At 35.7% G+C, this 72,089-nt stretch overlaps 3 protein-coding genes across 8 annotated transcripts; 2 read left to right on the top strand and 1 right to left on the bottom strand.

The window, feature by feature from the left end:
- The first annotated feature begins 34,874 nt into the window (after positions 1-34,874).
- LOC113319231 (uncharacterized protein At5g19025-like) lies at positions 34,875-36,143 on the top strand. Its single transcript, XM_026567503.1, has one exon. The coding sequence runs from the start codon at positions 35,253-35,255 to the stop codon at positions 35,901-35,903; it is 651 nt and encodes a 216-aa protein (XP_026423288.1). The 5' UTR covers positions 34,875-35,252; the 3' UTR covers positions 35,904-36,143.
- A 127-nt stretch (positions 36,144-36,270) lies between these two features.
- On the top strand, positions 36,271-42,962 carry LOC113319228 (myb family transcription factor PHL8-like). 6 transcript variants are annotated; one of them, XM_026567497.1, is made up of 10 exons: positions 36,271-38,469; positions 38,561-38,608; positions 38,693-38,890; positions 38,999-39,058; positions 40,789-41,215; positions 41,319-41,395; positions 41,486-41,546; positions 41,640-41,721; positions 41,812-41,881; positions 41,984-42,962. In XM_026567497.1, the coding sequence occupies exons 5-10, from the start codon at positions 41,083-41,085 to the stop codon at positions 42,572-42,574; spliced, it is 1,014 nt and encodes a 337-aa protein (XP_026423282.1). In that variant the 5' UTR covers positions 36,271-38,469; positions 38,561-38,608; positions 38,693-38,890; positions 38,999-39,058; positions 40,789-41,082; the 3' UTR covers positions 42,575-42,962. The 6 variants fall into 6 exon arrangements, with proteins under 6 accessions (XP_026423282.1, XP_026423283.1, XP_026423281.1 ...); XM_026567498.1 differs by lacking the exons at positions 38,693-38,890; positions 38,999-39,058; XM_026567496.1 differs by lacking the exons at positions 36,271-38,469; positions 38,561-38,608; positions 38,693-38,890; positions 38,999-39,058 and having other exon boundaries at positions 40,420-41,215.
- Positions 42,963-43,078: 116 nt separating this feature from the next.
- Positions 43,079-44,081, bottom strand: LOC113319230 (E3 ubiquitin-protein ligase MPSR1-like). Its single transcript, XM_026567502.1, has one exon. It carries the CDS (start codon positions 43,934-43,936, stop codon positions 43,271-43,273), a length of 666 nt encoding a protein of 221 aa, XP_026423287.1. The 5' UTR covers positions 43,937-44,081; the 3' UTR covers positions 43,079-43,270.
- Positions 44,082-72,089: the final 28,008 nt, after the last annotated feature.

Here is a 72,089-nt window from a genome sequence, read left to right as displayed (position 1 = left end):
AGAGATATCAAGTCCTAAGTGAAGGGACTTTCTGAGAGTTAAAGGTAAGGCACTATGAAGGTGATAATCACCCCCAAACTTAGAGTTTTTAGTGTCTCTAGATAGACTAGTTACAATCTCCCTAATTTCTGGATCATTAGATTCTTGAAAATGGTCAATTGATTCTTCTAATTTATTATCAGGTAGTGCATCTTTACTCATCTCTATGGGTCTATCTCATTCTTCCAAGACTATTCTTTCTAAGTCGCTAGACTCTAAAACAGTATTTTCGAAATGAACCCGTTCCTCTAAACCACTATCGGCTCCGTAATCAAAAGGAAAAACTACATCGACTAAAACTGTGGTATCCCTAATCAAATCCTCGTCCTTTTGAATAGGTGAATAATCATAAAAATTATTTGGATTTGAACTAGAAATAATATTATCATTGTAAAGCTCAATTGGAGTATCCATTTCCTGATCACTATTCCTACATAAGTATGATTCTCCATCAACACTATCCTCATCATAATAACATGAAAAAGATCGAACCTCATCAAAACAAGTAGTGCTACCAATTATAACCTTGTTATCTTGATTATGTAAATAATTATCTTCATTCTCAAGGGTATTATTGGATACACTATATTGGCAATTCAAGTAATTTCGAGCAATTCTTTCGTTCGTCTCAGCTATCCGCTTGAGGTGGTCTTCTAAAGAAGGTTCACTCATTATTGTAGTTCTTTCGTCTATAATTATACTATTCATCTCAGCTAACTTACGCGTCGACTCAGCTAACTTACGTGTTGACTCTAGTAAAGAGGAATTATTAGAAGGATCATAAAAAGGACTACTTTTCAATAGTTTGATTGTATCCTCTAGAGACGAAGAACTAGTACTATAATCTTCTTGCTCGTAAGACTGATGCATGTGTGGATAGTAATTGGGATCACAATGGTATGAACCATAACCTTGAAAAGGTTGGCGTTCCCAACTACTATTCCCACCATGGTCATAAAAATGATGATGTCCATATTCAAATTCAGGTCGATACTCGTTATATTGGCTCCTATCATACCATTTCGACATTCTTAATTGCAAGGGAATTCTATACAACCAAAAACAAGGCCGACTCGACTCCACCAAAACAAACCTAAAAATTTCTAGCAAACAAAAAGCATGATGGCTCCACTTAGATTTTTTCTAGACCAGCTTCTATCTTTCGAAAGGGAATTCGTTGCAATTTGAGCAAACCCCTCTGGAATCAATCCGAGTCAAAGTAAGTTGAATTGAGGCGAGGGAATCTCAGTGGAGCTTTGATACCCAAGGCCTCACCACTATCACAAGGCGGCACAGTCACGCATTCAACTCACAGAAACCATCATGAACTTTGGAGTGTGCTTAAAGAGCAACCAATATTTTTCGAACGAGTTTCCTATTAAGCTCGTTACCCTATCGGTCTCGTTCTATTCCAAATTTTAAGCTTGGGTTCGCGTTAGGTTTCGTTTTCCTAAGGCGGGCAAGAAGGGAGCGGTGATGAAATCCGAACCCTTATCTTGTTTAGGCCAGGCCTTTCCCTTTACTAGGAAAATAAAGACAGTCCGGTTCGTCCTCAAACAATTATCACCTTAAGGAAGACAGTAACCCGCTTGCAGGAGATTCGCGGGTGTTTCAATTGGACTTACCTCCCGTACCAGACGGGCGATGAACCGTTGTCGTCGACTCGGGCCACGACTTCTATGTCGTGTGCGAACCCGAGGGTCCGAGACGATATAGTAATCGTCGTCCTTCCCTGCAAACAGTTTGTATTTAAGGGTACCCTTCCGTAGGGTTTAAAAAAAAAAATAATGTCCCGATTGTCCAGTCCAAAGAAAAGAAGAAAAAATAATAATAATAATTAAAAAAAAAAATTGAAAGTCTCTTAAAAAAATAATAATTCTCTCTTTTTTTTCTTTTCTCTCTTTTTTTTTTTTTTTTTTGCTTTGTCTTTTTTCCTTCTCTTTTAGCTTTAAGCTTTGATTCCAAGGTCTTTAGTATCCAACTTCAAACCTGTAATACAAAGACATAACAAAGAGACGTAAAAAGAACAAATGGAATAATAAAAAAATAAATAATAATAAACCTAAAAATTCTACCTAAGCACAAATCCCCGTCGGCGGCGCCAAAATGATTATAGATTTTTCGTGGTTGTAGTAATGAGGTTCAAACTCTCGGACTTGTGAAGGATAATTTTTTTAGAAAATAAATATATATACAAATATTGACAAATTGGTAGAGAGTTACTGGGACTAAGGACTTGGCCAATTCTCATGCATATGGTACATTTTATTTATCCTTAACAATTATCGCTCAAAACATAAAATGTAAGGACTCTTATTTTGCTAATATAGATTCTCAGAATATTAGTTATAAATCGTAAGCATGGGACATCAAACATTTAAGCAAGCATGCCGCATCAAATAAAATGATAACTAATTAATCAAAATCATTTTTCAATTTTAAATCAATGCAAAAGTCATAAAAAGAATAAATTAAATTTACCAGAATGACGAAAATCGCCTCCTCCATTGTCCCAATGCTGGGTTTATCTCATCATGGTGAAATACCTCTCAAAATATTTTATTAATGCTCAAATGGTGTTTAAAAGAGGGAAAATGTATAAACAGTAAACGTACGACCCACAAAATTGATCCAGAAAAGAACGATACAAACCGACTGCTGCTAAACAACGACAGTTCTTTCCTGCTGTTGACGCTCTTGAATACGACCCTCAGCTCGCTGTTGAAGAACGACTGCTTACGCGAGTCTGTTCTTCGCGTTCTTGGTGTTCTTCATCAGCAGCAGCAGCAGAAACAGAGTTTGATCAACTCTTGATTTCTTCTTCTCTGGCTCTCCTCAGCCCCCCAGACTCTCGACAACCATTCTAGTAGACCCAAATATCATATTTATACTCAAAGACACGCTGAAATCCCTCGCCATAACTCCAAATAATTCGTCTTTACTCGGCAGTGAATAACATTATTTTTGAATATTTTCTTACCAGATTTGGAATTTCACACGTAAACTTCCTCCCAGCACGCTCCAAATCGATTTATCACGACCCAAAGTGTTGCTCGAGCCATCAAACATGAGCAGAACACTTCCAGAACTCTCCATAATGCGTGATTATCTTATCCCTGTGTGTGTGTGTCTGTTTTGAGCTCGTGAATTGTCTAGAAAATTGTAGCCAATTCTGGGATAAACGAACACTCACACTAGATTAAATATGTCATATCACAACTTCCCACCAAATTTCAGCGATTGAATCGCACTAGAACACCTTCATTTTCTCGATCACAAATCTGCCAGTTTTGAATATATTTTTCCCGCCAAAAAGCTGCTTTTGAATTTTGAGAAGATGACGTCCCCCTATCCTGTATAGGTGTCCGAATAGCAGATGCCTTGGGTGACCTGGGAGTGCCCCTTAGTAATTAGGTTACCCCTTATCCAAAAACGAGAGTCTGAATAACACTTGTCCTCCGGGTGACAAAATCAACTTTTCGAGCCGAATTTTCCAAAAATGTTTATTTCCTAAAATACATAAAAACACAATATTAGTACAAAAACGAGTGCCAACAATATATAGTATTGAGATCAAATTAGACACAAAAATGTATCTATCAGAGTGATACATATCACCATAGTATTATTGTCAAAGTTGTGATACAATTGAAATTTGATGATGTGTAATAATACTATGACACTGTATAACAATATGAAAACAATATTGTTGATTACTGTTATGGGTGCGGATCTTCAACAACTATGATGCTGAAGAACCAAGGAAATCAAGTATTTGGATAGATACAAAGTTTATTTATTTTGTAATCCATATGTATTGATAGTTTTGTCACTAAAATTGACAAAAGGGGAGATTGTTGGAGCATTTCTCGGTCGAACTCGCAAGCGTTGCTATCTCAATCTTGTTTGTCAAGTTTAGTTGTCAAAACTATAAGTCTTAATTTCTAGTATACTTATAGCTATGTCTCGGATTAGGTCAGAATTGTTAGACCACTGCTCAGTTGAACTCGCATGCGTTGCTATCTCAAGCATGTTTTTCAATGTTAGTGATCAAAACTATAAGTTTTGATTTCTAGTCTAATATAGCTAAGACTCGGACTAGGATAGAAAGTGTAGTTGAGCTCAAGAACTCCATGGCGATCATCATACAAGACGAAGAACTACTCAAGGAACTGGTGGAACTTCATAAACTAAAAGGTATGTGGAGACTTGAACTTATCTATCACTCAAAATTCTATCTACTCTATCTCTTATCTTGAGACAAATATCGTCTTACTATATAGACTTTGATTATACACATTTGCTATTTCGAGCTGAGTTTATCTCGCTTATCTATTTCTCGAAATATGTGTCGGTAAGCTTTCGCTTTGGCCAAGTTCATCTTTACCTAGTGACGAAAGTTATATTATGTTTCAATTACTTGAAAATGGCTTTGGCGAAAAATAGTTGGTGAACAACAACTATATAACGTCCTCTAAGAATGTTTCAATGATTGAAATGAGAGTTTAGATTATATAACCATTGTTGGATATAAGCATTATATGGTAACACATATATGTATAAGTCCTTATTCCTTGAACCGAAGTATGCGTACTTTGTTGATCATGAAAACCGGAACCCAGTCCGCGAACTTTCTGAGGTTCTCGTCCCGAGAAAATCAACTGGAGTTTGTAAACCATTTACAAACCTATTCCGGGTACTTAAGTACACGTACCTAGTCCCCGTACATAGGTTGGTTATTTTCCAAAAACGGTTATTCGTGAACTTATACTTATACAAACTAAGGAATGCAAGTTTGCAAACCGTGGCTATAAAGTTCATGAATCGATTCGAGTGAATCAAATCGTTTTTTCTTCGATTGTGTCTTGTATACTTCTATAAGATCTAATCAATTGAAAAACTCTCTAACTAGTTCATTTGAGTCATTTGAACTAGTTATGGTAAAGAAGAATATGGTTGATATGAAAGTGCTCATATGGCTAACCATTTGGTTAACTACTGTTGAAACAACGAATGTACATGTTTGGGTACGGTTACACAAACCTAAAATCGTGCATTTCATTTGTGTGTAACAAGCTAAGTTTTCGATCTAACGGTTGAAAGATATTATCTTGAATCTAATCAGGTTTTCATCTAACAATGAATATTGAATGCTTTGTTACTAAGATAACATTGATTGCAAACACTGATTTAAAATACTATATAAGGGAGAACTCTAACAACTGGGAAATCTAATCCCCACACCTCCTGTGTGATACTAGTTGTATAATCTATAGTCGATCCTCCTTTAACCTTAGGTTTCTTCTCGAGACCCTGTAGGTTAACGACTTGAAGAATTCATCGGGATTGTGAAGCCAGACCGATACTACTTTCTCGTAGTTGTGTGATCTGATCTTTCCGTTTCTATCGTATTGAGTACAATCGTAATGATTGGCTTGATATTGATATCTCCGATATGCAAGATATAAAAGTAATCACAAACATCTTCGTCTCATCGTTTGTGATTCCACAATATCTTCTTTCACCGCGTCGATTAAGATTATTGTGAGGTGATTGATAATACTGCTATTCTTCGGGAATATAAGTATGGTTTATCAATTTGTTCATGTTCACCTTGATTTATCAAAAGAAGGAACAAAACTCGTAGGTATTTCTGTGGGAGAGATTATCTAAGGGAATCAGGTGCGTAGTATCCTGCTGGGATCAGAGACGTAGGAGCGCAACTGTACCTTGGATTAATGTGAGATTGATTGGGGTTCAACTACAGTCCAGGCCGAAGTTAGTTTGTAGTAGGCTAGTGTTTGTAGTGGCTTAATACAGTGTGTGTTCAATCTGGACTAGGTCCCGGGGTTTTTCTGCATTTGCAGTTTCCTCGTTAACAAAACTTCTGGTGTCTGTGTTATTTCTTTTCCGCATTATATTTTGTTATATAATTGAAATATCACAGGTTGTGCGTTTGAATTAATCAATTAGAATATCCAACCATTGGTTGTTGATTTACATTAATTGATACTTGAACATTGGTCTTTGGTACCGTTCAAGTGATTTCTCTTGTATTCAATTAGACTCGCATATTTCTATTTGCTTGAGTAAGAATTGAATCGAAAAATAGAGATATAACTCCCTGATATACTTTATTGAGTTTGAGTCTAGCCACATCTCTGCGCCAAAGACATACCGACCATGTGATAGACACATTTTTGTGTCTAATTTGTCCTCAATGTCCGTATTGTTGGAACTCTCTTTTTGTACTAATATTGTGTTTTTATGTATTTTTAGGAAATAAACATTTTTGGAAAATTCGGCTCGAAAAGTTGATTTTGGCACCCGGAGGAAAAGTGTTATTCGGACTCTCGCTTTTGGATAAGGGGTAACCTAATTACTAAGGGGACACCTTCTTCACGATTTAAAAAAATAAAATTGGCGGGAAACTTAATTATCGTCTGCATGATTTGGAGTTGAATTTTTGGACGTGTTTTTGCGAGATTCAACACCTGAAATCAATTGGGCTGGGCTTGAATTCGCAGGGCAGAGTTAGTACAAGCATTTTGATCGAGCAAAATGGGCCAAGGAAGCCGTGGGAAGAAGTTACAGCGCAAAACAGAGAAGGCAATATTCTCGGGATTTTCTCGAGTTGTTTTGTGAAAGTTAGTTGGATATTTATTCCCTAAAAGAGTTTTACTCATTCTAGGAAGTGTATGGCACGTGTTTGAAGAAATTTTGATGCATGGGAATCACCAGAAGATGCGTACAGAGAAAAAAAGAAGGAAATAAAATCCTGTTTTACATCAATTTCTTGTCTTTCTCTTCATTGTAAAACACTTTTGAGCATCAATGAAATATTTTGAGAGGTTTTCCAACATGATGAGCGGCTAAATTCTTGGTGATTGAGGCAATGGAGGATCTATTCACTCATGTTTGATTGGTAACATTTTTATTTATAATTTCTTTAATTATTTACTTTATTTAATTCACTTGGATAAATATAAAAAAAGGATAAAATGGTTTTCTTAATTAGTTGTGAATCAGTTTGATGTTTTATGCTTAGAATAATTCTTTGATAAATCATGCTTAAGGATTACAACTTAATATTTGGACACCTTTTAAATTAAAAAGTGATTTAATAAGAAAAAGAGCTTAATAATAATTTCTGAAATATTATTTATAACCAATCAACTTGAAGTGGTAGTGAATCCTAAGCCTTAATCCTTCTAAAATCTTGACATTACTATTAATTTCCTTCATTTATTTATTTGTTTAAATCTTAAAAAAAAAAAAGAGTTACCTTCACAAGTTCGAAAAGAACCCAGTTTTCACCACTATCTACAACAACATTTGAAAATACATCACCATGCCATCCACGCCACCGTGCCAATGGCATGCCATGCCAGCCACATCTCCGCGCCAAAGGCATTCCCACCATGCCACCATGCCAGCCGCACCACCGTGCCAATGGCATGTCGACCATGCCAGCCGCACCATAGTGCCAATGGCATGCCATGCCAGCCACATCTCCGTTCCAAAGGCATGCCGACCATGCCAGCCGCACCACAGTGCCAATGGCATACCATGCCAGCCACATCTTCGCGCCAAAGGCATGCTGATCATGCCATCCGCACCACAGTGCCAATGGCATACCATGCCAGCCACATCTTCGCGCCAAGGAATGCCAACCATGCCAGCCACATCTCCGCGCCAAAGCCATGCCGGCCTTACCACATGTCGCTGGCTGCCAAACAAAGGGTTGCAACAATCAACGGATACCCTTCCATCTTAGATGCAGATCTCAGCCGTCCAAGTTCACCACCTAACGCATGGCAACTTCCGGCCCAAGTCCAAACATCACGGGTTCTGCCAAAACCCTAATTTTGGTCGTGCCTAAAATATGCCAAAGCCATGCCGGCCATACCACATGTCGCTAGCTGCCAAACGAAGGGTTGCAACAATCAACGGCTACCCTTCCATCTGAGATGCAGATCTCCGCCGTCCAAGTTCGCAACCTAACGCATGGAAACTTCCGGCCCAAGGCCAAACATCACGGTTTTGCCAAAACCCTAATTTTGGCCGCGCCTAAAATATGCCAAAGCCATGCCGGCCCTACCACATGCCGCTGGCTGCCAAATAAAGGGTTGCAACAACCAACGGCTACCCTTCCATCTGAGATGCAAATCTCAGCCGTCCAAGTTCGCCACCTAACGCATGGAAACTTCCGGCCCAAGGCCAAACATCACGGTTTTGCCAAAACCCTAATTTCGGCCGCGACTAAAATATGCCAAAGACATGTCGGCCCTACCACATGTCGCTGGCTGCCAAACGAAGGGTTACAACAATCAACGGCTACCCTTCCATATGAGATGCATATCTCAGCCGTCCAAGTTCGCCACCTAACGCATGACACCTTCCGCCCAAGGACAAACATCACGGTTTTTCCAAAACCCTAATTTTGGCCGCGCTTAAAATATGCCAAAGCCATGTCGGCCCTACCACATGCCACTGGCTTCCAAATGAGGGGTTGCAACAATCAACGGCTACCCTTCCATCTGAAATGCAGATCTCAGCCGTCCAAGTTCGCCACCTAACGCATGGTAACTTCCGGCCCAAGGCCAAACATCACAGTTTTGGAAAAACCCTAATTTTGGCCGCGCCTAAAATATGCCAAAGCCATGCCGGCTCTACCACATGCCGATGTCTGCCAAACGAAGGGTTGCAACAATCAACGACTACCCTTCCATCTAAGATGCAGATCTCGGCTGTCCAAGTTCGCCACCTAACGCATGGAAACTTCCGGCCCAATGCCAAACATCACGGTTTTTCCAAAACCCTAATTTTGGCCGCGCCTAAAAGATGCCAAAGCCATGCCGGTCCTACCACATGACGCTGGCTGCCAAAAGAAGGGTTGCAACAATCAACCGACCACCCTTCCTCCTGAGATGCAAATCTCAGCCATACAAGCTTGCCACCGAACGCATGACAACTTTTGGCCCAATGCCAAGCCCAAATTTTGGCCGCACCTAAACTATGCCAAACCCTAGTTTTGGCCGCGCCTAAACTACGCAAAAATCCTAGCTCGGTCGCGCCTAAACCATGCCACTAGATGCAAATGAAGGGTTGCAAAAATCAACGCCCACCCTTCCTCCTGAGATACGAATCTCAGCCATACAAACTTGCCACCAAACGATTTGTGCCAATCTCTTGGCCACGACGCCAATCTCTTTGCCACGAGGCCAAAACCCTAATTTGGCCATGCCAAGAGCATGCAAGCGCTGAAACCATGCCGTTGGTTGCCAAACGAAGGGTTGCAACAATCTACGTCTACCCTTCCTCCTTAGATGCAGATCTCATCCGTACAAACCTTCCACCAAACGACTCGTGGCAATGTATTGGTTGCGATGCTAACTCTTGGTCACGCCACCAACCTGGATACGATGCCTATTCTTTGGTCACGACACCAACTTGGATATAAACGCCAAATCCTTTGACCACGCCACACTTAGCAACATGCTACACGTTTTCCACAAAAACACTCGAGACATCAAAACATGTCACAAACTGGGGGATGCTCATCAGGGTATTGGTATGGCGGTTTACAGCGTGCGGCGTACACTACGCCCGTTACAATAAAGTGTCATAAGGGTGAGGAGGTTAGTAAATACAAGAAGTAATAGTGAAACGTTTCTTTCATTATGGAAGCATCAATTCCAGGCGTTACCCGTTACCATTTTCTTCCATTTACTCAACCGTTTCCACTTCTTACCAGACCAGGGTACGTTTCGTTGCGACTTGTATAAATAGGTCTCACCTATTTCCACCAAAGACAAGTTTTAGTCAGGAGAATACAACACTCAGAAATCACTTGTTAGATTTCCACTTTATGATACAAGTCATCAAACAACTACTCTTCGCGAATGAACTATTCTGGTCTCAACACTCTCTTTGCTTCCCTCCCTAGACCAACCCTTCTCCTTCACTTTGTGACCGAAGCAAGTCTGGAACGACCGTTTCTTGGTTTAGGCCGGGTTTGTACAGATTGATCTCTCGAATCAATGTACTCCCTTTCATTATATTGTTTAGGGTTTAGACTCGTTTCTCACCCACACACTCGAAATTACCAAAATCGGCAGAAACTATTTCCACCCTCAAACACTCGCTTATATCTTTCTCAAAATATGTGTTGGAAAGCTTTTTGCTTTAACCACGTTCATCATTATTCTTGATTAAAGTCAAAAGATGATCATGTGAAAATCACCTGGTAACATCTTAAATGATTTGTGTGAGACAATCATTTGATATAGGCTCAGAATGTTTCATATTGATCATCTGATCACTTGAAAATTACTTATAAGCTAATAGTTTGTGTGAGACAGCTATTGTCGTCTTTTAAGAATGTTTCAATGATTGAAATGGGAGTTAAGATCTAAAATCCATGTCTGGGTACATTACAGTTTGTGTACTTAGTGTACGAACTGTTTTGACGGAATTCAGGACCGGAAGTTTCCATACCCATTCGCAAACTTATTCAACTATTTAAGTCAGGGTACTTAAGTTTGCATACCCGTTCACAAACTGATTTTACTGTTGAATTCCGGGAACCAAGTTTGCGTACCCATTCGAAAACGGTTTCAACTGAGTTCGATCCGGAGCTAAAGTTTGCGTACCTGTTTGCAAACTGTCGGCTTGTGACCAATGTCCAGAACTTAAGTTTGCGTACCCGTTTGCAAACTTAAGTGGTTCAAGTTCTAAAATCGATTAAATATGATTTCATACTCATGAACAAATACATTTATAAAAGGAATGCAATCTTTGCAAACCGTGGCTAAAATGTTCATGAACCGATTCTTTTGAATCAATCCGATTTTGCTTCAACTGTGTCTTGTTTACTTTTATGAGAATATAAACAATTGAACAACTTTATGAGTAACACAATTATATTCATTTGATTATCAATTGATCTAGAAGTGTTACGATGAACATGCTTAAGAGAAAAAAAGTTCATATCGCTAACTTCAGTTAACTGTTATTGAGCCAACTCAATATACACGTTTAGGTACGGTTACCCATATCTAAATGAAGGTATATTTCATTTGTGTGTAACAAGCTAAAAACCATCTAACGGTGGAAATATATTAGCTTGAATCTTGGATCAGGTTTCATCTAACGGTGAATATTGACTACTTTGTTCTAAAGTTATCAAACCCTGATTTGAAGAATATATAAGGGAGAACTCTAGCAACTGGGAAACCTAATCCCCACACCTCTTGTGTGATACTAGTTGCGACTAGAGTCGATTCTCCTTTAACCTAGGTTTTGCCTAAAACCATTATAGGTTAACGACTTAAAGACTTCATTGGGATTCTGAAGCCAGACCCAACTATTTTCGCTGTAGTTGCGTGTTCTGATCTTACTTTGTTTTATCGTATTGAGTACTATCTTCTTTAAGATTTGCTCGAGATTTATCTCCGATAAGTAAGATATAAAAAGTAATCACAAAGATCTTCGTCTCATTCTTTGTGATTCCACAATAACTTATTATACTACCATATAGTTAAGTTATTGTGAGATGATTGATATTTATAGGTTGTTCTTCGGGAATATAAGACCGGATTATCAATTGGTTCATGTTCACCTTGATTTATCAAAAGTCAGAACAAAACTTTGCAGGTTTTTCTGTGGGAGAAAGATTTATCTATTAAAATAGACTTTTCTGTAGGAGACAGATTTGTTTATCAAGTCTTCAACTTTTGGTTGTAGCAACTCTTGGTTGTGAGTGAGATCAGCTAAGAGAATCAAGTGTGTAGAGTCCTGTTGAGATTCAGATTCGTAAGGAACGCGACTGTACCTTAATCAATGTTAGATTGGTTAGGGCTCAACTACATTCCAGTCCGAAGTTAACTTGTAGTAGGATAGAGTCTGTAGCGTCTTAATACGATGTGGTGTTTAAATATGTATTAGGTCCCGGGTTTTTCTGCATTTGCGGTTTCCTCGTTAACAAAACTTTTGGTGTCCCTGTTATTTCTTTTCCGCATTATATTTTCTATATAATTGAAATATCAAAGGATGCGCTTAGTTAAATCAATTGGTAAATCAAACCTTTGGTTGTTGATTGAAATTTATTGACGCTTGGATATTGGTCTTTGATACCATCCAAGTTATTTCTCATATTGATATGGCTCACATATTTCTATCTGTTCGATTGCAGATTGAATTGAGAAAATGAGATATAACTCTTGGATATATTTTCCTTGATTGAGTCTGGATGTCTAGTTGATTCTCTTGGAATTATATTGGAGTTAGTCCATACAGATTGCCTAAACGAAATATTGGGTGTGGTTGTTTGACCCTCACTTTTTCAGAAGGCATGCACCAATTTAGGATTGGGCATTGCCAGGAAAGAATACTAACTAGTAAGCAGTAGGGGGAGTTTGGATATGTCATTGGCACAACAAGGATGATGCAAGGAAACAACATCATGAGTCTGACTGATGTGCCCTTGGCATAAAAAAGAAAAAGGCATGCATTCAACTCAATGCCCAAGTGAAGTAAGGAAATAAAAATAGGATGTAATGGACTATGTGCAAGTCCAATGCATGTATTGTTCCCGGACAAGACTTGGAAGATAGTGATGCATGAAATTACACATTTGTCATAGCCTTTATGACCATGCACCCTTCGCAGAAAAAGGGTGCGTTAGAACGACATGAAAACTGCGTTTACGACATCATGTTTGTGGAGCATGCTTTGCAATGAAAAATGGACACGCATTTCCTGAAACGAGGAGAAGTTTTACTACCTGATTATTAGCATCAAAATGGTGTATCGGGTAGGCATTCATTTCCAGTCCGTCACAATTGGTGTTTAAACAAGTTCCTAGAAAACACTAGGGACTGCACGTGAAGGACTTGTCAATAATCATTTTGCAGCGAGACTACAATATTTTCCTTAAAAATGGAAACAATCAGTTGAAATAGTAGGACAACCGTTGCTTGGATTGTATTACGATTAAAAAAGTACTGTGAGTTTTTCAGTCCTTAAATAGTGACCCACCATATAGTTGGTGACCCGGAAAACCGTTCAGAACGATAGGAACGAGACTGATCGTCCCCACTTGTTTTGAACAGTGTGCATTCTCATGCTAGCTAACATCCCACTTATGAATGGTTACCCAGAAGACTATTAGAAACTGGCTAACAGTGGCTTGTATTTAAATGCTTTGTACTAGAGTTTGGACATCTTAATACTGCACTAATATTTTTTTCTATTCATTTTGATGACCCTTGCCAAGCTGGAAACCTTGGGATTCCTGGGTGTGTCGGTAAGGGATCTAAATAGATATTCTCGTTTATGTTGTGGACACTAAGTATTTGGTATGGGACGCTTTCTTAGGGGATCCAAATAAATATTCTTGGTTATGCCGTGGACTCTTTTTGGATTGTTGGATATACTGTATGGAATGTTATTTCATAAGTTCCTAATTGTTGTTAAAACGTTAAACTGAAGAAACCTTGGGCGATTTATGAGCATCGTGGTATATGATATGTGCTCAAGAAATCCAAATCGATAAGGCTTTTCCAAAATACCTTTATTTTTTTGAATTTATAAGACGAAATTATTTGAAGGATGTAATGATGTAGCATCCGCATTTTTCGCATGAAGCTCCCTCAAAGATGTGTTTTCATCTCAAAATTTTAGTTGCGCGTTAAGGGCGTGTTGGACCAGGACAAAAGTTGCACCACAATGGTGCATCATGCCAATTGGAGCTTGGAAAAGTATAATGTTGCACCATCATGGTGAAACAGCCAGTGGGTGGCTAGTCGAGAGTAATGTTGCACCGTCATGGCACATCACGCCACTGGGTGGCTAGCCGAGAGATATTGTACCATCATGGCGCAATATTCAAGTTGGATTACGGGCCAAAACTGGATAATCGACATCAAGACGCGTTATAGAAGGGGAGTAACAACGACCATGAATATTGAAACAAGCATGTCAAAGTGCTCCCTAAATTTTAGTTGTAGAAATATCAATAAGACATATATAGTGAAATAAATTTGGTTGAAGGTGCATGTAACGGAGATGCACAAATAAGCTTCATACCTTTTCCAATAAATCCCATATGATGTGAAAGCATCATAGCGCTTTGGTCACTCGAGAAATATTTATTATGATGAGGAATCATCATCGCTACGTTGCGAACTAAGATTGCACCACCATGGTAGAACAAAAAGGAAAGACCAACGATACACCCTACAACACATCATTCTTAAATGACCTTATGGCCTATACATATTAGGATATTGTTTGGTTTTGGTCTTGAAATACGAGTTGACTTTAGTTGCTTGTCCCAATTTTGATGAACTACGGTCAGTACTTGAATCCTTCAAGGTACGGAAGAGGATATACATGCATCCGTAATGAGTTGCAGCTTCGGTGCCAACATTTTTTCACTCATGTCATCCCTTTGTAAAGTGATTGTGATATTATGGTAAATCATATCATCTGGCTCGGAAAAATACGAATCAAAAGATGATTTTTTCCATACTTGATGAGGTAAGTTACAGTCTATTCTCGGGATGATCATATTTTCCTATCATGTTGTTTGACGCAGACGTGCACTAATTTCGGACTATGCAAGGCCAGGAAAGGAATCAACCAGTGCGCAAGTAAGGCGTGTTTGGACATGTGATGACTATCAAATATTGCATATTTCTATACCTTTTTATTGGCAATTAACTCATATTTTGCGCTTTAAAATCATATATTATCCTAAATTCTGTATTTTCTTCGGTTTCAAGAATAAATACTTGTACTAATTAATTTTGTGTTTTTAGGTAATAAATAAAGTTTGGATAAATTGCAAAGCAAAAAGAGTAGAGAAATGGTGAAAATGGAAGAGAGACAACAAAGTCTCACGCTACATGGCAGTGAAGAATGTTGTTTGCACCTCATCCGCAACTGAATAATGTTGTTTACAAGACTCAAAAACTAGAAGTGGGCTTGAGATGTTAGCTTTGAAGAAGGATTGGGCCTAGAAGAATATCTTCCAAGAGATAAAACCCAATATCCTATACCCAAACCCGTTTCCAATATGAGGTGTCAGATTTGATATAACTGTTAAGCATCTAACGACACCTCCACACGGAACATCAAAGTTTGCTGCTCCTTCCTAACATCCTAGCCCCCTATCTCCTTCCATATTCGAGCAAAACCAAACACCACCTTCACTTCACTTCTATTTTCTCTCCAACCTCTGTAGAAAGACCATCCCATCTCAATCAATCACTTCTACCCCGACCACCTCTGAGCTCAGCCAACCTATCATCCACCCTATGCAATCAATCAACGCTCTAAACTCTCTCTCTCTTTCCATCTTATCTTCTCCTTTGTCACACACAGTAACCCCAGAAGCTATGATTGAGAGAGATAAAATTAGGGTTATCTTCAATATCTAAAAGCAAACATCAAATCAAGAGTTGCAGAGAAGAAGCAGAGGGGACAAGAAAAAATTCAGACAGTTATGGTGAGTGGGTCTCTATCAATTTGTAAATTGAAGTCTAATTGGGAGATTTTCATGTATAAATAGGGATGAGAATTATGTGTAAAATTCATGCCCGGATTAGCCGGTGCACCAAGCTATAGTAATTTATATTTGTTTTCAGTATTGTTATTATCATGTTCTAATTCAATAACTAGGGTTTAGATGAAACCCTTAATCATATGTTGAGATATTTCATATCCATGTTGTTAATCTTGTTGTGCTTATAATGAGTTAGGAATGATAGTTAGATAATTGACCAAATGAGCCTGGGATCAATTGTACTGTAAGAAGACAACTTATCCTAGGGGTGAGTTAGGGAGATTGGTTGATAAATCATCCATTAGAGACCTCTCTGGAAGAAGATCTGTGATTCAATTGATTTAGGATTGATAGTTAGATAATGAACCAAATGAGCCTGTGATAGGTTGTACTGTAAGAAGACAACTTATACTAGGGGTGAGTTAGGGAAATTAACTGATAAATCATTCATTGTAATTTTCTCTAGAAAGGAACAAGAACATAATTTGAATAAATATTACCTTGGCGTAGGATTAGGAGGTGGATTTGACTGCCCTAGTGCCCTTTAATCTACATTCTTGATTTCTATTTTGTGTTACATAACCACCTGCTAGTCGTATCGACAAACATCCCTTTTGTTACCTTCATTTTGAATCAGTTATCGTAGGAACTAAGATTCAGCTCTACACTCTCCTTGTCCCTGAGGATCGACCTGTATTTGCACTATATGCAATAAGACACTGTGCACTTGCAGTCATTGTAGGTACTCTTTATAGACCTACCAAGTTTTTGGCGCCGCTGCCTGGGACTCGTTAGCGGTGTAATTGTTTCTGTGGTTCCACTTTACTGAGTTTTAATATATTTCTTGTATATATGTGATAGATCATTGCATATTGTTGGTTAGTGTAGTTGTATTTTTGATTGTTTCACCTGCATCATCATATATCTTGCATAGTTAAAATCATTTGTCATTGCAGTTTGCAGTTTATCTATCCTTAGTTTAACTTAGTTATTTCCATCATCTGTGTAACTTAGTTTTGTAGCATATTAGTTGTCGTAGTTAGCTATAACTCCCATTTTAGTCATATATTTGCACTGCTTCAGTCTTTTTGATTAAGTTACGCAATTGAGCATCATTATCTTCTAGTGTAACTTAGTATAATTTGTTCCATATCAAGCTTGCTTCTCTCATCATCTGTAGCTGTAGATGTACTTTTTTAAAAATAAATAAATAAAATTCACTTGTATAAAATTGCATCTGGTTACAGTTAGGGTTACCTGCATCATAGTCTTGTAAGTTTCCTTAGCATATTTGTTAGTTTTTCTTTTTGTTTTCTTTCTCATTTCATTGGTTAATACAATATGTAGCTTAGTGTAGTCCATCTGCTATATAATATGCATCCTTTCTAGTGTTAGCTATAATTTTATCATTCCATTCTCAGCTGCGTCTTTATTTTTATAGTCTCAATCGTTATATATCATACAATTGCATCTGTAACTGGTTGCATCCTGTAGTTCAGTTTCCTGTTGTGTATAAATTTCTCCGCTTGTAGATATACATCAGCAAGTTAGTCATATAAGATCTTGTACATACTTTGGAGTGTTTAAGGTGCATCTTGTTCCTTTATTAATATTTGTTGCTTTACACATCACTTGGTCTAGTCACAAATTTGTGGAATTCAGGTAGCTTTGTTATGAACTCAAGCCTGCAAAGTTGATTTGTCCCCATTGCAGCTATACTATGGCATCATACCTGATGTTGCACTAGTTTCAAATATAATCAGCAGCTATAGGACAATCATCTGTGAAATATTTGTACCACCAAGTGTGGTACTGCCAGTTAACTAGCAGTTTACAGTTTGTCACCACCCTGCATCAATGCAAGCATTCTTGCATTCTCGCACCCCATCTCCTGTCCATCAGTGCACTGCTTGTTAGCTTCATCTTTCATAATAGACATTCACCTTTTTGCCTACCTTCAACATATCATTTCAGGTTCTGTGTATAGTAACAGTTTCATATTTGCTGTGTGTTTACATTTCTGGGTACTGAAACTCTTTCTGAGTAACCAGGTTCCTGCAAAGGTGAAATTCATAAGATAAAAAGAAGCAAAACATATTCGTGTGTCGTGCTTAAACCCAGTCATGTACTGACGGTCCTTGAGAAGCTTAAATACAAACCCAGGAAAAGGAAAAAAAGGATCAAAGCACGTTCTCCTCTTGAGAAACCCAGTCATGTACCCGCGATATCTGCAATGTTGTTGCGAGCAACGAAGAGGAGAAGAAAAGGGATTGAAACAAAATCTGAGCATCTTAGTTAAACCCGATCCTGAGTCAGTGGCATCGCTCTCTAAACTTTCCATTTTTGATAAATATATGAGTGATATACCGTGGCTGACTAATGAACTAGGGTTTACTGACCTGTGTCAACGCCCCTACAAATATCTAGAATTTTCTCATGAGTCTGTGATTCACCTCTTTGCTTGCTGAAATCTTAAAATTCATTGTCCAACAATCGATCTCCGAACTTTTGAGAACTTCATACATGCTTGCATAGTCTAGATACCCTTTCACATAAGACCCTGCTTTGCACATTGCTGCTTGTCTGATTAATACAACCTTTTGTGTTTGTGTGCATACTTCTGTGTATCTATTCCATTTCCGCAAGTTTTGCTTCCCTGGTTTGTTCACCTACCGAATCTGTTGTGTATTGTAAACTATCTAGTCTCGGCAGCATTTTGGCCCTAAGTGCATGAATTATCTTTAGACTCTCGTGACCTTGCGCATTGCTTAGTTGTATGATAACCAGAACAGGTTGATTGTTGCTCTGCCTTGACTAATTTCCATGAATACTTGTTGAACTAGTTGATTTGCATAACCTTATTGAACCTTGCAACATAGTGCATGACCCTGTAGTGGCTGAATTTTTATATCAATGTGTACCTCTCAATCTTTGCAAAGCCTTGTGACTGTCATGTTTCCAATAACTCAATTTGTCACTAGAGAGATATCATGTCAGGATTTTGGTCTGCAACTGGGGATGAGAAATCATCGATTAGAGAACTTGCTTATGGGCATGTTTCGCGTTATGAGCCTCCCACAGACCATGATGTCAATAGTTATAGGGATTATTATGGACATTTTCATAGTCATGAGCCTCAATACTTGGACCCTAATAACTATTCACACATGTATCATCCACCACATCTTGAAAATGAACGTCTTTACAGTGCCCAACACTCATCACTTTCGAATCAGTTAGATTATCAAATCACAACTTTAGAAAGGCAAATACATGAGAAATCTGTCGCATCTAATTCACCTAGGCAATATGAAATATATGCTTGTGTCGTGTGTGGTAGCTTAGGCCATATTGTTGAAAACTTCCCTATTTTGCATGACTTTTGGCAGTCCAGAGAACGTCATATTGATGTTTCCTATCAGAACCATCCCTACTCGCAGACCTGCAATTTAGCATGGAAAAATCCCTATTTAAATGATACTAACAATGAATTAAATTTTGAAAATAGTATGTTTAGTCTTACTCATGCAACTGATATTGAATATGAACCTAATCCAGAGGAAACCGAGTCGACTAGAAATACTACAATTCTAAATAAGGAAATGCATTTCTGTTATGATGATGATGTTATGTTAGAAGAACATGTTTATGCTGAAAATATTGTGGAACCTTTGGGTTCATAGACATTCGTCTTCCCTGCCTCGACCTTCATGAATGATGTTTCTTATAGTATTCCATATGCGTATACATGTGATGTTGATGCTGATCTGGGAATTGTGAAATTGTTCTGTGAAAGTGAGCATAACAGACAACTTGTGTTTGACTTGGGTAAGGTTGAATTTTCTGTTGACACTAATGTTCATATGCATGAAAATATAATTGATGTGTCTGATTCTCTGCCTAAGTCACAGTATGATGTCTCATTTGATTTACCTATGCATGAGAGTAAAGTTTTGAATGATGCTGATGATACTGAATTGGGGTTCGCTGATTTGTTCAATGACTGTGAGCATGACGGAGCACTATTTGTTTCTGACTTGGGAAAAACTAGACTGCATAGTAATATTTTTGATCCTAAAAATGAATGTAACTTAAATGCATCTGATTCTCTGCCTAAGTCACAAACTGAGACTCTTCCACCCAACTAAGATTTGGTTTGTAACAAAATTGTGAAACCAACTTTTCTGAGAATACCTATTATAGGATTGGAACTGTGTGCCTCCCAAGTCCTCTTGGACTATTTTGCAGCTAAATATAACACCTTTGATGAGCCACAATTGTAGTTTACTCATGTCTCTCCATCCATCCCTAACAAAGTTCACTTTGAACTAGATCTTGTGCATGATGCACCCCTGAAATTGTTAGATTTTGTGCCCAAAAGTATATCTATTGAAAAATCTAGGTTTGGGGGTAACACATTTTGTTTTGCAGTCTCACTGACATTTCTATCCTATTATAATTGTGTGAGGCTGTTGAAATTTCTGCACTCCGTCTTTTGGGTTGATCCTCAACTCTTTCGATTGTTGGTGTATGGTGAATTTTTCGTGTATATAATCCAGTAGGTAATGTTATATTTTCTATTTTGGGTCAGTTGAGTTTTCTTTTATCTTGTATATATTGTGCTAATCCAATATGATCTCAGCTGAAAAATGTTGGATTCTAGTCTTGAATAATGAAGTTATAATCTTGCTTTTGCCGACATACCGGTAATCTCTTCCCTTTTCTCTAATCAACATGGTTTTCATGGTATGCTTCTATTTAAATTTTTATCATCTTTTGAAACATTGAGGACAATGTTAGATTTAGGTGCAGGGGAGTGTTTTACATATAGAGTTTTCTGTCTTTTCTTTTCCTTTTATTTATAATTCAAAAAAAAAAAAATTGCATAAAAAACCTCCAACTTTTAGAGATCTTAAAGCCACTAGCATGCTTCTAGCTATGTTTACATAGAGAGTCTGACCAAAATATCCGAACTTGGAAGTACTGGAGAACACAATCGAGTTTCTTGTTTGTATGAGCGTTAAAGTTGGATTTAACCATGCCGGTGGGAAAATTAGGTGCAACAAAGTTATTTGGTATTAGAGTTGTGATCACCCTTAGTGGAGACTACCTATTTTACGTCAAGCGAGGGACCGACTTCAATATTGTGACTATTTAAAAAGTCCTTTTAGAGTGTGTATCACCGTACGTAAATTCCAGGTAGGAATGGTGAGCTACCAAACTTCGCACCACTTTCAGCACTATTTTGATCTCTTGAGTGCTAATTTTGTCAATCATGAGGGTGACGTCTAAAGATGAAAACTCCTTCGTGTAGTTTGATTTGCAGTTAGCACCATTCTCTCTCACTCGACAACTTCAACAGATCCATAGAAACACATCATCATCAACGAGCAGAGCAACGTCAGATTTTATGAAGAAAGTTGAAATAGTCCGAGGTTTACATGCAACAATACAAAACAAGGAAAAGTAAAATTCTTATTCAAAGTGAAGATACAGTACAAAGTGAAGATACAGTACAAAGTGAAGAATTCTATACACATTTGAAGAGGAATTTTACAAGAGAAAAAAAAAGAAAATAAGATGAGAATTAGTGAAGTTTATGAAATCAAGACAATACAAGTTATGAAGAATTAAGTGACAGAGTCCTTCCTCCATGGATTTAGTAGTTTCATTATTATTTTGTTATTTTCAGTTTGTGTTAAAAAAAATAAGAAAAAAAAATAAAAATAGATAAATAAGTATTAGAGTTTGTTTTTAGTTTTGTTTAATAAAGCACCATGGTAAAGAAGAAGAATTTAAGAGGAAAATTCAAGAAACAAGGAAATTAAAGAGAAGAATCAGAAATTGTCAAGGTTCTAAGAAGTTCAAGAGTTCATCATCAACAGTTGAAGACCGAAGACCAAAGATTGAAGACGTTTCTATCGATGTTGTGAGAGTGGTGTTGGTTTCCCATCAGATGTGAAGGTAAGTGAGTACTCCCATCATTTCTAATGATTGATTTCCTTTCTTAGAGATCACCAGAAAAAGATTCTTTTTGTCCACGATTTTGTGGAGTCTCCAGAAATTATTTCGGAAGGTTTTCCTTCCCACCATTCAACGTGTGCAGGATTTCTCTCTTTATTCCTTTCTGCATACATGAGAAACTAAAAAAACGGTCTTTTTGAGTGCAATTATCATAAAAACCTATTGGTGAGGCAGAAGTTGAGGCTTATGATCACTCTCGAAACCGAGTTCTTTCATATGGTATGGTTATTTCTCGCTCAACTCTTAAGGATGAGAATGCGTTCTTTGATAGTTCTAACTTCTTATTACTAGCATGCAAAAACTCTATGTACTCATAGCTCCTTAGATGCTTGGGACTCCATTACGTTATGAAGTTGGAGAAGGTTTTGCGGGTACACCTCTGGTAGGACCTCACGAGACTACAACTCGTCCACTAGGGACACCTAGGGGTTTAAAGGCTTAGTGCATACGCTAAATGCATTCAAGAGACCAGCGACAGTGGTACAATTAGGATTTACTAATTTCTGTTTCGTTTGAGGACAAGTAAAATTCAGGTTTGGGGGTATTTGATGAGTGCCAAATATTGGATATTTATATACCTATTTATTGGAAATTAACTCATCTTTTGCGCTTTAAAATCATATATTATTCCAAATTCTGTATTTTCTTCGTTTTCAAGAATAAATACTTGTACTAATTAATTTTGTGTTTTTAGGTAATAAATAAAGCTTGGATGAATTGCAAAGCCAAAAGAGCATAGAAATGGTGAAAATGGAAGAGAGACAACAAAGTCTCATGCTAGATGGCAGTGAAGAATGTTGTTTGCACCTCATCCGCAAGTGAAGAATGTTGTTTACAAGACTCAAAAACTAGAAGTGGGCTTGAGATATTAGCTTTGAAGAAGGATTGGGCCTAGAAGAATATCTTCCAAGAGATAAAACCCAATATCCTATACCCAAACCCGTTTCCAATATGAGGCGTCAGATTTGATATAACTGTTAAGCATCTAACGACACCTCCACACGGAACATCAAAGTTTGCTGCTCCTTCCTAACATCCTATCCCCCTATCTCCTTCCATATTCGAGCAGAACCAAACACCACCTTCACTTCACTTCTATTTTCTCTCCAACCTCTACAGAACGACCATCCCATCTCCATCAATCACTTCTACCCCGACCACCTCTGAGCTCAGCCAACCTATCAGCCACCATATGCAATAAATCAACGCTCTAAACTCTCTCTCTTTCCATCTTATCTTCTCCTTTGTCACACACAGTAACCCTAGAAGCTATGATTGAGAGAGATAGAATTAGGGTTATCTTCAATAGCTAAAAGCAAACATCAAATCAAGAGTTGCAGAGAAGAAGCAGAGGGTACAATAAAACAATTCAGTCAGTTATGGTGAGTGGGTCTCTATAAATTTGTGAATTGAAGTACAATTGGGATATTTTCATAGGAATGAGAATTATGTGTAAAATCCATGCCCGGATTAGTCGGTGCACCAAGCTATAGTAATTTATATTTGTTTTCAGTATTGTTATTATCATGTTCTAATTCAGTAACTAGGGTTTAGATTAAACCCTAATCATATGTTGAGATATTTCATATTCATGTCGTTGTTTTTGTTGTGCTTATGATGAGTTAGGAATGATAGTTAGCTAATTGACCAAATGAGCCTGGGATCAGTTGTGCTGTAAGAAGACAACTTATACTAGGGGTGAGTTATGGAGATTGGTTGATAAATCATCCATTAGAGACCTCCCTGGAAGAAGATCTGTGATTCAATTGATTTAGGATTGATAGTTAGATAATGAACCAAATGAGCCTGTGATAGGTTGTACTGTAAGAAGACAACTTATACTGGGGGTGAGTTAGGGAAATTAACTGATAAATCATTCATTGTAATTTTCTCTATAAAGGAACAAGAACATAATTTGAATAAATATTTCCTTGGCGTAGGATTAGGAGGTGGATTTGACTGCCCTAGTGCCCTTTAATCTACATTCTTGCTTTCTATTTTGTGTTACATAACCACCTGCTAGTCGTATCGACAAAACAACCCTTTTGTTACCTTCATTTTGAATCTCTACACTATCCTTGTCCCTGAGGATCGACCTGTATTTGCACTATATGCAATAAGACACTGTGCACTTGCAGTCATTGTAGGTACTCTTTATATACCTACCAACATGTCATTGGCATCAGAATGATGATTCAAGGTAAGAACGACATGATCCTGAATGATGCACCCTTGGAACAAGCAAAACAAGTGCATGTATTCATCATAATGCCCAAGCGAAGTAAGAAAGCGGGAATAGCCTTGTCATAGCATGTGTGAAAATCCAAGGCATGCCTTATGCCAACACAACTTGGAAAGACAGTGATGCATGTAATAATGCATGACATAGCCTTTATGGCCTTGCACCCTTTGCAGAACAAGGGTGAGTTGGAATGGTGTGGAAGTTGTGTTTAAAGCATCATGCTTGTGGAAAATGCTTGCAACAGAAAATAGAAGTGCATTTTTCTAGCGCGAAGAAATTTTTTACGGTCTGGTAACTAACATCATGGTGGTGCATCGAGGAGTTATGCTCTACATGGTTGGGCATTGCAGATGTGATTTTTCGGTCCGTCACACTCATCCTCTTGTTTCAGAGGGTCTCGTAGAGGATTTAGACAATCTAATAGGCGTTTAATTTCTTGATTAACCTACGTAAGGATTAAGATATCCAATAGAGGTACACTTATCCTACAGTATTATGGAGCGTATGTTATCCATCCAAGGTCGGGTAGAAAGAATGAGTAGGATGAATTAAATAGATAATATCCAAGGCACAATAAGGCCTTATATTTAAGTGTATACTGCATATAAACATGCATGCATTTATTTAGAGCATTAGTAGAACAATGTATAATAAAAGTCGAAAGATAATACCGCTACGACATATTTATCGCAAAGTTAGATTTCTTAGCAGTTTTAACAAAAAACTAAAAAGAAATATTGCGAAGTTAGGTTTCTTAACTGAAAAATCAGAGAACCAATAAAAAAGACAACAACTTTGTTTTTAGAAATGTCTTATAATGAAGATAGATATCATAAACACCTTCATAAACCTTCATCTCTGAGTTTAGGTCTTAACCTAGAGATGCGCCTGCTTCTGCTTTTTCGTTTCTAATTTTATTTTTCTGCAACTGCTTTGTTGTTAGCTAAAGGAAACTCCTTAATTAAAGCAATTGTGAATCCACCAGTAAAAGTATTTGCTTAATATGGTATCACTCTTTAACCTGCACAAAAATAAGAAAAAGAGGAATATGGGTTACTAAATGCATAGAATTACCAACCAATACACCATTTTTGGTGACTGATTAAGCTTGCTTTCAACTCATCAAAATTGAACGACATCTCTCTTGTATAAGTTCATACAATAAAATTATTATAATTTCTACCACGACCATTCGAGATATGCATCATAAAATCTGAGTTAGGGAGTTTCAGTTTATATGTGAATACTTATAATATCACTAAACAATGAAACATTTATTGAGTGATTCTTTAAAAATCTAGAGGTTTTATCTTCTGAGAGTATTTTAGTGACTTATACATACAAATGTAGATTTTATAGAACTTTTGTGATTTATAGGGACCAAAAAGTATAGAATAAGTTAACACATTTGAAACAATTACCAACTTTGTAAATAGTCCAAAAGCTTTTTCTCTTATTTTTGCACACTGCAAAATAAAATAAAAAAAGATTAGTACATAATAAAATATGTGTTCATTGTCAAATTAAATCTCGTTATGCCTAAGTTATCATATCAATTATCTTTCCATTTTTTGTCACCTACAATATCAATTGTCTTTCAAATTACAATCATGAAAGAAAGGGTTATTTAACGTTTGGTACCCAAAAAATGTCCATTATCTAGCTTCAACATTTAAAATATTAAGGGTGGTACCTGGACCCGTTGGAGACCATGAAGTCAAACCATTGACCAAACAATCCGCACTAAATAATTTAAATTATGAATAAATATTAATTATTTCACGTTGTTGATTCACCGTTGTAGACAAATACTTTAACAAAAAAACTAAGTCGTTACACCTGTCTCACACCTTCTCTACCACGATTTTCTCCCTGTGACTACAAAAAATCATGTACAACAGCAACAAAGCTTCATGTACAACAACAAGAATGCTTCTTCAACTCCTACCAAAATCAGTATTACAAACCACCACCACGGCATAAAAATTGAAATTCAATTCCCCAAATCAATGCTTCATGATTTTTCCAAATCATTGAACAACAATAAAATAGTTTGAATCTAAAATAAACCCGAAATCAAAACTTGATAGAGCAGAAAAATTACCAACTACCATTAACATCCACCAAAACTAGTAACACTCCACTACCATTGCAACAAGAACACTCCACCACTACTACAATCAAGCCAATGAAATTCGGTAAAAAAACCATCCCCAATTTCACACAATCATACTTAATTCAAACCCCCATTAACGAATATTCAATCAAATCAACAAAGAGCTACAACATTTTAGCAAAATCTCCACTCAAACAATCAAACAAAATCATAAACCCCACCAAAATTCAATCAATCTTATACGCCGAATTCAGTCCCCTTTTCCAACTCAATGAACTATCAAATAATAAATCAAAATAAATACGCATTAGACTCAGACAAAAGGAAGAAGATACCAAAGTAATAATTTCTAGAATCCTACATTTTGGCCATTGTTCTTCTTCACGTACTAAGTTATTTATATATAAATATCAAAGGTTAGGGTGAGAATTGAAATAAGAATCCTAAAATTAGGTAAAAACTTACAAAGACAGATGAAAAAGGGATTTGTAGTGATGTATGGTCGATGAGGACTTTATTTTTCTTTATCTATGTTCTTGGAGGTGCAAAGAGGCAAGAAGAAGATGAATTGAAAAAGAAGACGTGTTTAGTTTTAGTGTTTTATTAGATATTATATAATCGTGGTCGTTTATTACGGTTCCGTGCTCAGATTCAGACATGTGTAGCCAATATAACTGGACTTTAAGATACAAATCGTCATTATTATAATTGTTAAGGCTAAAACAATAATAATTGATGTTTAGCTGTCTAATTTTTAATCCATTTATGTTAATGTCTTAAAGTGAGGCAACATATAATTTTAATTTTAGTTTTGTTTTACATTAGAAATACGACTGACTGGGAAGTCGAACAGTTAAGAACGAAAAAACATCTTTTAGTGATTATCGATAAAAAATTGAAGAAAAAAAAGTCGAACATGAGTTATATGAGAACTATTTGATATGGTAGCTCTAAGTTCAAAGTCTCTTGGACTATATGTTGGAGAGACTTTTGCGATGCCTATTTTTATTGAAAAATCCTCCAAAATTTATAGAAACTACAAATCCATTACTTTAAAGTACATATTCAATAAAAAAGTATGTTTGAGTGACTTTAAAAAAAATTGGTCAAACAATATGGAGTTTCTAAGAGTTTAAAATACTTTTATAAGATATATATTGACTATCAGGGGGTATAGGTCAATCCATTAAAATCTCTATTGACTAACTACTATTTAATAACTCTCTCGAAGTCCCTAGAAATTTTAGTTCACTAACCACTTGTTAATGTTTTATATCTGTATCTACAAGTCACTAATATACTCTCATACAATCACTCAAATTTTTTATATTTCCATAGAATCACTCAATAAAAAGTCTATGAAAATCATTAAATTTCTCAATTCACTAACTCCTTGTAAGCTCACCGAGTCCGGAAAACTACCCTAGCATTAACAATAAATACTAAAAAAGGAGGCAAGTGTAAGATATGGCAATATGTATTTGAAGTAAAAAGATATTGCTCCTATTGACACAATTGCAAATCTCTCTTCTCTTGAATGAAGCCATTTGAAATTAAGGAGGAAAGATACCGTAAACAGGTATAAGAGGACGCTAACCCTGAATACTTATACTTATAAACAATTAATATTTGTTGAGTTTGATTTTGAATCGTAACAAATTACATTTGCGTGAACCAAAATGCTAAACATTGTAATAATATATCGAGACCACTTTTATTTTGTTTTTATAGTTTATATCGTGTGTCCAACTTTATGAGAATGTTTTTTCCTTTCTTATTTTAATTTGTAATGCTTTGTTAACTTTGGATTTTGTAAGTGACTTTTTCTTATGTTTTTTTAATACTTTTAAAATTGCATATGCTTTATTTAACCGTTTGCAAATAATAACAATTAAGGATCAAATATAATGATTTCAATATTTAATTTGAATTGAAGGTAATAGGACAGATGAAATAATAAATTCAACTCGAAAGATGATTGTACTACGACCCACACTTTTATGGATTGCAGGGTTTATTAGCTAAAAAGGCCCTTGGGATCAGATATAAAGCTTAACAATATGGATCTAATAGATATAATGCCTAAGAGGGTTTCTGATAACCTTGGTTTTGATTTGGATAAAAAATTTGAAAACCAAGTATCATTCCGAACACAACTTTTGGTCCTACAATATAAAAAAAGGCAACTTAGTAAGTTGGATAACATTGTCAAAGGAAGGATGCCAGGAAGAGTGGCATAACGTTAATTTTACGTATGATCTATGGATAAATAACCTCCCAATCTCTGCTATTGTCAATATCAATACTAGCGGTTCCCCTAACCAGCAGATTAATGAATTTACCAATCAAAAATCTCACACTCAGGATCTAAGTGTTTTGCCTCATATTATACTTCTCAGAACTGCAAACATTAGAAATATCCAATCAATAGCTCAAGCAGTAGTAAGGACCAAATTGTTTGGTCTTACACTAAAAGTGGTCAAGTTATTATCAAGTAAGTTTATAACTTTCTAATATACAATAAGATGGGAAATCTTTGCCCTAGTACTGATTAGATGTTTATTTGGAGACTTTAGAAAATCAAATTATTTATTTGGATCCTAAGCTACAATTGACTCACTTTTCGTGAACCGTATCACAAGGGTATTGGTCCTTATTATGTTTTGTTTTGTGTAATGGGACTTTGAAATGACTCACGTAGACACGTACCATTTTTTTGAACTATATCATTGTTAAGCCTTTATTTGTTGAAATTCATATATGGATCGGTTTAATACATGAGGCAGCTATTTAGTCTTTCTTCTAATAGAATTGTGGAAAATTGGAAGCATAATTATTTAGTGTTGTCAATGGAAGTGCCTTTTACACTTTATTTTATGTTGCATATGGAAAAGTAAAAATGATTATAATTTTAATAATGGTTTATTTCATCCCATTAGGATTCTGACTAAAACCGTCAGAAATGCAATAAAGTGCATATTACTTTGGTTTGTTCGGTGATCTAAAAAAGTGTCTAACTTAAATTGTGGTTCCTTGGCTAAATCAAGAGAATGAATACTTCAAGGTAAACTATGGCAGGGTTTCCAGTGAATCTTGTAGGGATTCCGAAGAGTTGTTCGATAGGATAATATCAATTTTTATGCTTGTAGTGCATCTTCATAAATCATAATAATGTTGTTGAGGCATGAACCATTTAAGAATGTATTAATATGGATGCTAATATAGACGCTCAAATATTATAAATTGAAAGTGAATCTATCTGTGTCATTTAACTCTGCAAAGGTGAAGCTATTACTCTCCGTGGAACTTGAATGATTTTGAAAAAACAGGGGTATAACAACCACACCCAATAATTCATTCGACAATCTGTATGGACTAAACACCAATATAATTCTGAGAGCACCAACTTAAAAGAGAGACTCAATCCAGAATTATATCAAAGAGTTTATATATAATTCTCAATACAATCAACAAATCAAACAGATAGAAATCCGTGAACCTGATTGATATGAGAAATAACTTGGACGGTACCAAAGACCAATGCCCAAGTGTCAATCAAGCTCTATCCAACAAACAAGGTAGGATTTATCAAACGACGCACAACCTGTGATGTTTCAATTATATAAAAATATAATGTGGAAAATAAATAACACAGGCACCAGAAAATTTGTTAACGAGGAAACCACAAATGCAGAAAACCCCGGGACCTAGTCCAGATTTGAACACCACACTGTATTAAGCCACTACAGACTCTAGCCTACTAAAAGTTAACTTCAGACTGGAATGTAGTTGATCCCTAACCAAGTCTCACACAAATAAAGGTATAGTCGCGTTCCTTAACTCTAGTACCACGCCGGATTCTGCGCACTTGATTCCATCAGCTGATCTCACCCACAATTAAGAGTTGTTACAACCCAAAGTCGAAGATTTATAAACAAATATGTCTCCCATAGATATGTCTATTCTTTATTCTTATTTTGTTCTGTCTTTTGATATGAAAATTAAGATGAACAGGAACCAACTAATAACCCGGTCTTATACTCCCGAAGAGCAGCCTAGAAATATTAGTCACCTCACAATAATCCAACTGATTAACATGAAAAGTTATTGCAGAATCACAAGAGTCTGAGACGAAGAACTTTTGTGATTAATTTTCATATCTTACCTATCAGAGATAAATATCGAGTAAATATTAGAGAAGATAAAACTCAATACGATAAAATAAGTAAGATCAAAATACGCAACTACGGAGAAAATAGTTGGATATGGCTTCACGAATCCCAGTGAAGTCTTCAAGTCGTTAACCTAATAACGGTTTTGGAAAAAACCTAGGTTAAAGGAGAATCAAATCTAGTTTGCAACTATAAACACACATAAGTGTGGGGATTAGAATTTCCAGTTGCTAGAGTTTCTTATAATCAAAGCTAAGATAGCTTAGTAACAAAGCATTCTATATTCACCGTTAGATGAACTCCTGATTTAAGATTCAAGCTAAGTCTGCTTAGAAATAAAGCAATCAATCTACATCGTTAGATGGTATTATCTTGTTACACACAGATGAAATATACTTATATTTAGATATGGGTTAACTTACCTATACATGTATATTAAGTTGTCTATATAACAGTTAACAAAGTTAGCCATATGTACACTTTTTTCTTAGCCTTATTCATCTAACACTTACGAATCAAATATGATGATCAATCGATCATGATAGACAATCAAATGAATCTAATTGTGTTTCAAATAGAGTTGTTCAATTTTTCACTATCTCATATAAATATATATATGAACAAATTAAATCGAAATCGGTTTGATTCTTAATAGTACAAAGTACTTATACAATAATCAATTCATGAACATTAATCCACTATTTTCAAAGATTGTATTCCTTAAATCATAAATGTTTTAGTTCATGAGTATGAGAATCATACATAACAGATTCTAGAACTTTACCACTGTGTTAACAAACTTGGTACGCGAACAACAGGTCCGGACCTTGGCCTAGACAAGCCGTTCGCAAACCCGGTTCGCGAAAAACCGTTCTAGACCCAACTCAGGTAAACCCGTTCGCATACTAGGTACGCAAAAAAGAGTTCCGAACCTTCTCAGGTAAATCCGTACGCATACTAGGTACGCAAACAAGAGTTTCGGACCTGAATCATCACAATACAGTTCGCATATTGGGTATGCATACCATGTTGTATCCAGACATGGGTAATTGTTCCGAGCTCTCATTTCAATCATTGAAACATCATTAGAAGACGATTAGCTTCAAGTAATTTTCAAGTGATCAAATGATCATACGAAACTTCCCAAGCTAACATCAAATGACTGTCTCACACAAATCATGTAAGATGTTCAAGGTAATTTTCACATGATCATATTTTGACTTAACATTTAGTTTCCAACAAATAAATTGTTTTCAACTAAACTTGTCAAGAATATGATGAACATAGCTAAAGCAAAAAGCTTCCAACACGTATTTCGAGAAATAGATAAGCGAGATAAACTCGGCTCAAAATATCAAATGTGTATAATGTAAAAGTCTATATAGCTATATGACTTAGTCTCATTAAAGATAAAATAGAATAAACTTATGAGTGATAGATAAGTTTTAGTCTCCACATACCTTTTGTTGATGAAGTTCCTCCAAGCTCATCAGTATGTCTTCTTCTTCAGTTGGTGAACGCCATGAAGTATAAAGCTCAACTACACATCTATCCTAATCCGAGGCATAGCTATAAGTAGACTAGAATCAAGTATATAGATTTGATCAACTAAACTTGACAAACAAGCTTGAGATAGCAACGCTTGCGATTTTCAACCGAGCAGTGCTCTAACAGATTTAATTTCTAACATCAAGGAAAAAATGAATATGTTTGAAGCTATTAGTTTTAACGTGTATGGCTCAACGATCCCCATCTGAAATTTCAAGTTGTTTTGCATGCTAATTTACGTAGAAGAACTAAAAAAACTCGTTTAACCTAAGGCTATTTTGTTTTTCTTTAACAATGTGATAAAATAAAAAATAGGAAGAAAAAAAAACTCTAAAAAAGAATAACTCAAGTCGTACCCAGGAACTAAGAAATAAATTTTCTCCGATTGGATATGCTCTCAGGTATCCCGATGAATCATGCCCCGTATAACTAATTTAGACACCAATTACAACACCAGGGAGGTTCAGTGTATAACACATATGTAATGTCACCCTTCTCGTCCATAGTACGAGCTAGAGGTAGAGGGGATCTACGTCCTTTGTGGATAACTCATATATTAGATTTCGTTATTGAGGATGGTAGTTAGAACCGCAATAAGTTTGACCCAGCTGGCTGAAACTGATCATGGGAGTTGGGCCTAATTGTGCTTATCAAAGAAGAAAAAAAAAAGTATAATTATATATATGTTTATTTTTCATAAGTTTGAAAAAACTAAAAAGAGCCCTTCATTTCCAGGATCCTCCACAATTATCCTAATTTATAAGTCTAATTTTTGTTTAGGTTTATATAAAATTATGTTAAGTCAAAGGAGTTTGAGTGACGTTTTCACGCGTTAAGAAAATATTTGCATAGTTTCACGCTTTAAAATATTCTTTTTTCCTACTTTCGGGCGCTACAAAATGTTATTCATAGAAAAAAGCAATCGCAAATGAGACTTACAGTAATCTTACCTTTTTATAAAAACAATCCCAAACGTAACTTCAAACAATGTTACCTTTTTTATTTTTGGTTTAAAGTAAAACATTGACCAATTTAAATAAGGGTTATTTTGTTTTTGGTACTCAAGTTTTGACCAACTTTGCTGTTTGGTCTAACATTTGTCCAGCTTGGTGTTTGGTACTTGAATATGACGTTGACCCGCGTGGACTCGGCTTGACCTTGACGTGTCCACTTCTCTGTTAATTAATTAGAAAATTACTAAAAGAAAATTAACTTTAGTAACAATGACCTGTTAAGTCCTAACGTTACACGTGTACCCTAAAATCTATCGACTCATCTTATCTTCACCCGACCGAGAAGATAAGTTTTCTTTTCTCTTCCTTCTTTCTTATTCTTCTTCTTCTCTCCTTCGTTTTTTTCTTCTCCTCTGCTCGAATTCTGTTAATGGCAATTGATGCTGTTGAGATGAGTTTGTGATGAGAAAGATCAATTTAGGTACTAGGTGTTATTGCTGAGGATGAATCGATGATTTACAAAGAAGGTGTTTAGAAATTGAAATAGTAAATCACAGAGAATCATAATTAGGGTTTAGGTCGAATTTGAGAAGTGAATTGAGTTGTTAATGAAAGAAGAATTGATGGGTTCTTATTAATTTAGTGAGATGAAGTGGTTTTGATGATGAATTGAAGAATTTAAGGTTTTGAGATTGATGTCGAGTACATGTTGAAATTGATAAGTGATTCGGGTTGTTGTTGATGGGAGATGGGTTTGGTTGAATTGAGGGGTTGAATGGATGTCTTGAACTCGAATTGGGGAGTAAGAATCGATCTAGGGTTCATCTGAGGGTTGATGGTGATGATGGAGACTTAGGATTTTTATATGAGATCGAGAAGAGAAGACTATTATCAGAATATAATTGATGATGGTGTATTGCTTCAAAGTTTGTTTCAAACTCACGGGAGATGGGAATTAGGTTTCAGCATCAGTGGGTGGTTGAACATCAATTCAGGGAAGACTATTATTGGGTAAGTCTTTGTGTTGCTTAATTTCACAGTTTGAAGTTGAATTATTTAGCTTGTATGTGTTGAATAGATTCAGTTGGTTGAATGGTTTATACAAAGAAGAATAAAAGCTAAAGTTTTGATTATGATGAATTGATGATTGTGTTATTGAGACTGCAGATGCTAGCCCATTGCAGATGGTTGACGGTAATTGTAGCTGAGATGCATAATGTTAGAAAGAATCTGGTATGGAATTGAAATGGGCAATTCAGTGGTGAGGCTATGGTTACTGATTGAAGTAACACAGTTGAAGTGGAATTGCAGTTCTAGATAATTGTACTGAATTAAAAGTAGTCATGGTATTAAATTTTAGTTGTAGTTAATCTGAAGATGATGGTGATTCAGTTTAATGGATGTGTTGCTAAAAGCTACAACTGCAGGTAATTGAGTTGTATTAGTGTTTGTAATTGGATTGAAGTTGTTTTGATTGAATAATTATACATAAATCGTATGAATTTCTGTTTTGAAACTTAGGCCTGTTAGTCATCTCAGTCATATAACTGACTGATTTAACATTAGCTGACCCATTAGTCTGACTGAGTTAACTCAGTGACTCAGTGTACCTTGACCCATTGCAGACACGTGTCTAACGTCGAAGTTAACAACGTTAAGTAATTACATATTTTTAAAATTGAAAAAAAAAACTAAACAGACTTCAAAGTCAAACCGAGTCCACGCGGGTCAACGTCATATCCAAGTACCAAACACCAAGCTGGACAAATGTTAGACCAAACAACAAAGTTGGTCAAAACTTGAGTACCAAAAACAAAATAACCCTTTAAATAATGACATATTATTTTGCCGAAATAAGATACATGTATTATTTTAGGGATGAAAGATACGACATATTCATCATCTCCATTTCAAGAATCCTTTATAAATATTATACATAGTTATTATTTAGTCTGAAGCTTATGTGTTTTTGTTCTTCGACATTAAGTAAAAAGACGTTGAAAGATATTTTCACGCGTTAAAATTTAGGAGCACATTAGCTTAATTGTAAATTTTAATTTTTTCTTTTTTTTAAATATGATTCTAACCTTTAACCTATAATTCGAGAGCTTAACCCATGCCAATTGTAAAAGGTAATTTTTCATAAAAGAGGTAAAATGTTTTTTTTTTTTTTGTTTGTCAATTTAAATAAGAACTCTTTAAATAATGTGTTTATTATTTTGCTGAAATAAGGAACATGCATTTTCTAGCCTAGATATGGAATGGAGTAAGATATGAGATAAGCCCGTCACGACTATTTTGTTTTCTCTATCAAAAAGTCTTCATTTTTTTTCTTTCAAGTCGGCATCAAAACAGATTTCTTCTTAAATTCTTCAAGTTCAACGTCAAAAAAGGGTTTCTCTCCACAATCATCAGATGCAGAATTCAATCACAAACCCAGCTTTTTCACATCAAAAAACCAATACCAAACGCTTCAATTTCTCTATTTAAATTCAACGCTTTCAGAATATTTCAGTTTCAATCTCTTTTAGGGTTTTAAATGGTCAATCTCTGAAATTCTACTTCAATTGATCATCAAACAGTAATCATGGCTAACCCTTTGATGGAAAAACTTCAACACAATCGGAATAGAAAACAATCACTCAGTGGTTCTTCTCCAGGAGGAACAATCCCATCATCTTGTGGGCATCATTCAAGAACTGCAGTAATTGACGTTGTGATTTTGATTGCTGTAATTGGTGCTTGTGGGTTTTTAGTATATCCATATGTTAAGATAATATTTGATTGGATTGTTGAAATTGGTGGATTTACTTGTGATGCTATGAAAACTGAAGTTATTAGAGCTCCAATGGTTTATGTTTTTTTAGGACTAAGTATGTTCTTTACATTCATGGCTGCATGGATGATTTATAAATGTTCTAGTATTAAATGTGGAAAGCGTAATTGTCTTGGCCTGCACAAGGCAGCGGAATTTGATATTCAAATTGAGACTGAAGATTCTGTGAAGAAATCATCGAATTCGAGTTCTTCTGTTGTGAAAGAAGGCAGTGGTGGTAAGGGTTTGTTGCAATTGTCTATTGATCGCCATAGAGAATTGGAAGCTGAGTTGAGGAAGATTGCGCCGCCGAATGGAAGAGCTGTTCTTGTGTTTAGGGCGAGGTGTGGATGTTCTGTCGGGAGAATGGAAGTTCCTGGAGGGCCTGAACCAAAGAAGCAGCTTCGGAAAGTCAAAAAATGAGCTGGGGTATGGCGTGTCTTCTTGGAGGTGTGGCTGTTCTGTTCTTATGTTAGTTTTTATTTACCTTTACAAAAGTTATAATAATTTGCTTTAAAATATTATAAGCTACTTTTAAATACATATACTGTATGCATGTAAGAGTTACTCCTGTTTTACTCCGCAATAGAAACAATTTCAACTTTTCAACTATCGGCTGATTCTGTCATGCTGTGTTTATAAATTTGTCATTGTTGGATGTTAGCATTGTTCCTTTTAAAATCTTGCAGTTTGTGATGATGATATTTCTGTTTATTTGGTTTTGATATTAGTTGGATGTATGCATCCTTTTTCTATTTATTCATTCTGTAGGGTATGAATTGGTTAATGTTTTGGTCATGTCTATTCTAAAAAATACGGAGGAGTGGTGCTTATATGCAATTGGTATCATAAATGCATCAATAATCTTTAGCTATGCCCACTTATGTTAATATCTGGCAACTTCTTGGCAGAAGTCTCTTCAAGTCTTCATTGCGTGGTAGTTCTGCATTTCCTTCTGTTGGTTGACATTCCACTTCTGGTCATTCACAGTTCAGACCATCCAAACATTAGTCTAGTGATTGATGGTGTGTACTGTGCAGAAATAAAGGCAAAAGAGGATGTGTAAGTAGAGTTGTTAAACATCTGCCAAATTTTTTATTGGATGGTTCACCAAATACTACCTTCATGTTTTCGAATTGCAAAGGAATTTGGACTCATTCCTAGTATAGTTTGTGCTGCATGCTTGCATGTGATTATTATAGTTGTTGTTGTCAGTCAAATCACCGCACAGTTGATATGAAATGTATTTGGACATGGATGAACCTCTATTCTTTTGACTACCCTTTAGTTGCAGGAGTCTGTTACCTAAAAACCCTGGGGTGAAGACCCGAGAACAGTGTCTAAAATTTTTATTTGGTGGACAATGTGATCCTAGATTGGGTAAGATAGTAAGATATGATTATGCAAAATCCATATTGAGTTCATTGATGAACAAATATACGGATTTTCTTGTTGTTTGTATCCTATTATGTGGCCAGCCGAACACTTATCTAGTTCATGTTAGCAAGGGATTATGATCCTATTCTCTAAAGCCACAGTACATCTTCATATTTCTGCAGAAACCAGAGTTTAAGTAAGAAAGCAAACAGGTGTACCAACGGTTTATGCTCTGTCTATATGAGATACCTGTAGTCAAATTAACAAGACCCGTGTAAATTACCGCATGATAACCATTCACATAGAAGTCCAGCTTCCTCAATGGACCATACACTGGTGACCAAGTTTTTCCAAACATGCCAACCAGTTCAACAGTTTGTAAATTCTGAAGTAGTACAGCCTCAATGGAATATCCTAAACTAACAACTTCACACATCTAAACTTACTGTTGCAGCTCATCTTGATAAATTGATTATTCTGGTTCGTTGAGTGAAGTGTGGATTACTAGTGCTTGATACATCCCTCTCACTTTAACTGATGTGCCTGTCTCACACATCGTTTTAAAGAAGATAAATGTGACACTTCAACTATTGGATGTTAAATTTTTCCCGTTGCAGTTAGTTGCTAATACAATGCCTCTTGTACCCATCTTTCGACACATATAAGAGTAATAGTTTCTTTACGATTTTTAGCTCTGGACTGAAATGTTCAGTTCAACTTTGATTATGTCCTGTGCAAGTTGTTCAAATTTAAATTCTTGGCTTTAATGTGGTGATTGAAGTCACTGTATAAACAAGATCCACTTTGTATATGCTCATACAGATGCATTGGTTAGTAGTAGGCTTCCTTTCGATGCAGCTGTAGCATGAATGTTTGTGTTATTATCATAGTAGTGTTTCAGGAAAGCTCACCAATCATCATTTTTTATTACAACCTTCTGCACATGTTTGCTGGTTCAACCATCCAGTTTGTATGCTCCTTTGTGTAGAATGAGTGGTCGCGCATTGGAACAGTGAAATTCTGATCGCCTTTTTTATTCAAATCCTGTCATTGAAATTGTGCAGAAAATGAGCCATGTTGTTATTTTGTCTGTTGTCTCTTGCAGATCGTCATTTCTTTCACTACTCATGCACAGACAGACTAGATACCCTGATTATGTACCGTTAAGAGTGATAGACAACTATGTTTTTAAGTGACATATTGCTAACATCATTATCTCCAAATAGATGATTTATTGCAAGTTGCAATCATACAGTTGAATTATTTTACATATGGTGGGATGCTGACTAGTTAGTTTTTCATCTTTTGCTCTTTTCCTGATTCCTGAAGCAATATTATTCTCATCTTCTTTTCATGCTTTTCGATCTGTTAGATCTTCATGTGATGGACCCCTACCAGAATATTAATTATTGACATGGTATCCTTTGTTAATCTCTATCGATTTAATGGATTTTGCTTATACGACTTTTGATTCACCAGAGAGCTTCTCCTACTGATCTAAAACATAGCCAAGGTTTTGTTTTGTCATTAATCCAGAATCTATTTTGTTACTTTGGAATATATTAAAGCGAAAGAAAGCAGGTGGAAGTACAGCAGATAGTTAAAGAGAAAGGTACTTCTACTACTTTACTTTTCTTGTTTTTCAACAGATATAGACATCCTTCTCTGTTCTCAGATTCCTCTATTTGTATTTGAGCTAACAGCTACAAGGAACTAATAATTGCTTGGCAATCTTGCCTTGGGATCTGAAGGTGAGGAGCCCATCTTACTTTTTCTTAACAAACATTGCTTCGATAACTTTCGACTTGTTTAAGTAGTTCCCTTATGCTTCTCAGACTACCCCATGGTATTATAAGATTCTTGAGAAGGACCCCAAGTAATATGTTCGAAGGTTTAATTGGATAAACGCGGTGATATCTATTCTCACCTTAGTGCTGAATTTCATTCCTCTAGTTCCTTACGATTCATTGAGTGGTACTGCATCGCAAGCAGATGCAGTATCTGAAGTGGTATATCAGATTATACTTTTCTAGGTTCGTATGTGATGGGTTTGCTCCTGTGTAACCTTTATCTTTTCGTTTAATATCTTTATCCAATCTTTTTTGCTAGTGGATTAATTGAAATAGTTCTTCTCCATCCAGGAAGATGACTCAAACTATTCATTACGGGGACTTAAAACTATTCACTAGGTGTTCATACAGGTACCATGTTAATAAAAACTGTATTTGAATTCTATTCTTTTTTTGTGGGTCGTTATGGCTTTCCTCTCTCTTCCTGACCTTTAACCTTTATCATCTAATCCGATATTAGTCGTTAGTGAACAAATTAGTAAAGCTCTCAGCTTCAGCCCTGATATTCTTTTAGGTGTTGTTTTGCACTGCTTAAAATACCTTTGGTGTATATCCATGAAATACAATACATTACTTGTGTTTGGATTGCTTTGTGCTTTCTTTGAACCTTTATCTTTTGCTTAAAGACTAGCAATAATATCTGATAATCATCTTAATGATTTTGATTACGAGTGTTCTTCATGTAGCAGACCAACTGAATGTGTGGCCCTCGGATGAGAACACTTTAGATCTCCAATCATTGAATTTTGATTCCAGCGATCTAGCGCAACCCAAGGAAATAAACCCCGATCGATGCGATCTGCCGACTTTTATGATTTGTTGTTGGCCATTGTAGTTACCTATCCTTTTTTTTTTTTTATCTCAGTCATTTTTCTTAAGATGTGGTGGGTTACAGAATAAAAGCTCTTTTTAATAATGTTAAGTACTGGGTTTCCCTGTTGTGGTATGGGGAGGAAAAGTTGAAGCTCTGTAGCTTGTTTAGTAAAAGTGTAAAACGAATATTAGGTTTATGACATGAAACCATTTTGTAACTTTTTCAGCTGGCTGGCCTTCCACTAGCTAACCTGTCCTAATTTGTGGGTTGCGATATTACTAGATCAAAAATGCTCGAGCATCATGGGAGCAATTTTTTTTATTTTTTTATCTATGGTAGTTCTTTCCTAGTGCTGTTGAGACAATGTCAGTATTTAAACACCAACTTTTTTTTCATGATTATTTTCTGGGCTCTGCTGCATAGAAAAAAGAGTGACCTAACAGTCAACTCATAGTTTAAGGATATTAGAATCTTTAACATCTAAAATTCCATGCTGCAGTAATGAAGAAGACAATGTCATTGACAGGTCAAAGAAGACATATTCATAGCCTAGCAGGAGTTCAGATCCTTTGCAGTTTTAGGGTTCACAAAAATATGTTTAAACAAAGAGTCATGCCTGACACTATGATTGATCATCAAATATGTTCATAGAAACCCCTTTAGAAAAGATTTCAAAGTTGAAACCTTGTAAGCAGGATTTTAGGTATTGAATTGGTCATATTTTTTTTTATTTTTTTTTGCATTCCCTTTCCATAAAAAGAATAATCAAGTGATTATATTTTGGCTTACTCCCTCCACCTCCACTATTAGAGTATTTATAAATATGCATTAAGAGAAAGAGAAAAAAGGGTTGAAGAAGATAAGTTTGTCTTAAGATCTAAAGACTAGATTCTTTGATTCCTTTACCCCTCTAAAAGAACAAAAAGAATCTGCCAACCACTCCAACACCTTGTTCAAAAAACAAAGAAAAGAAAGCAAACACAATTGATTTTGAAAAAAAATCAAAATTCAATGCAGACCCATCCATTAAGCTTTTCTTGAAAGCTTCTCACTGTGATAAAGAGAAAACCATTATTCATGATGGTGGGGGCAAATGACCTAATGAAGAGAGTAGTAGTAGAAGAAGAATCAAGCAAAGTTGGGTAGAGGGATAGAATTGGGTAAATAAATTTGAGCATGAGGAAAAAAACAATCTATTCACTTTTCTTTTTTCTCTCCTTTTGAGAGACTTAATGTTACTTTTTTGTGTGTGTTTTTGCTTCTTCAGAGACTCTCTGTTCCCCTTTCAAGTCAAAGAAGAAAAGAAATTTTTGTTATAATAAAGATGATATGAATTGGAGAAATTTTGAAGAGAGGAAGAGGAAGAATATTAACCCACAGCTCATTACATATATTCTCTTCAACATAACCCCCATTTCTTGCTTTCATATGTGGGTAACCAAGATTATAAATACAAGTACTACTAGCCTTTGCAAGTTGCAGTCAATTCAAGGAGAAGAAGAAGAGTTTTATAAGTTAGAATTTTGCAAGCCTGAATTTTCTTTTATAAAGATAGGTGAAAATGGGTAATGAGAGAACAGAAAACAAAGAAATGGATTTGGTGTTGTCAAGTGAAGCTAAACCAAGACTGAAATGGACTGCAGAACTTCACCGGCGATTCGTCGATGCCGTTACTCAACTTGGAGGGTCTGAGAGTAAGTAATGAGACCCCTGACTATCCCATCTTCTATGATCATGAATTCTTTTGTTCATTCTAACTCTTTTGTATTCTTTTTGGGGTTGTTTTGATTTGAACAGAGGCGACACCAAAGAGTTTGATGAGGTCCATGTCTATTCCTGGACTGACTCTATATCATCTAAAGAGCCATTTACAGGTACTAACTTTGTCTCTAAAGATTCTTGATTTAAATATTCATTGTTTGCTATAATGCAAACATCCCTATTAAGTTTATTAATGTTCGCAGAAGTACAGACTTATCGGAAAGAATCAGAGATCAGAGAGTTGCAGCCATAACGGACCAGAAGGTAACCTGCTTTTTCTGAAAAGAAAAAAGATAAGGTATCTTGAGATTTCAATGAATTCAGTGTTGACCGGGTTTCTGTATTCTGGTACTGCAGAGGTTGATTACAGAGACTTGGAGATTAAAAGTGATCATGTCAATGGCGAAGGCACGGGTAGACCTGGAACAGAGATGGATGAGTAAGCAGTTGACATAGAACTTCCTGTTATTTTATCTGACTAATTGATGGTTAATAGTAAGTTATACTAATCAAGAGCTCTTTTTGTCAGAAGCCTGCACATAGCTCAAGCATTGCAGGTACAATTGGAAGTTCAGAAGAAACTGCATGACCAGCTCGAGGTATGATCTCAATGACACTCATTTTCCTCTTTAAACTGCCGTGAGTCTTTAACAGTTCGCATTTGAGTTTCATCTGGCTTAACAATTCACTGTATTCTTTAGGTGCAGAAACATTTGCAATTAAGAATCGAAGCACAAGGGAAGTATTTAGAATCAATTCTAACGAGAGCACAAGATAAGCTGCTGTCTAACTACAGTACTTCCAGCGCATTGAGAACTCAAGTTACAGAATCGTTAGATACCCGAAACCACAGCTCTTCTACATCCGAACTGACTGAAATACAAGGATTCAGCTTAATGAGTTCAATGCAGAGGACAGTGAGAAGAGGCACTCTCACTGACTGTTCAGTGGATAGCTCACTTACATCATCTGAAAGCTCTGGAAAAGAAATTGAGAAAGTACGAATCGATTTAAGCAAAGACGACGATGAAGAAGAAGAAATCCGTAATGAATGCAGCAAAGGTATTCCATTGCTTTCACTGATGGAAACAGAAAATTCTTCTAGCTCTAGAGTTACAGGGAATAAGAAAAGAAGCAATAGCTGCAGCATTTCTAATGACACTACTAGCTCTGAGCAGCAACCATTAGCTAAGAAACCAATCATTCAACCAGCTGGAGAAATGAGGAAGTATAATTTTGGTGTCAAAGAACTTGATCTGAATTGTGAATACCAAGTGGATTCTGAATTTTAGAAACAACGATGAAGAGAAGAATCTGAATCACAATTTAGATGCAGTAGCTCCTGAGGTATATATACTACTTATAATGAAGATAATAATAGGTCTCATCTTATAGTTTTCAAATTCCAATTCGAATCTGAATTACATGATTTTCTTTGTCTATAGATATGTACAAGTCTAGATTTTGTTATATAAAGATTATTATAATATAAATTGGATTTTGAAATGAACCCTGAAATCCATATCAGATAAACAAATTCTGTTCTTTTTGAGTTAGATGACACGTGGATGACACCCACACAAGCCCCCAGTTTGTGATTGCCGTGTGTTCACCCAAGATTCTTCAGACAAAACCCAGTAACAATTACAGGTTTAATGGAATCCTAATCATCAATTCAACTCAAAACCCTAGGTTTCATGAACCCCAAATTGGTGGTGTTCTCCGTTGTCAAAGCTTTGTTTTTGATTTGATAGAGAACAGAATTTTGAACACAAAAAAGAAAAAAAAACAGGAAATTTGAGAAATTAACACTGTGCATTCATATTTCATCAACTTGAAAAACTCTTCGTACAAAAGACTACCTAAAAAAGAAAAAAACAATCAAGAAATAATCAAATTAAAAAAATAAAAAAAATCATTGGTTTTGAGCCTATTTACAAAATTGTGCTGTTCTTCCAACTTCTTTCTTGATTAATTTGCCCCCTTGACTAAATCACATCAGAGTTGGTTGAAGAAGAAGGGTTTCTTCTGGTAACAGATAGAGTAACCCAAATCTCACCAACACCCCTTCTTTCACCCCTCTCTGGTTCTTCACCACCAGCACCGCCGTTGTTGGTGTTTCTCTTCATACCTTGGTCATCTTCATCAACAGGCATTTCAAATCTACAAACAGGGCAATTCCCATGAATCCCTAACCATTTCTCAATACAATTTCCATGATACTTATGTTTACAGGGCATTTCTCTTGCTTCAGTCCCACTTTCAAACCCATCTAAACAAATCGAACACTCTAAATCTCTCTGCATCTCTTCTGTAATTACCACCTTCGGCATAGCATCAATTGATGCTTTTGTTGCCGGTGCTAAACCTTGTTTTTCTGAAATTTCACGGAGAAAATCTTCAAAACCTCTTCCACCGCCACTACCACCGCCTTCGATCACAATCATCCCTTGTGTAAATGGGTTGATTAGTATGATCCGTTCTTGATTTCTTCCTCCTGTCTCTTGATTAGGGTTTGGGTTGTTGTTGTTGGTTCCTTCTGGAGAAGAAGAAGAAAGCCCAAATAGAAAGGGAAGAAAAAACGAAATATCTCTGTTTCTTGAACTGATTAGTTGCTCAAGGAAATTAGCTTCTGATTCTGAATTAGCTGCCATTGCTGATCACAAAAACTGAAAACAGGAAGAAAAAATTGAAGATTTTTGACAGAGAAATAGAGAAATTTAGAGAGAATATGAATATGAAGGTTGATATTTTTGAAGAAGAATGGTTTTTATGAAGGTTGAGTGGAGGTTGAGAACAGCCCACAGGAAAGTTGTAGAAAGATCTAGAAAGTGGAATTCAGTGTTTATCCGTAAGGAAATTCCTTTATTTTTAAGAAAATGATTATTTTTTGATGTGAAAAGGGATTTCAGACGTACGTGTGTTAGATGATTAGACAAGTGGATATGATCTGAGGCGTTTATTAATTTTTGGTCCTACTCATTAAAGTCTTCTGGGCCTATGATGGTTTGTGTTGCCAACGACTGTTTCGGCTCCAGATGTTTCCGGCCGGGAACTACATGTTACGGCCGGGAATGATTGTGTAGTGCACATCAAGTGGTTGGGAGGGTTTGAACTTTGAATGCAACATGACAAGGAGCTTGTCAAAGTTGTTCTTCTACTCAATTGGTTTGTGGCTGAGAAAAACAGGATGCATTAACTTACAAACTCAATTCAGTTTTTATAAAGTCGTTGAATTTAATGTTTTTTTTGGTTACTATATATATAATATATATTTTCCTCTATCTGAAGAAGGAAAGAGGTGATCTCTCAATTTCATTGATATAGAAAGATCGTATACATCATGTTAAGATACATCAGTGAGAAAATATAATAATAAAATACAGATTTTTGTATTACAATCAAGTAAATTGCGATACAGACGTATTTATTACATGAATTTCAAAACGGAAACTGATGATACTCGAGGGTTATCTTTGAATTAAAATTCTGTCATTTGGATTTGAATAATTTGGATTTTTCGTCGTTATCTTCTTCATTTAGATGAAATTGCTTCATAAGAGAGTAATAAGCACAAAACACGATCATCACAATCAAATCCGGTAGGTATTGATCTTCATGCGAATGTAGAATCATGTTACGCCGGAAGAAATTGTCCTTGATGTATTTGAAATAATTGTAACAATCGTCAGAAACACCTAAAAGGCTATGGGAAATCTTTGTCGGGTTTGAGAATACCATGCGTAGGTGTAAATATTCCACAGATCCAGGTGGAACGATCTTAGGCCATGACCCACCAATAATGGGGAAAGTATGAAGTATCAAATCATCCTATCTAGGCCCGGCGCGAGGAAAGAGGCACCAAGAGAACCCGTGAAGACAGTACGTGTAAAGGTGAATCTCGGATGTGACGCCTGTAGTACTAGGGTAATAAATGCTCTGACAAGGTCGTTGAGAAGATAAGAAGAATCTGGTCAAAGTAAGATTCGGGACTAATGATATCGGGCCAGGATGAAGGACGATATCGACCATAACTTACTAACAATCAACATCGGACAGTAGGGAGAAGACCTCACTAAGCTCGGCTCACCATCTCGGAAGGGACACCACTCATCGCCGGAGAAGAACAACAAGAAAGATGTGCCTGGACTAACACTGTAACTTGGATGTATCATCTTGTGCGACTATAAATAGAGAGCTTTGTAAAGAGTTGAGGACCAAGTAATTCAGTGAGAAAGGAGAGAAAACTAAGAGCATTGTGTTGAGAGTAGAGAGTTTACTAGTGAGATACATCCCTTGTAACTTTGAGTCAAGCAATAAGATCATCCCTTTACCCTCGTGGACGTAGGTAATCATACCGAACCACGTATATCTTGTGTTCTTGAGCATCTCTTGTTTGTTTACTTCAATGTGTGTGTGTTTATGATTCTTTGGATGTAAAAGTAGGTTTTTCCATATCTACACCATGGATGAAATTCAAGTAGGAAAAACCTACTACCAGAAACATTTACTTATTGTATCAAATTTATTCAGATAATATCCAACGGATTTGGAGTACTATAGTGAAGAACAAAAAATTTAGAAGATTTATTTACATAAACATTACTAGGATTATATCTACCGCATGTTTGGTTACTAGACGAGGAGTTGTTTGACAAGTTTAGTCGAAAAAATATTATTATTATTTTATTTATTTATTTTTGGCAAAGTATAGACTCATATATTACTGATAATGATAAGGGCAATTTGGAAATATAGGCCTTTTTTTGGCGTATTCAAACATATGCACACTTTTTTGTTCTTTTCGCATATAGGCTTGTTTTTACTTGGTCCCACTACGAATTCCATCAAGTTAAGTGCAAGGTGTAAGTTATCTCACCTATTACAAAGTCTTATTTACCCCTGAACCAAATCTCCTTTGTGCAAGGTAGATTTCCCATAAACTAAAAACTCTGAACCCTTAAATCGGAAAACCTTAATCCTGAACTTGGGATGATGAACCTTGATTTGAAAAACCTGAACCCTAAACCTTAAACTTGCGAATGATGAACCCTTTTGGAGAAAAACCTAAACCGAGATCAATGAACCTGAAAATGTGAAACCTTCAAGTAGGAAAAGCCTGAAAATCACATAGAATACCAACATCGTACGTAATATAACTACTAATAGAAATATTTACGTATTGTATCCAAATCTTGTTGGATGATTTGAATAAATATTCAGATAATGTCCAACAGATTTGGATTACAATAGTGAATAACAAAAAAAAATTAAGAAGATTTGTTTACAGAGAAATTCTTGGAAGAACGATTATGGGAGAGAAGAGAGAACTTTACTACGATGATATCTACCGCCTGTTTGGTCACTAGGCGAGGAGTTGTCTCATAAGTTTAGTCGAAAAGTTATTATTATTTTATTTATTTTTCGCAAAGTATAGACTTATATATTATTGGTAATGTAAAAAGAGTATGAGTTATCAGTTACATGCCCAAATTGTTGATTAACTTGAGGATCATACCAAGTATTAACATTGATGGTATCCAATTTATTCAATACACTCGGAATTATACTCGTATTTTTCTCTTCGTAGTTTGAATTTTCGAGAAATCCTCTTTTCGCGCCATCCTTTGAGATACTTCTAATCATGCTCCTATTTATTCTTCATAAGACAAGATCATGATTATTTCTTCTGTCTCCATTGTAGGTGTCAACATTATCGAGATATTCTCGATCCGTTTCTTCGCAATTGTCATTATTCCAACTGTTTTCCTCAATAAAATCTTCTTTATTGGTATTTCTTGTCATGTTTTCAATATGTTGTGAGAAATAAAAACTGGAACTAACGTTTGTCTTCACGTTTTGGTATCAAACCAATTTTACATATTTATAACTTCCGTTGTTGTCCAGGACCGATATCTATCAAAGGCAATTATAATCTTATACATATTTACGAGAGCAGAGTTAATTATCACATTGTTACATATTTTGACTTATGTTGAAGTAAAGTCTTTAGGCACATGGTAGAATTCTGAAATCCTGCACATAACAGGTTAGATTTTTGTTTTCTTCCCAAAAAATTGAGTCTCCTGACTGTAGTTACCTAAAATTGGTGAGAGAATAAAGTGAGATTCTAGGGTTTCTAAGATTGAACATGAACGGTCTTCGCCTAAACAATGCATAATGGCCGTCCAAAGGCTACTTGAGTCACAGGAGAGGTTAGGTATGGTCTTAGAGAGGGAAGCAGATGAAGAGAGAGATCAGATAATTATAAGGTTTGAATAAGAATTTCTCCAAGAGTTTATGATAAAGTTGTTGTTATCTTGAAGAAATAGATGACCTATTTATAGATAAATTCTGTAATCTCAGGTCGGTGAAGATAGGGGTTGCTTGCCGTGTCGTATTGGTCGTTTTGATATTGTCTTGAGTTATACTTCATCTCCTTGGAACGACCAATACTTCGCATATTGTTCCATAGACAACCGTGCTCTTGCAATCTTCATATTTTCATCATATCATGTCTAAGACGTAGTTTTAAGGAAGATAAATGTGACACTCAACTATTGAATGCTGAATTTTTCCTGTTGCAGTTAGTTACTATCTCTCATTTACCCATTGATCAACATATACAAGAGTAATAGTTTGTCTTTTATTTAAATGTTCACTTCAACTTTTGTGTCGTGAGCAAGTTGTTCAAATTTGAACTCCATGGCTTTATTATGGTAAATACAGTCATTCTGTAAACATGATCCATTTTGTATATGTTCATACATATCATCGATTAATAGGCTTCCTTTCAAAGCAATTGTACCATGAATGTTTTGTGTAATTATCATAGTAGTATTCAGTAAAGAATCAGTAATTATCATTTTTTTACTACAACCTTCTACACATGTTTTTTTACTACAACCTTCGCGCTTTAGAACAGTGACATCTTTATCTCCTTTTCTTTTTCAAATCCCTTCAGTGAAATTGTAAAGAAAATGAGCCAAGTTGTTATTTTGCATGTTCTCTCTTGCATATCGATATTCCTTTTGAAAGGAAAGGGTACCAAGTATCCCACCAAATTTTTTCATTCGACAAACCTAGATCTACAGAAAAGATCCTTCTATTTGATTATAAATACGGTTTCTCTATTTCTCTGACACAATCAACATGTAGATACCAAAGGTCCGGGTACCTGATTGTGCAAAAGAGTTCATGGACGATCTCAAAAACCCATATCCAAGATCTTTCTAGTATGTACCCAAATTTTTACAAGATCCGGCCAAATCCAACAAGAACACGTTTTGTAGGATCCCAATCAATTAGGGATTGAGACTATCTAGATTGATTACGTACTACTTGTGATATTCATGTTATAAATATAAACAACATAATGTAGAAAAGATATGTTAGAGCACTGCTCGGTCGAACTCGGGTGCATTGCTATCTCAAGTATGTTTGTCAATGTTAGTGATTAAAACTATAAGTCTTGATTTCTAGCCTATTTATAGATGTCTCGGACTAGGACATAGATTGTGTAGTTGAGCTTAGTTTTCACGACGTTCATCATTTGAAGACGAAGAACTACTAAGGGGAGCTTTTGGAACTTCATCGGCAAAAGGTATGTGGAGACTTAAACTCATCTATCACTTGGAAAGTCTATTTGTACTCTATCTCCTATATTGAGACATAAATCGTATTACGATATAGTTTTCTGTATACACATTTGAGATTTCGAGCTGAGTTTAACTCGCTTACATATTTCTCGAAATATGTGTTGGAAAGCTTTCGTTTCGACCAAGTTCATCTTTGATGTAGTTTTTTAAGTGGTAAATAAAGTTCGTTCAACTCGGATTTGTGTAGACTCAATTTCAGACTTAATAATAGAAAACAATAAAAATAAAGAAAATATAAACACAAGGTTTGTCACAATGTCGAGAGATTACTGAGACTCAAGATTCCACCAAACCTCATACCATGTGGTTCAAAAATCAATTCTTAGACAATTATAGCTCTTGTTTATTGACTTTAATTCTTTGCCAGGGTAGATTTTAAAAATATTAACTGTAAATCACTAGCATGATGCATCAAAAGCACTTAGACCAAGCATACATCATCATACAACTTCAAAAATAATTAAGAAAAATCATAAAAAGAATTAAATATAATTACCACATGTATGAAATATGGCTTCCTCCGTCATCCCAGTGTTGGGGTTTAGCTCCTCATATTAATCATGATCTCAAAATATGTGTTTGTTGCTCAAAGATGATTAAAAGAGTGAAAAGTAATAACACAGACTGTTTGCAACAGTGTATTGGTGTTGCAAAACAGTTGTTACAGAAAAACCGTTGTTTTGTCGCTGATTTTAAAAGCCTAGAATAAGACTGCCCTGAACATCTTAATGTTCTTCAGCTGTTAAACAGCGACACTTTTCTGCGACTGTCTACCGAGGGTCAATGTTCTTCAGCTGTTCTTCTTCTTCAACAGCAGCAGCAACAGAAACAGAGTTTGGTAAAGCTCTGATTTCTTCTTCTCTGGCTCTTCTTAGGTTCCCAAACTCTCGACCCCTCTTTTATATGACCCAAGACATCTATTTATATCAAAAATACCGATTAAATCTCTCCCAAATCTTCCAAAGTCTCTTTCCTTCTCTCCACGGCCAAGTTGCGACAATTTCTTGTTTTAGGATTCCTACGCGTTTCTGAGCTTTCCTTTTTATTATAAACTCTTCCTTAGATAGATACAAATCTTTGAGAAGGTTTACAGCAGTTTTAATCACTCTAAAATTCCCTAAAAAAGGTCACACACGTGACTTTCCATATTTTCTTGTTGTGAGAAAAATCCGTCGTTTGAGCCCAATCTAATCGATTTAAATACGCATATCAGATTCCTAGACCCATAAGGAGTTTATCCTATGAAAATCAGAGGTTTAATCGACCTCAAACTCCTCCAAATCACAATTGCCAAAACTGCTCTTTAACTACACTTTTTTCCCGCCAAAACCTGATTTTTGAATGTTATAGATGGTTTCCCCTTATCCAGAGTAGGGTGCGATTAGCAGATGCCTGGAAATGGGATGCCCCTTAGTAGTTAGGTTACCCCTTATCCAAAGTGAGGGTCCGAATAGCAAATGTCCTCCCATGAACGCAAAAAACACTTTCGAGCCAATTTCGCCGCAAAATCTTATTTTTCCAAAAACACCTACAAAGACATAAAAAGCCAAAATAAATACAAAATCGAGCACTAACAATATATATAATTGAGATTATATCAGACACAAAAATGTGTCTATCAAATACCCCCAAACCTATTATTTGCTAGTCCTCGAGCAAAAATAAAATAGAAATAAAATCCTAACTCACTGTCGCGGGCATCGTCGATTGCATTTAGCGTATGCAATAAGCCTTTAAACCCCTAGGTGTCCCTAGTGGAGGAGTGTTGTCTCCGGAGGGCTTACCATAGGTATACCCACAAAACCTTTTTACTCCAAACCCTAGCTATCTACACAGAATCTTGGAAGGCACTAAAGAATCTCCTTGGTTGGCATACTTATTGACTACAGGAGGAAATACCCTGATGTGAAATTCCAATTGTTGTACACGAGTTTGCACTCAAGCATACTAAAATTCACGAGTTTGCACTCAAGCATACTAAAATTCATATGAAGTGACAGAGCTCTACTCAGATAGTCGCACTATGGACATCAATATTTGGAGTCAAAACTAATCACATGGATAGATCAAGAAGATGGATATAGAAAAACATATATGGTTTTAATGTTTACTAGGTGAATGGTGTTTCTCATATCTGTCTGAAGGCCTCCGCCAAAATGAACCTATCCTAATGGACTGAGATACTAGTCTGACTAATATCAACACACTGGCATATACAAGGGAACCAGTGATTGATAATACTAACTCTAGGTCAACACAACTGGCATATACAAGGGTTCCAATGTCGACTTTATTGAATTTATTCCAGTTGGTCTGATGGTCTGGTCTTTTTTTTTTTTTTTTTTTTGTATCTCAATCTCTCTAATTCACCCTAGCATTGGTAACAACTTGAATCGTGATCCCCACCTAATCACTTATAGAAACATAGTTTAAAAACAAAATAAAAACATAAGTGAAAAGGACTCAACGAGATATGGTGAAACTATCATGTTATTTCTAACGCCTGAGCTCTGTGCTTTTATGAATAGACTCTTTAGATGTTGCCATCTAGTCAGATTGTTTCCTCAACTCCTACAACCAAAATGCTTCCATCCACTTAGACTGGTTAGTGCCATCCTTAATAAGCATAAATTTCTAGGCTCTGGAGTTTAATTGTGCAACTAAAAAGTTTCTCCTATACCCCCAAACTTAAATCTAACATTGTCCTCAATGTTCTAAAGATCAAATTAAAAGCATGAACAAGGAGAAATTGTTACCATTCGAAGCAAAAGAGATAAGGAAAGATATTACAGTGTTTCATGAGAATGGTTACCTCCCAAGAAGTGCTAAGTTTAATGTCTTCAGCCAGACTAAGAAAGGATTAGTCACCTTATAAAATCATAAAGTAATAGCCGAAATATCTACGGGTCATCAAAACCAAATAGAGCTATCACAAGTAAAAGGAATCTGCAACATGCCAAGAAAATGAACAAATAAAGCACACCCTTGTCTAGTTTCCTGTTTAAGACAGCTACATCTAGTTGTGGTTCAGGTTCAGGATCTATAACTGGGTCCAAATAAAATATTTTCATGGGTTGCATTTCCTCATAGGTTAGATCCAAATGTTGAGGTTCTAGAGTCTGGAAAAACAAAAATACAAACTTAGAAGCACATAATAATAACCTGAATAATTGAGGATCCTCTAAGTCAATCAGATTTGACTTACACAGCTGATCACAATGAGAGTGGTGATCTTCCTTAAACAAGTATGTCGACTCTAATCTCCTAAAGTAATTAGGTTTAGTCTCAAAACTTAATATTCGACACATTTGAAAATCAAACATTCCCACATTTGGAAGAAAAATATTTGGTGGGAAAACAAAGTCAATCTGGGTATCATATCCTGGGGTAAACCACATCAACCATAAGATGGGTTTCTAATAACTGAAATTTCTTGTGGACATCACTAGGTTCAGGAAAACGTGTATGAATATAATCTTGTAAAATGGTTGAGGCACATATGTCAAGTCCCAAGTGAGGGACCTTTCTAAGAGTTAAATCACATGGAGAATGATAATTACCCCCAAACTTAGAGTTTTCAGTGTCTCTAGAAAGACTAGTCACAACTTCCCTAATTTCAAGGTCATCTAATTCATGAAAATGGTCAATTGATTCTTCTAAGTCGGGTACATCCTCACTCATCTCGACGAGTTCATTTTCTTTTTCTAAGTCTATTGTTTCTAATCGCTAGACTCAAAATATACTCGTTCCTCTAAACCATTATTAGTTTCGTAATCAAAAGGAAATACTACATCGTCTAAAACGGGGGTATCTCTAGTCAAATTCTCGTCCTTTTGAATAAGTGAATAATTATTAAAATTATTTGGATTTGAACTAGAAATAATATTATTATTAAGCTCAGTTGGAGTAGCAAATTCCTGATCACTATGCCTATTTATTTCAAATTCTTCATCAACACTATCCTCATCATAATCATTATAATAACATGAAAATGGTTGAACCTCATCTAAACAATAGTGTACCAATTTATATCCTCGTCATCTGTGTATGCAAATAACTATCCTCATTTTCAAGGGTATTATTGGAGACACTATATTGAAAATTAAGATTATTTCGAGCAATTCTTTCGTTCGTCTCAGCTATCAGCTTGAGGGATTCCTCTAAAGAAAGTTTTCTTTCGTCATAAACTAAGTTATTCATCTCAGCTATCCTACGTGTCGACTCTTCTAATTCCTGAGAGACTCTTCTAAAGGAGAAATATAAGAATTTTGCTCATATGACCGGTGCGTATGTGGATAGTAATTGGGCTCACCATGGTATGGACCATAATCTTCAAAAGGCTGATGTTCCCAACCACTATTCACACTATGGTCAAAGTAGTAACGTCCATTTTGAAACTCAGTCGGATATTCGTTGTATTGGCTATTGTAATACCAGTTCGACATTCTACTGCAGGGGTGTGAGTTGTCACACAAAATAAAACCCACTGACAGGGGATTCGTGGGTGGATAGAGTCTTACCTCCCGTACCAGACGGGCGATGAACCGTTGAAGTCGACTCAGGCCACCGACTCCTATGTCAGTGTACGAACCCGAGGGGCCGAGACAGTATCGTAACTGTCGTCCTTCCCTGCAAACAGTTTATATTTAATTTTAACCCTTCCTTAGGGTTTCAAAATAATAATGTCCTCCAAAAATAAGTCAAAAAAAAATGTCCAAAAAGGAAAAGAAAAATTACAAAAATAAAATCCTATTTACAGTTTCTAAAAATAAACAAAATAACTATATACAAAATCTTCTTCTTCACTCCTTTCAGATTCCTCTTTTCTTTCCTTCTTTGGCGATGCTTTCCTTTTATAGTACTTTTCTTTCCTTGTAGCTTCGCTCCAAATCTGAAAAGAATCGAAAAATACCAAAACGCGTAAAAAAGAACAAAAATAATAAAAATAAAATAAACCTAAAACAAATCTAAATACAAATCCGCGTCGGCGGCGCCAAAAATTGATGTAGTTTTTTAAGTGGTAAATAAAGTTCGTTCAACTCGGACTTGTGTAGACTCAATTTCAGACTTAATAATAGAAAACAATAAAAATAAAGAAATATATACACAAGGTTTGTCACAATGTCGAGAGATTACTGAGACTCAGGATTCCACCAAACCTCATACCATGTGGTTCAAAAATCAATTCTTAGACAATTATAGCTCTTGTTTATTGACTCTAATTCTTTGCCAGGGTAGATTTTAAAAAGAACTGTAAATCACTAGCATGATGCATCAAAAGCACTTAGACCAAGCATACATCATCATACGACTTCACAACTAATTAAGAAAAATCATAAAACGATTAAATTAATGCAAAAAGTCATAAAAAGAATTAAATATAATTACCACACGTATGAAATATGGCTTCCTCCGTCATCCCAGTGTTGGGGTTTAGCTCCTCATATTAATCATGATCTCAAAATATGTGTTTGTTGCTCAAAAGATGATTAAAAGAGTGAAAAGTAATAACACAGACTGTTTGCAACAGTGTATTGGTGTTGCAAAACAGCTGTTACAATGGAAAAAAACTGTTGCTTTGTCGCTGATTTTAAAACCCTAGAATAAGACTGCCCTGAACAGCTTAATGTTCTTCAGCTGTTAAACACGACACTTTTCTGCGACTCTCTACCGAGGGTCAATGTTCTTCAGCTGTTCTTCTTCTTCAACACAGCAGCAGCAGAAACAGAGTTTGGTAAAGCTCTGATTTCTTCTTCTCTGGCTCTCCTTAGGTTCCCAAACTCTCGACCCCTCTTTTATATGACCAAAGACATCTATTTATATCAAAAATACCGATTAAATCTCTCCCAAATCTTCCAAAGTCTCTTTCCTTCTCTTCACGGCCAAGTTGCGACAATTTCTTGTTTTCGGATTTCGACGCGTTTCTGAGCTTTCCTTTTTATTATAAACTCTTCCTTAGATAGATACAAATCTTTGGGAAGGTTTACAGCGTTTTAATCACTCTAAAATTCCCTAAAACAGGTCACACACGTGACTTTCCATATTTTCTTGTTGCGAGAAAAATCTGTCGTTTGAGCCCAATCTAATCGATTTAAACACCCATATCAGATTTCTAGACCCATAAGGAGTCTATCCTATGAAAATCAGAGGTTTAATCGACCTCAAACTCTTTCAAATCACGATTGCCAAAACTGCTCTTAACTACACTTTTTTCCCGCCAAAACCTGATTTTTGAATGTTGAAGATGGTTGCCCCTTATCCAGAGTAGGGGTGCGATTAGCAGATGCCTGGAAATGGGATGCCCCTTAGTAATTAGGTTACCTCTTATCCAAAGTGAGGGTCCGAATAGCAAATGTCCTCCCATGAACGCAAAAAACACTTTTCGATCCAATTTCGCCGCAAAATCTTATTTTTCCAAAAACACCTACAAAGACATAAAAAGCCAAAATAAATACAAAATCGAGCACTAACAGTATATACAATTGAGATTATATCAGACACAAAAATGTGTCTATCAATCTTATATCATGTGAAAATTGCCGAGTAACATCTTACATGGTTTGTGTGATACAATCATTTGGTGTTGTCTTGGAATGTTTCGCAATGATTATTTCAATAACTTGAAAATTGCTTTGATGCTAATAGTGTGTGAAAAACGACTATTGTCATCCTCTAAGAAAGTTTCAATGATTGAAATAAGAGTTTAGAACACTTAACCATTATTGGATATGTCATGTTGTGTACTCTTGCACATATGTAATCCATATCCGCGAACCATAGTACACGCACCCGTTTGCGTACCTGTTGGTTTGAGAAATCCGGGAACCTAAGTATGCATACCTGTTTGCGTACTGGCGTACAAGTTCATGTCCGAGAATTTCTGCTGGGATTTGAAGTTTGCGTACCCGTTGGCGTACTGGCGTAACTCAATCTTAGTCCGGGTATTTCAAGTATGCGTACCCGTTTGCATACTTGAAGGTTAAAGTTCTAAAATCGGTTTTAAACATGAATATAAATATTTATATAATAAGGAATGCAATCTTTGCAAACCGTGGCTATAATGTTCATGATTGATTCGAGTGAATCAAACAGATTTTGCTTCAATTGTGTTCTTGTATAATTCTATGGGAATATAGCAATTGAACAACTCTTTAACTAGTTTCATTTGAGTCATTTGAACTAGTGGTTAAGATGAATAAGGTTGATATGAGAGTAATCATATGGATAACCTCGGTTAACTTGCGCTATTGATTTTCTTTGGTATCCACTTCTGAGTGGGTTTAGAAGCAAATGGTCTCTTTTTATTCTCAACGTCTTTTTCAAACTTCCTTTGGGGAATATTGGAAGAACTGATCTCTTGCAAGTCAGTTTTCTCCCAGTTGGGAACATCAGATCTAATCCACTTAACTAATTTGGATGTTGGTTCATTTCTTTTACGAAATTTGTATCTCCTTTCAAATGACATGGTTTTCCATAATGAAATCAATTTTTAGTAGAACGAGAAAAATGATGCCTATTGTTTAAGTGGTTGTGTATGTGCTTTCTTTGGACATTAACTGGTGGTGGGGATACTTCAATTTTGTCGTTAGTGAAAGCTTCTAGTTAAGAAGAATCTTTAGCCTTGACAAAATTTACCTCTTTCCAAGTACTAGGAGCGTCTATTCCTTTATAGTCCAATTCTCGTGATTTTTGCATGCTCCCAATATCGAGGTAAATGTATTTGAGCTATTACTGAGAATTGAGCTTTCTTCTAAGATCATATTTTACTTCCAACCTTTTGATCTTTTTGAGTACATTAGTTAGATCATCCTTAAATGATTTGAACTTTGAGATCTTCTTGTTATGAGTTAAATAACAAGTTATTCTCAATTTTCTCCAAATTATCCACTTTAGCTTGAAGTATCTTCTCTCGATAACGACCTTGTCATGTACTTGCATGGTGGTATTTAGCTGAAGTTTGTAGTTATATTAGCACATTCTGTAAAGGTAGTTTATGTAGATATCATGGTTAAGTATTATTAGGTTATCTTCCCCGAGTTTCGTATTTCCAGCTTGATGTAATAATAGTTGTTTGATGCAGTTATTACTAATCGGGATATTTAAGTCCAATCATTGAACTCGCCTGATTTTTATCAATAAAAAATTAATGTTGCTTTCAGTTGAAAGTTAGGCTCTGTTCTAGAGAGAGAAAGTAGCTTGCTGCCAATTATCGCTTCCTCAATATTGTAGTTCTACATCATCACACTACAATTGGTATCAGATTCAATTCTGGGACCTCTCATCATGTCTCTCCATGATAAACCCACCACCAAAGACCTAGCCAGTCATTTTAATCAATACTCTGAAATTGTAAATGAATTGAAAACTTATGTTCATCGATTGGATTCATATGTTTCTATTATCAAGAGTGATATCATTAATTTGAATACCAACCTTGCTGGTCTTTCCAAATTGCTTGGATTTGACCCGCAACGGCGATCATCATCAACTAGATCCGGCTTCAACTGTTGAATCTCATCTCTATCCAGAAGATTCTTTTAATGGGTTTCTTGATCTCATCAAGAATATATCTCATAGAGAACCTGATAAGTTTACTCTTACTTCAAAAGTCTATCTCCCGAGATTAAATGTTCACCAATCCTCATGGTTGGGTCTTAAGTGCGAAAGATATTTTTATCTTCATAGATTTACTGATGAGAAACGAGTGGATATGGCTGCAATTTATTTTGATTCTCCAGTTGATCCATGGTTTATGAACTATCAGCAAGGTAAACGGTTTATTCCATGGGATACTTTTTTTCCAGGATTTATATGCTAGGTTTGAAGATGTTGCTCATGATAATTATGTAGGAAGTTTTAATAAACTATCACAAACTACAACTGTTGAGGATTATTACGATAAATTTGAACATTATAAAATTTTCATGCAAAAAAACCTTCTTACCCAGAGATTTTTTACACCCTAAGGTTCATTAGTGGGTTGAAAGAAGAGATACGTACCACGGTACAAATGTTTAAACCAGAAACCACTTTCTCAAGTATTTTACTTAGTTATAATGCAACAAGCTTCAATGTATCACCATCCTAGACCACTCAAATATTTTTCAAAACCATTTGCACCCTCACCTTTATCTGTTTCCCACCCACCTTTTACTATCAAACCATTTTTATCTCCTTCAAGCAATCACAACAAAAACCATATTTCATCTTCAAATCCCATTGTGACCCATCCCACTATACCCACTACGACCTCATCTGATAATTCCTTACCACCTGCAAAACGGCTCACTCATGCTCAAATGCAAGTTAGGAAGACAAAAGACGGTGTTGTAATTTAGATGAATTTTACAGACAAGGTCACAAATGTAAGACTCAACAGTTAGTTATGTTGATTGTTGATGATGAAATTTATGAGAAGGGGACATTATCTACTGAAGATGTCAATGATGCATATCCTTCTCGCGGTGAGTATACTGTTGAAATTTCTTTACATGCTATAACATGGAACATTATCTCTCATGACATTATTCGCATTTCTGGTCACATTAACAAAATTCCTAGTATGGTTCTCATTGATAAAAGTACACATAGTTTCATTAATACTACTTTAACCACTAAGCTTGGTCTTCATGTACCTCCTACTGGACAGATGGTTGTTACAGTTGCTAATAAAGATAATACAATACAGTAAATGGATATGTCAAAATTTCAATTGGGAAATGCAAGGGTGCCAATTTTCAACTAATTTGAGAGTTCTTCCACTTGGTGGTTGTGACATGGTGTTGGGAGATGATTGGCTACGAAAACTTGGTGATGTTCTCTTTAATTTCACAAACTAAAAATTTCTTTTCTACACCAAGGGAGCCATATCACACTTCAGGGTATAACTCTTCTTAACCTTCTTTTAGTTTAATTAGTGGGTCTTTTTTCAAGAAGTTTCTTAAAAGTATTGCTCCAACTATCATTGGTTAGTTCTTTTCTATTACTACAACTCTTGTAGTCCAATACCACCCACAGTTTCTACTCTACTAGAGATATTTGTAGAACCATCTAGCCTTCCACCCTATAGATCCTTAGATCATAAAATCCCATTAAAAACTAGATTCAATCCTACTTCTGAACGACCTTATAAATTCCCTTATATTCACAAGTATGTGGTTGAATCCTTGGTTAAGGATATGTTTTCTACTGGAGTAATACAACAGAGCCATAGTCCATTTGCTTCTCCTATCCTTAATTTTAGTCAAAAAGAAAGATAGTACCTGGAGATTTTGTGTCGATTACCACAAGCTAAATGACCTTATGATCAAGGAAAAACTCTCAATTCCTCTTATAGACGAGTCATTAGATGAATTGAAAGGTTTCTACAGTTTTTTCAAAGATTGATCTACGTTCAGGATATCATAAAATCATAATATATGAACTTTGAAAATCCAAAGATTGATTTTCATACCCATCATTTCCATTATGAATTTAGGGTGATGACATTTGGTATTACTAATGCTTCTTCAACCTTCCAAGTACTTATGAATGAGGTGTTTCAACCATATCTTCCAAAATTTGTGCTTGTGTTTTTTAGGACATTTTGATTTATAGTCCATCTCTTGAAGATCATTTGGAGCATCTACAACTTACATTATCCTTACTGAGAAAGCATTCCTTGTTTGCTAAATTGTCCAAGTGAACTTTTGCTCAACCACAATGAGAGTATTTGGGACATATCATTAATGCTCAAGGTGTAACTGCAGATCCTGACAAGATTGATGCTATGTTAAAGTGGCCTCGACCTACAACATTGAAACAACTTAAAGGGTTTATAGGCCTTAAAAGATTTACATAAATTTCATTCAAGGTTATGGGACTAAAAAAACGAAGGTCTAACAACCACACCCAATATTTCGTTTAGGTAATCTGTATGGACTAACTCCAATATAATTCCAAGAGAATCAACTAGACAGTCAGAATAAATCAAGGAAAACATATCCAAGAGTTACATCTCAATTTCTCAAATCAATCTGCAATCGAACATATAGAAATATGTGAGCCGGATTAATATGAGAAATAACTTGGATGGTACCAAAGACCAATATCCAAGCGTCAATAAATTTCAATCAACAACCAAAGGTTGGATTTACCAATTGATTGAACTATGCACAACCTTTGATATTTCAATTATATAGAAAATATCATTCGGAAAAGAAATAACACAGACACCATAAGTTTTGTTAACGAGGAAACCGCAAATGCAGAAAAACCCCGAGACCTAGTCCAAATTTGAACAACACACTGTATTAAGCCGCTACAGACTCTATCCTACTACAAGTTAACTTCTGAACGGAATGTAGTTGAGCCCTAACCAATCTCACACTGATTCAAGTACTGTCGCGTTCCATACGCCTCTAAATCCCAGCAGGATTCTGCGCACTTGATTCCCTTCGCTGATCTCACCCAAAACTAAGAGTTGCTACGACCCAAAGTCGACGACTTGATAAACAAATCTGTCTCACATAGAAAAGTCTATTGAATAGATAAATCCGTCTCCCACAAAAATTCCTACGAAGTTTTTGTTCTGTCTTTTGATAAATCCAGGTGAACATGAACCAATTGATACACCGGACTTATATTCCCGAAGAACAGCCTAGTAATATCAATCACCTCACAATAACTTAACTATATGGTAGTAGAACAAGTTATTATGGAATCACAAAGAATGATACGAAGATCTTCGTGACTACTTTTTATATCTTACCTATCGGAGATAAATCTCAAGAAAATCTTAGAGAAGATAGTACTCAATACGATAGAACAAAGTAAGATCAGAACACACAACTACATAGAAAATAGTTGGGTATGGATTAAGAATCCCAATGAAGTCTTTAAGTCATTAACCTATAATGGTTTTAGGAAAAACCTAGGTTAAAGGAGAATCGACTCTAGTCGCAACTACTATCACACATGAGGTGTGGGGATTAGGTTTCCTAGTTTCTATAGTTCTCCCTTATATATTCTTGAAATCAGGGTTTGCAATCAATGTTACCTTGGTAACAAAGAATTCAACATTCACCGTTAGATGAAACCTGATTTAAGATTAAAGTTAATATACTTCCACCGTTAGATGGTCTTTATATTGTTACACACAAATGATATATACCTTCATTTGGGTATGGGTTGTACCTAAACGTGTATATTGAGTTGGCTCGATAACAGTTAACCAAAGTTAGCCATATGAACACTTTTTTCTTAACCTTGTTCATCTTAACACTTGTAGATCAATTGATAATCAAATAAATCTAATTGTGTTACTCATAGAGTTATTCAATTGTTTATATTCTCATAGAAGTATACAAGACACAATTGAAGCAAAATCGGATTGATTCAAAAGAATCAGTTCATGAACATTTTAGCCAAGGTTTCCAAAGATTGCATTCCTTAATCTATAAATGTATTTGTTCGTGAGTATGAAATCATACTTTACCGATTTAAGAACTTGAAACACTTAAATTTGCAAACGGATACACGAACTTAAGTTCCAGACATTTTTCACAAGTCGACAGTTTGCAAACGGGTATACAAACTTTAAATCCGGACCGAATTCAGTTGAAATCATTTGCGAACGGGTACACAAACTTGTTTCCCGGACTTCAACAGTTAAATCAGTTTGCGGACGGGTATGCAAACTTAAGTACCCTGACTTAAACAGTTGAATAAGTTTGCGAACAGGTATGAAAACTTCCGGTCCTGAATTCCGTCAAAACAGTTCGTACACTAAGTACACAAACCATAATGTATCCAGACATGGGTTTAGCTCTTAACTCTTATGATTGAAACATTCTTAGAAGACGACAATAATTGTCTCACACAAACTATTATCTTATAAGCAATTTTCAAGTGATCGAATGATCAATACGAAACATTCCGATCCTACATCAAATGACTGTCTCACACAAATCATGTAAGATGTTACCAGGTTATTTTCACATTATCATCTTTTGAATTTCTTCAAGAATAATGATGAATGTGGTTAAAGCAAAAATATTTCTAACACATATTTTGAGAAAGATATAAGCGAGATAAACTCAGCTCGAAAATATCAAATGTGTATAATGTAAAGTCTATATAGCTATACGACTTTTGTCTCTATAGGAGATAGAATTGAATATACTTCTGAGTGATAGATGAATTCAAGTCTCCACATACCTTTTGTTGATGAAGTTCCACAAACTCCTCTTAGTAGTTCTTCATCTTTAATCCATAAACGCCGTAAATTCTAAAGCTCAACAACATATTCTATCATAATCCGAGACATAGCTATAAGTAGACAAGAAATCAAGACTTATAGTTTTGACAACTAAACTTCACAAACAAGCTTGAGATAGCAAAACTTGCGAGTTCGACCGAGCAGTGCTCTAACAATACATATGGATTACAAAATAAATAAACTTTGTAGATTCTCATCCAAATCCTTGATTTCCTTGGTTCTTCAACATTCCTTGAATTCTTCGTCACTCCAAGTACTCTAGTGATTCTGAACGTGTTCAACTCAGCATCATAGTTGTTGAAGATCCGTAGCCATAACAATAAGAAAACAATTATTCTCAATTACTGGTATACATTGTCATAATATTATTACACCATATCAAAGTTCAATTGTATCACAACTTTGACAATAATACTACGATGATATGTATCACTCCCCCTTAGTCAATACTTCATCTCACAATGAAAACCACTCCCCCTTACATAATGATCCGTAAACCATATTTATATGTAGTGAGAACTACAAAATAATTCTCCCCTTTTTGTAAATATAAATTTACAAAGGTACAAAAACTAGCAGTATCATAACGAAATTCTCATAGAGACACTTCATGACTAAAATGGAACATGTCGACTTTGTTTCGATGATTTCACATAGTGGAAACTTAGTGTATTCATTAAGGAGTTTACAAAGATACAAGATAACTCCTACAATATTCCACAGCGGCACTCCCTGCAAAAATTTGGAAATTAAGCACAAGTTCAATTAAGAACTCTCCCCCATAAAATGTCATTCCCGAAATATGAACAAGAGCGACCTTACTTTTACAAGAAAAGAAGGATTTCTTTGGGCATTAACAAATCACATAAAACATGAATTTGTATCCAGTAAACTCAATTAAATTAACCACAAAGGAACCTTAATGATTAATTTAATCGGAAATGCTTAACATAAGAAAACTTACGGAGCCATACAATACTTTCACATAGACGTGGATCAGAAAAAGATCAATATTGCGGAATATTCAAAGATTCATTCTATTTTCAATATTTGCATAATAATACCATAGACTTAATCTTTGAAATTCAAAAGTTCATTCTATTTTCCATCAATATTTGCATAATGACACAACATACTTAACTTTTGACAAATATGTTTATCTAAACTTCTTATCGATTTAACACATTTAGCAGTTTAATTGAAAGGTAAATCATTCAAGGCTAAAATACTATTAAAGTCATTACAACCATTAAAAATAACAGTTTAAAAAATTTGACATAAGAAGTTCAACAGAAGATAACATAAGAAACATCTGAAATTGACATAATCAACATGAAGAAAAGAACACTAATCCAGATTGTGATAGTAATCCTCAGCAACCTTAGATATTGGTTTAGCTAGATCTGGATGAATCGTCACAACATAAGTCAACTATCTCTCCAAGCACTCACTACTTTGTAGAAGAAGAGCAACTTCAGGATTCACAAGTTTCTTCATCTTGTTAATGTCTGTCTGGCTCAAGGGAGATGGAGTACCAACACAAGTTCCAAGATGAGCAATATTAAATTGACTACAAATTCGGCTGATGAGGCATGGAAAACCAGGTTTTTTTTGTGAAACCATGTGTATCATTTGACGAACAATTAATCCACATAAATAAACCTCTTCATCAGAAACAAGATGGTAAACCAACTCAGACAGAGTTCTGCTCCAAAGATTTTTGTTGAGCGTACTGGGAATTAAGTTAGCCACAGTCATCTTACCAAAAATATTCAAATTAAAGCTTATATTGACCACGGGAATTTTGCTTTGTATCCATGGCACATTCTTTCCTAAGAGCAGTTCCGACAACTGATTCTTATTTGGTCTTTGCCCTTCTGGTTGAGGAAAAACAAATGAATGATGGAGAGGCAAGTTTAATGACCCAGATATAACGCTACGTTTAACCTCAAACATTGTTCCTTTGACCATAGTCTTAAAACAACAGTTGGTCTTGTTGGGTGCATGTAAGTTTGCATAAAATTCGCAAGTCATTTCAGAATATGATTCCCCCAAACCCTTATGAATATCGCCCCACTCAAAATGGTTCATGAACATGTGAAAGTATGGTTCCTGAACTGATCGATCATATGCCCCTTCCATGACAAAATGACCACTATAGAGTTTATTATATCTATCCTGGCAGAAATGTTTATAAAGCTAATTCGGTGGCTAGCATCACAATACGGTTTGCGAACGTTTACACCGCTATCATCATCACTATCAACAACTCTCATACTTGAACTTGCACCCCCGTTATACTTCCTTCTAGACATGCTGATAAGAAAAAAAGAAAATAACACTAGCTGTTTAATAACTTACTTGGGTAACCGAACTGTTGCCAATGGTGAAGTTCCGAAAAGGTGACCAACCCAAAATACATTCTTAACCCATAGCATAAAAGCTTATCCTGATTTAAATGGACCAAACTAAACAAAAAATGGTTAAGAAACGAGAAAGAGGTAGATGATGGAATGCGAACCTTGGATTTTTCTCTTTCGTTCTCGAGATGTTGAGAATAGGAGGTGAAAAGAACGAGAATCACTCATTCTCTTTTTATGTGTCAAACGGTGGTATGCAAACTAGATAATAATGTTATGGAACGCGGTTCAAACACGTAATGGTTATGAGTTCAGAGTACGTGAACCGTACACGTGCAGGCAAGGGCTCGTTTAAACAAAATATGGAAGAGCGATTTGGAGCAAGACTCAACAAATCTCTCATGAGAAATTCTTTCAGAGTTAAGAAAAACATCCTTGCACAACATGACACCAAGAAAGAGTTTCTTTCAAACTACTCTTGCATCTTACAGTATTGAGAGACACCTAGAGGGATGTCCATACAAGTTTTTCAAAGAACTTTAAAAGAACACAAGAGAATTTGTGTTCCTGATTTCTTCGTTTACAACTTAGAAAGAACAATCTCTCCCGATAATATTAATTACTTCATAGGGAAACTCTTTAGGTGAAAAGAGACATCCTGACTTTTTCACAAAAGACAACAATACTGAAAAAGCGGGGGTCTAACAACAACACCAAATATTTCGCTTAGCAATCTGTATGGACAAACTCGAATATACTTTTAAGAGAATCAACAAGACTCAATCAATTAAAAGTATATCAACGAGTTTATATCTCTCTTCTTGATTTGATTTACTCAAGCAGGAACTGCGAGTTCTAATCAAATGAAAAGAATAACTTGGATGGTATCAAAGACCAATATCCAAGGATCAATCAATGATAATCAACAACCAAAGGTTGGATTACTCTAATTGATGATCTAAACGCATAACCTGTATTATTTCAATTATAAAGATAAAACAATATAATGCGGAAATTGAAATAACACAGACACCAGAAATTTTGTTAATGAGGAAACCGCAAATGCATAAAAACCTCGGGACCTAGTCCAGATTGAACACACAAAGTATTTAAACCGCTACAGACACTAGCCTACTCCAAGCTAACTTCGGACTGGACTGTAGTTGAACCTCAATAAATCTCCCACTGATCCAAGGTACAGTTGTACTCCTACGCCTCTAATCCCAGCAGGATACTGTGCACTTGATTCCCTTACCTAATCTCACCCACAACTAAGAGTTGATACGACCCAAAGTCGCAGGCTTTGACAATAAACAAATTTGTCTCATACGGACAAGTCTATCAAAGGATCAATTTGTCTCCCACAGATAAACCCTAAAGGTTTTGTTCTGTCTTTTAATAATAATCAAGGTGAATAGGAACCAATTGATAATCTGGTCTTATATTCCCGAAGAACAACTTAGAGTTATCAATCACCTCACAACAATCTTAATCGTATGATAGCGAAACAAGATGTTGCAAAATCACAAACAATGAGACGAAAATGTTTGTGATTACTTTTTATATCTTGCCTACCGGAGATATCAATCTCAAGCCAATCAATCTGATTGTACTCGTTCGATAGAAGATGCAAGATCAGATCATACAACTACGATAAAAGTAGTATCGGTCTGGCTTCACAATCCCAATGAAGTCTTTAAGTCGTTAACCTAGTTTTAGAAGAAGAAAACCAAAGGTTAAAGGAGAACCGACTCTAGTATGCAAACTAGTATCACACGTAAGGTGTGGGGATTAGTTTTGCACAATACTAGATGTCTCCTTTATATAGTCTTTCAAATCAGGGTTTGCAATCAATGTTAGCTTAGTAACAAAGCATTCAATATTCACCGTTAGATGAAAACCTGATTTAGATTCAAGCTAATATTTCTCAACCGTTAGATCAAAAACTTAGCTTGTTACACACACTTGACAATGTACGCTTCTAGACTTTTTAACCGTACCCAAACGTATGCACTTTTTGGTTCAACAATAATTAACCAAAAGGTTAGCCATATGAGAATTTCATATCAACCATGTTCTTCTTCATCATAACTAGTTCAAATGACTTCAAATGAACTAGTTAGAGTTGTTTAATTGCAAGGAAATCTTATGTACTACACAAGACACAATTGTAACAAAGATGATTTGATGCACTTGAATCGGTTCATAGAACTTTTATAGGCACGGTTTGCAAACTGCATTCTTTTGTCTTTTTAAGTTTAAGTTCAGAAATCATCTTCAGATATATAACCTTCTCAAGTTCGCAGACTAGGTTCGCGGACTTAAGTTACCGGGAAGAGTTTACAAACTCCAGGAGAAATTCTTGGGCATGAGAACTTCGCCGGTTCGCGGACTGGGTTCACAGACTTATCTTCACGCAAGTAGTTTGTCAACTCCAGCAGAAATTCTCGAGTTTGAGAACTTCGGCTGTTCGTGGACTTGGCTCACGCCATTATTCTGGTTCTCTTGATCAACAAAGTTCGCAAACTTTGGTTCAAGGAATGGGACTTATACATAAATGTGTTTCCACAACAATGCTTATGTCCACCATTGGTTATGTAATCTAAACTCTCATTTCAATCATTGAAACATTCTTAGAGGACGTTATATAGTTGTTACACCATTTCTCGTCAAAGCAATTTTCAAGATGATTGAAACATATCATGACTTTCGTCACATGGTAAAGATAAACTTGATCGAAGCGAAAAGCTTACCAACACATATTTCGAGATATAGATAGGCGAGGTATACTCAGCTCGAAATACCAAATGTGTATAATCCAAGTCTATATATATAGCATACGACTTCTTGTCTCAAAGAGTAGGAGATAGAGTAGATAGACTTTTGAGTGATAGATAAGTTCAAGTCTTCACATAAATTTTTATCGAGTAGTTTTACCGGTTCCTTGAGTAGTTCTTCTACTTGTATGATGAATCTCCATGAAGTCCTTGAGCTCAACTACACTTTCTATCATATTTTGAGACTTAGATATAATAGACTAGAAATCAAGACTTATAGTTTTGATCACTAACATTGACAAACATTCTTGAGATAAAAACGCATGCGAGTTCGACCGAGCAATGCTCTAACAATATCCCCTTTTGTCAATTTTAGTTACAAAACTATCAATATATATGAAATACAAAAAAAGTTAAGAAACTTTTGTAGCTCCTATTCCACATTTCTAATCTTCAACATTCCTCGAAATCTTCGTCACTTCCAAGTACTCCAATGATCCCAAAGGTTGTAAGTTTAGCATCACCGCTGTTGAAGATCCATAGCTATAACAATGAGAAAGCATAGATCTCGATTATTGTTATACAGTGTCATAGTATTATTACACAACGTCAAAGTTCAATTGTATCACAACTTCAACAATAATAGTGTGGTGATATGTATCACGCCCCCTTAGTCAATACTCCATCTCACATGGAAACCACTTCCCCTTACACAATGATCGGAAAACCATATGTATTTGTAGTGTGAACTACATATTAATTCTCCCCCTTTTTGTCAATAAAATTGGCAAAGGTACAAGAACGGGATCATAATGAAATTTCCGAGAGAGACATTTCATTACAAAAGGAAAAATACATACCAACTAATTTAGATGCAATCATAAAGCCGAGGCTAAATGCATTCATCAAGGAGTTTAAAGATACAAGATAACCCCTCTAAAATTCCGTAGCTGCACACCCCTCAAGATATGACCATTAAGTACAAGTTCAAAAGAACTCTCCCCCATTTGATGTCATTCCCGAAAAAACAACAAGAGCGACCTTAATTTCAAAAGAAAAGAATGACTTTATTGAACACCAAAAATCATGAGAACGATTTTCTATATCCAAAAAACTCAATTAAAATTAATCACAAGTAAACCCATGATTAATTTAATCGGAATACACAATCAAATTAAACAGAAGAGGTGATCAATTCAATTGATTATGCTCAACATAAGAGAACCTATGGAGACATGAAAAATACTCAACTAGATTAATTACAAGAGAACCCATAATTAATCTAATTGGAATACACAACCAAACTAATCACAAAATTAATCAATTTAATTGTCATTTGTTTTGCTCGACATAAGAAAACTTACGGAGCAATAACTAAATAACCAAACAAGATGATTAATTTAGTTCAATACGCTCGACATATCATATCTCGCGGAACACCAACTAAGCTAAAAGATCAACTTGGTTGTATAATGCTCAACATAAGATACATTACAGAGCCTCACAGTAATACATAAAATATGGATCAGGGATGATCAATACTAAAGAATACACAAGGATTCATTCTATCTTCAATCACTATTTTCATAACGACAATTAATATACATAATCCTTGAAAACAAAAGATTTTAACCTATCTTCCATCGAAGATTGACAATATAAGATTAACTTTTGTATTTGTCAAAAGTCCATTCATTCTTTTACCAGTACGTGAATACCGAACACGAACGACTTTACTTTTGACAAAGTATGGGACAAACAAATTTCACGGACGTAAACACCAAAATCCCATAACAAATTGCAATATGACAAATCATAAAGATTAATACTGCAATACATCATCCTCCAAATATTTTTAGAATTTAATACCAAACAAACCTAAAAAGAACAAGAAGATTAAACACAATAGCTATGTGTAGTCACAATTATTGCTATTCAAGCACTAGTTATTCTTCCAACTAAATCAAAAAGAAGACATACTAGGCAACAATAAACCAAGCTAAAAACAGACTCCAGTGCTATCCCGAACACGAACTAAGATCATATGGACGGTTCAGAATCCTCACGAGACAAAGGGTATTTTAGCTTGTGATCAACAACGTTCATTGCAACATCAGATAGGTGATTCTATTTGCGAAGATCATTGATGTACGACTTTATGAGACCAAGGTCAGCAGTAACCTTTTCCAACTCAGTTTTCAATGCATCAAGATTTTTCAGAGTAACAATGAGCTCTTATTTTGCTTCCCCAAGGTACTTAAGAAAGTCATGAACAACTTCAGCAGAGATCATATCATCATTTTCAGCATCCTCATGAACATAGGCAAAATAACATGAAGCATTAGGATGATCTTCATATATAAGGGTTCTTTTCTTCTTGGACTCAACATCACGACCTTTGTCAAGGAATCCTATTGCAAAACCACCATAGCAAGATGAAGAACAAGACATTCTTGACAACCCAGAAGACAACCTAGAGTATGCGTACGTGACTTTCGTAACCCAATAGGTTGATATTTAAGGGTCTCTTAGGGAAGGGATTCTAGGGTTTTCTTAAACAGTTGACTCGTCCCGGAACACGAGTATCCGTTCGAGTACAACATGACTCCCCAAAAAAAAATAAAGCCCACAAGGGAATTTTGCAACAAAAGACTCAAAAAATTCCATAACTCAGGAAAGCAATTTTGAGCATAGTTGTAGCAAGAACCAAGACTCAAACGAGGACTTCCTAAAGAAAAAATAACAAAAATAGACACAAAAATACTTTTAGCATAGCAAAAATTTTAGCTATGGAAAATAAGAAGATAGCTCAACTCAACAGATGCAGATGCCAAAAGTATACCTGATTATTAACACATCTTACTCAACAGGGTTTTTATGAGTAAGATATTCAAACCTTGTGATTAATTAGCACAAGTATGAGCCATGAGCTCATCAAGAGATTTGTGTTTATGGTCAAGTCACTTTTTCCTACTTAATCTAGAGAGGGACCCCTTTTTATGTGAGAAATTATCATAAAACTTACTGTCATCAAAATACGAGACATAGTTTGAGTTCTTACTAGAAGATCTTGGTTTGAGAAGGAAGACAACCTGTTGACGAATTCTTTATACCCTTTAATTATCTCTTTCAGATTATTTCTCATTTCATTAATTTTTCTTTCTTCTAAACTTCCTTTCTCATCAGGGGCAATGTTATTTCCAGAGACCATGACACGATCTTCCTTTAGACGATGTTTATTAAGACGTCTGTTTTGTTCTTGAGTGTTCGAGGAACTCATTGAACTGACTTTCCTGGTAACATACACATGGTAGGTATGAAAACCAATTGGTTTAGTCATACGAATGTCAGTTACACCTTTAAGAGTTAAATCTAAAGTGTGTTGAAGTTGAAACAAGGATTTTTTTCTTCAACCTAGAGGTTCCCTTTCGTTTAACAGAACTCTTTATCTCACAGAAAAGACATATCTGATCATTAGAATGATTAGTTAGTACAGTCTTAATATCATCGTTAGAAGATTTCTTCCCTCCATTTGATGTACAACATCCTTGAATGATGGTGACTTCAGGCACATCCGTTTTACTAGAAGGGGTTTCCGTTTTTACTTCTGAGCATGAACCATCTTTAGTTGTGTCAGAAGTACTTGGCATATTGGATTGTTTTGAGCATCCTTGAATAGAGAGCTTACTCAAGAGATGTTCAATTTCCAGGGCATCCTTTTTGAGGCTAGCCTCAAGAGTCGTGCACGAAGACTGATCTTCAGCATCGCCTTTGGATTTGTAATCACTTACTACACCAAGAAGAGTATTGATATGGTGCTTCAACCGATTAAATCTATCAGCTTGAATTATAACAAGATTTAGAATCAATTCACTCTCTTCAGCTGAATCATGATCATTGCTAGAGAAGCTCTCTTTTGAAGGGTAATCGGGACCACACATGTCGATATTAGTCTGTCTCGTCAGAACACACGGTTTGTCTATATTCGAGATTGAAGAACCTTTCTCTTTAATAGAATTTGACGAGATAGAATTTTTATTTCTGGCGACACGTTTATTAGAGATAGTACTCTTGTCCATAGAGTCATATCACTACAACACAGACTTGTATGGTCTTGAACGTGTTTGCGTGCTTTAATACCAATTGAAAAAGCGGGGGCCTAACAACACCACCAAATATTTCCCTTACCAATCTGCATGGACAAACTCGAATATACTTTTAAGAGAATCAACAAGACTCTAAAAGTATATCAACGAGTTTATATCTCTCTTCTTGATTTAAATTCCTCAAGAAGGAACTGCGAGTTCTAATCAAATGCAAGGGATAACTTGGATGGTTCCAAAGACCAATATCCAAGGATCAATCAATGACAATCAACAACAAAAGGTTAGATTACTCTAATTGATGATCTAAACGCACAACCTGTATTATTTCAATTATAAAGATAAAACAATATAATGCGGAAATTGAAATAACACAGACACCAAAAATTTTGTTAGCGAGGAAACCGCAAATGAGAAAAACCCCAGGACCTAGTCCAGATTGAACACACACTGTATTTAAGCCGCTACAGACACTAGCCTACTCCAAGCTAACTTCGTACTGGACTGTAGTTGAACCCCAATCAATCTCCCACTGATCCAAGGTACAATTGTACTCCTACGCCTCTGATCCCAGCAGGATACTGCGCACTTGATTCCCTTAGTTGATCTCACCCACAACTAAGAGTTGCTACGACCCAAAATCGCAGGCTT

This window comes from Papaver somniferum, chromosome 10, assembly GCF_003573695.1.
Source record: "Papaver somniferum cultivar HN1 chromosome 10, ASM357369v1, whole genome shotgun sequence".
Classification (NCBI taxonomy): Eukaryota; Viridiplantae; Streptophyta; class Magnoliopsida; order Ranunculales; family Papaveraceae; genus Papaver; species Papaver somniferum.
This window is presented reverse-complemented; position numbering and strand designations above follow the sequence as displayed.

Coding starts and splice junctions, on each gene's coding strand:
- LOC113319230 (XM_026567502.1), bottom strand. CDS start 43,936: ATGGCAGCTAATTCAGAATCAGAAGCTAATTTCCTTGAGCAACTAATC.
- LOC113319228 (XM_026567498.1), top strand. CDS start 41,083: ATGGGTAATGAGAGAACAGAAAACAAAGAAATGGATTTGGTGTTGTCA. Junction 41,216..41,318: donor TCAACTTGGAGGGTCTGAGA/GTAAGTAATGAG, acceptor TGATTTGAACAG/AGGCGACACCAAAGAGTTTG. Junction 41,396..41,485: donor ATCTAAAGAGCCATTTACAG/GTACTAACTTTG, acceptor TAATGTTCGCAG/AAGTACAGACTTATCGGAAA.
- LOC113319231 (XM_026567503.1), top strand. CDS start 35,253: ATGGCTAACCCTTTGATGGAAAAACTTCAACACAATCGGAATAGAAAA.